This window comes from Lampetra planeri, chromosome 37 (genome assembly GCF_965212315.1).
Source record: "Lampetra planeri chromosome 37, kcLamPlan1.2.h2, whole genome shotgun sequence".
NCBI classification, from domain to species: domain Eukaryota; kingdom Metazoa; phylum Chordata; class Hyperoartia; order Petromyzontiformes; family Petromyzontidae; genus Lampetra; species Lampetra planeri.
The window spans coordinates 9,932,234-10,003,202 of NC_136143.1; the positions used below are offsets into that span (position 1 = coordinate 9,932,234).

General features: G+C 53.8%; 5 protein-coding genes across 7 annotated transcripts in view; 2 read left to right on the forward strand and 3 right to left on the reverse strand.

The window, feature by feature from the left end:
• Nucleotides 1-296: 296 nt before the first annotated feature.
• On the forward strand, nt 297-15,051 carry LOC144731075 (dual specificity tyrosine-phosphorylation-regulated kinase 4-like). Of its 3 annotated transcripts, none has more exons than XM_078612077.1 (14): nt 297-511; nt 1,069-1,276; nt 1,940-1,989; nt 2,816-2,876; nt 3,249-3,397; nt 4,848-4,984; nt 5,787-5,921; nt 6,894-7,029; nt 8,067-8,148; nt 9,563-9,732; nt 10,698-10,758; nt 11,894-12,011; nt 13,008-13,424; nt 14,105-15,051. In XM_078612077.1, the coding sequence occupies exons 3-14, from the start codon at nt 1,954-1,956 to the stop codon at nt 14,289-14,291; spliced, it is 1,689 nt and encodes a 562-aa protein (XP_078468203.1). In that variant the 5' UTR covers nt 297-511; nt 1,069-1,276; nt 1,940-1,953; the 3' UTR covers nt 14,292-15,051. The 3 variants fall into 3 exon arrangements, with proteins under 3 accessions (XP_078468203.1, XP_078468205.1, XP_078468206.1); XM_078612079.1 differs by having other exon boundaries at nt 1,154-1,276; XM_078612080.1 differs by lacking the exon at nt 1,069-1,276.
• Nucleotides 15,052-15,646: 595 nt separating this feature from the next.
• Nucleotides 15,647-42,684, reverse strand: LOC144731076 (large neutral amino acids transporter small subunit 4-like). The gene is made up of 14 exons (XM_078612081.1): nt 42,183-42,684; nt 35,794-35,974; nt 34,704-34,920; nt 32,103-32,158; nt 31,391-31,467; nt 30,636-30,728; nt 29,788-29,921; nt 29,181-29,332; nt 28,494-28,625; nt 27,358-27,484; nt 22,136-22,262; nt 21,814-21,887; nt 19,211-19,337; nt 15,647-18,768 (listed from the first exon to the last, which is right to left on the reverse strand). Exons 2-14 carry the CDS (start codon nt 35,957-35,959, stop codon nt 18,616-18,618), a joined length of 1,635 nt encoding a protein of 544 aa, XP_078468207.1. The 5' UTR covers nt 35,960-35,974; nt 42,183-42,684; the 3' UTR covers nt 15,647-18,615.
• A 3,289-nt stretch (nt 42,685-45,973) lies between these two features.
• LOC144731078 (methyltransferase-like protein 27) lies at nt 45,974-56,926 on the reverse strand. The gene is made up of 6 exons (XM_078612083.1): nt 56,875-56,926; nt 54,450-54,597; nt 51,153-51,284; nt 49,998-50,133; nt 49,086-49,178; nt 45,974-46,206 (listed from the first exon to the last, which is right to left on the reverse strand). Exons 2-6 carry the CDS (start codon nt 54,591-54,593, stop codon nt 45,995-45,997), a joined length of 717 nt encoding a protein of 238 aa, XP_078468209.1. The 5' UTR covers nt 54,594-54,597; nt 56,875-56,926; the 3' UTR covers nt 45,974-45,994.
• A 364-nt stretch (nt 56,927-57,290) lies between these two features.
• On the forward strand, nt 57,291-68,334 carry RNFT1 (ring finger protein, transmembrane 1). The gene is made up of 9 exons (XM_078612082.1): nt 57,291-57,602; nt 59,980-60,344; nt 60,623-60,699; nt 61,486-61,586; nt 62,527-62,680; nt 63,456-63,608; nt 65,185-65,250; nt 65,913-66,014; nt 66,888-68,334. The coding sequence occupies exons 1-9, from the start codon at nt 57,547-57,549 to the stop codon at nt 67,020-67,022; spliced, it is 1,209 nt and encodes a 402-aa protein (XP_078468208.1). The 5' UTR covers nt 57,291-57,546; the 3' UTR covers nt 67,023-68,334.
• Nucleotides 68,335-68,808: 474 nt separating this feature from the next.
• The window catches only part of TUBD1 (tubulin delta 1), a 9,641-nt gene continuing 7,480 nt past the window's right edge, over nt 68,809-70,969 (reverse strand). The window contains 2 exon segments of the mRNA XM_078612084.1: nt 68,809-70,081; nt 70,626-70,809. Coding sequence (XP_078468210.1) covers nt 69,979-70,081; nt 70,626-70,809 — 287 coding nt within the window. The 3' untranslated portion in view covers nt 68,809-69,978.

A 70,969-nucleotide genomic window follows, 5' to 3' on the forward strand; every position in this document is an offset into this window, starting at 1 on the left:
TTCGGCCACAACGCAAGCAGCCGTCCTCAGGTGAAGAACAGCGTCCGAATGTCTTTCCGAAAGCCCTGTTCTTCACCTGAGGACGGCTGCTTGCGTTGTGGCCGAAACGTCGTGAGAATTGTATTTTATTATATTTTATTATTTTATGATTTCCCTTCTACGTGACTTTACCGAAAGAACCAAGAAGATGAATCCCTGCAGTCACGAAAGCTTTAAATCGCAGTGTCCATTGTCTGTTACGTCACAATGTTAACCGGGCTTATAGCACGTGGTCACTTTCTCGCTGTGCGTCACCATGACGTCACACGGCGTAATCACTCCGGGCCCCACCTAGTGGCGAGCAGGCGCGCGCTCCGAAGCTCGTCACACATTTACTTTTTATTTAACATTTTCACGTAATATTTGACGAATTTTTTTTTATTTTCGTATTCTCGTCAAGCAAGTGTGGGTTTTACTCACAATTTCGGAAGGAAAGCAGGACGATTTTGTGAAAAGTATCCGAGTTTCTGAGGTGAGTGATAATTTGCGTTCTGAGGCAGGCAGAAGGATATTAAATATAACTACAAAATAATGTATATTTGATTTAAAACGTATTTTAAAACAAAGTACACATTTTCATGGTCTCTATAGGAGCCTTGGGGTACAATGCTCACTTACAAACCCGACGACCCGAGTTCGATTTCCTTTGGGGTCGTCCATAAATGACGTCACGCGATTTTGGACGATTTTTGACCCCCCCCCCTCGTCACACGGCGTCACAAAAAGTCAGCCCCCCCCCCCTCAAATATGACGTCACAAAACTGTCCCCCCTCAAATATGACGTCACAAAGCTCTGCCCCCCCCCTCCCCAAAAAAATGCTTCAAATCGCTTTAAACTATTGTCATTGTAGTGCGTATTTAATGTGGCGCTGCACTCTGATGTTGTAGGAGAACACATTTATGAATTTAATTAAGTAGAACGTGTTGTCTATATTTATTTAAAGTTGCGCATTTTGATGTGACGTCACATTTCTCAAACCCCCCCCCTCGTCACACATCGTCACAAATGTCTGACCCCCTCCCCCATAGGTGCGTGACGTCATTTATGGACGGCCCCTTTGACGGCCACCAACAGCAGTGACGATTTTCTGAACCTGTCCCGGGCCTCCCCTAGGTCGACTCAGCCTCAATTGAGTACCTGGTGCAGTGTGTAGTAAACATCGCCACTGGGGAGACAAAGGCGGCCGGGCGTGGTGCTGGCCACCCACCCCCTCGGGTGCCGTGCCAGCCTTCAAAGGTGCGACTCGCTAACAGCACTTGCCCCAACAGTCTGTTAAGGCTACACGGGGGATCTTTGTCTTTTGGTATAATTGGTCGGGGTAGTGTTGGTGGTAAAGGAGATGATGAGGGTGATTACAATCATGGGGGCGCTAGTAATAGGTAGCCTATAATGATGGTCATGCTAATAGGTCACTGGTGCTATACTGCACTGATGCTCTTATTGTTGTACTGTGTTGACACAATTAGTACACTTTTTGTTGCCTGTGAAGTTAATAGTGGTCACCCTATTACATTCTGAACCCGCCAAAGGAGTGTGGAATTTATATTCAAAGGACATCCACTCCTAAGCTTTTCTATGACGTGGTTTTTTATCAGCCCTGAAAGATAATGGGCTTAGATGACTGTCAATTGAGATTTGATCAAACTAAATGTTAATTGTGACTTAAACTTCATGCGATAGCAAAACCTGTCCGAGATCTCTCCTTTGCTGACGAGTCTCAGTCGGCTCTCAGCTGGGTAAATAGTGGATATTGCACCTCCGATTATCACGGTTGGCGACTTGCGGTGCGAAAGAAGTTCAACATACATACAGGACATATTGAAATGGGTTGGGATTTAGGATACTGTGCTTATTTGGATGAGGGAACGCTCTGACATAATGTGTGTGCTGTTTTGACAGACCAATCCGTGGTTATGTCTGAAAACAAAGATACGAGTGTGCCTGTGCAGGTAAGTGTTCATACCTGACACCTGCTCAGCTGATAGTGCAATGCTACAAACTCACATCTCAATACAATGACACAAACCCAATTGATAGCATGGACACCAATATATCACATCACAGTATACACACACAGATACCCGGTCACTTCAAAGTAATGTACAATGACACAAGCTCTCTGCACAGTACAGACACGATTACAATCTCCACAATAGAAACATTTGTTCCAAGGCCAATGGATGGCCACATAAAACACCTTAAGTGATCACCTGCCCTCTTAGCTCATACCAATTTAGATTACGAACGAAGGGAAATGCAACCTAAGTGTTTAAGCTGTCCACTTATAAAAAGTTAAATCTTGATTTGATAAAAAGTTATTTCTTACGTTTGTTTGCCCAGGTAAGGATCACCTTAGTCTCACGACTCTTCGACAAGAGAGCCTTGTCATCATTTTCCCAGGAGGATGGTGGGGGGAAGATTGCTTCCTATATTGCAGTTGTGTAATTTCATCGATTTGGATCACAACGCCAGCGTCCAGTGGCCTACTCCTGCGAATGGCAGCGCGGGATCTAGACGTCCACTCTGAAGCAGACGCATATTTGTCCCATAAATTATATCAGGGCGGCCGCTGGAATTGAATCGTCAACCTCTTCTGCAACAAGCGACGAACGCACGGCCACTAGGCTACGTTGCCGCGCCGGAGGTTGATCCTCCAGGCTTGATGGCCCACAGGCCACAACGCACGCTCGTGTGCGTCGCGTTGTGCGTGACGAAGGTGTTATTCATATATCTGTGCGTTTGTGTTTCCACGTGTAATTCGTGTGCGACGAACAGGCGTCGCCAATGGATGAAACTATCGTCTTCGCAGAGGCAGGGATATGCTGCACGCCTGCCGGTACTACTACACTCACTACAGTATAATCTTAGCGCCCGATTCACTGCTAAATATGTGCATTTAACACACCTTCCAAAACCATCACCATGACCTCACGAACCTGTGATGTGACAAACCGAGTATCTGCACACGGGCTGATTTCATTGCTCCATTTTACATGAGGAATACTGTACGTTCCCAGATGTGTTGCTTCCACTCCATCGATATTCTCAACCGTCCGGCATAAGACTTAATCACCTCAATGATTCTATACCTTTATAAAGAACACAGTATAAGAGGTTAGGCTGAGCTCTTGTAGGTGATGCTTCCGTCCTTGATGCGTGCTCCCCTTTACAAGTGTGCACGTGTGCCTGTACGTGCGTGCGCGCGCAGATGTCCTCGTGAAATTCCAAGAGAAGATGACGGAATTTGAGTGTGACGAGATCCTTACATACAAATGGATATATTATTTCAAGATGCGTAGTGCGACAGAAGGTGCCTCCAATATCGGCTACGATGATGAAAATAACCACTACATACCGGTACTGCCCTTCAACATGCCCCACGTGCTTTCTAACCAGTTCTCATCTCAATGCAAATGCGACAACCCGTACACACAACGCGCTTAATGCCGTTGCTAATGCTTGTCAGAGTGTTGAATCCTGGAACGGTATAATGCCAATTGAGTCATTTGTGGGTATTTTTGTAAATTTGGCAACTTTGGACCCTGACACCTTCCCTATGCGAATGACATCGTTCACTGTGAACCTGACAGCACGTGTAAAAAAAATGGTTACTGTACCAGCAGTAACAATCGCGACAACCTCAGTAATATTCAGGAAAACAGATGATGAAGGTGACGTCAATCGTGATCCTCTGTGACATGTGGCAAATGCGCTTCCACCAGGCCATGCCACCACCCTGAATGTGTCCATTGAGGTGCGAGGTGGCTTTGATAAATCATGTCTGTCAATGCACTTAGCCAGAATCTGTAAGGTCTTCGGTTTCAAACCAGGGAAGTCGTCTGTGATAAAACTACATTCTTGTATATAGCAGGCTTGATGGGCTCAGCTGGTCAGCAATGAATGCTGAATATGTGCTGTTTTTTTCACTTTAGCCTTGCTCAGCTTGCAGGGCAAACAATGATAATCATACGATTCATAATTGATTGATTTGGGTGTATAAATGTGTGTCGTAAACCCTCCAGCCCACACAACGAATTCATAAAAATGTCACGTGATTAAACTGCGCCAAATACAGTTTCGTGATTAAATATTTTTATTACGTTTCGTGATTTTAAACTATCATTTGTATTATAACATTTTAATTATTTATATTTGCACGATATTCTCTCTGTTATCCCCTTTACACTTTCGCATTAATATAATGGATGGCTGCTGCAATTCTACAGACCAATTGTGTTTTTTTAACCTCAACCTTAAATCACAATGCGTATTTTGGGGGGTTCAAAATAAAAACAAACTAAAATCGTAGTTTTTGGATTGTTATCATTATACGGAATTACTGGGGGCTTTATGCCAAGGTCATTCACATTTCCCCCATTTCAGGTGGCCCTAATGGCCGCAGTTTCTTTCAAGGTGACAAATCTTTCTGCGCAACACTCGGGATCTTTTATGTAGCCTGAAAAATGTTTATATATATGTCCCATCAAGTTTGGTTAAGGATTAAAGCTGCTACAGTGCTGATAGACAGATGGGCAAACAGAAATAGTGGTTCCAAAACCATTAATGGATTTAATTGGCAATATAAACGTGAGCAGTGATTGAGCTCTGGTTAAATGAGTGCTAATTTTGATTTGAAGCTTTCGTGACTGCAGGAATCCATACTCTGGTTCTTTCGGAAAGAAAAGTCACGTAGGTCACATAGGGGACTTTACCGAAAGAACCAAAGAGTATGAGTGCTAATTTGTTATTAAACTGACCGAACGATTGAACCGTGTGTCAACCAAACTCTTCTGTAATCTTGTTACAGGTCATGGATGAGCATCTGGCATATAGGTACCAAGTACTGAAGGTACTTGGAATGGGAGGTTATGGCCAGGTGCTCCAGTGCCTGGATCATAAAACGAAACAGCAAGTGGCTCTGAAAATGTTCAAGCATGAATCAAGGTGAGTTTGGACAACAGCTACACCTATATCTGGATTTGTGAAAAGAAAAGTAACTTCTGAGAATACTAACTTGCGTTGTGTAGACTGTATGTAGCATAGGCAATGCTGTATCATATCAATCGGTGGTTCTTAACCTTTACTGCCGCCTTGCACTCATTTGAGTCTCAATCGTGAAAAAATATATAATGCTAATAGATACATAGGCTTGATGAAACAAAGTAGTTGTACTTACATGCCTGTGCTTAATTTGTGTATCGACGATTTACCTTCTAAAAACATCTGGCATGTCCTGCACCCCCAGAAAGGGCATCTCGCAACCCTAGAGGGTGCGTTTACCCCCAGCTTAAGAGCCACTGATCTAAATAGTGATCAGAAGCTGATGTTCCCTCTCCGAATAGAATTATAGCCCAAACATCATTAGAAACTGTTTGTATTATGCGACCACCTTTTATATCTGTGGTACCTGTAATTTTTTGGGAATTTCGATCTGAGGGCCCCCCCCCGATGGGTATGAGTGCTGCCCAATTGGTAGTTTGAGCGGATACAGCGTTTTGACTTGGACTCGCTGATCCGATAGCGTAACTGCCACCTTGCCGTGATGATGGGGCACTCGGTCACTCTCTCGTGTAACAACAAACTGACAACGTCTCTGCCAAACGACGTTAACCGGGATTGAGCGCTCACAGCCTTGACCGATGCTCGATTGACTGAGCCATATCGGGCCTTCACGTGTCACTCTGCCTTTTTTTAATGTGCGAGCGCTAAGAATGTGGTGAGACTCATTCGTGCTTTCTCTCCACAGCATCGTGCATAATACGTACAACTCGGAAAGGGAAATCCTAAATGTCTTGAAGTCGGTGGACGGCAATAACATCATCAGACTCCTTCAAACCTTCAGATTCAGGGGCCACTATAATATGGTTCTTGAACTTGTCTTGTGAGTAGAATTGCATCCGTTTAGGCAGTTGCATTCGTGTGATTGTGTGCACTGGTCGCTTCATCTCAATGCTTTATTGTTACTTTTGGTATCTCATGTAATATAAAACAATACACATGCAGCTCCTTCTTTGCACGTAACTATTTTTGGCACTTTTTTGCTTGACTAGATGCCTTTGAGCTGCGTGGGCTTTTTAAAATATAGCAAAATAAAAAAAAAACCTCTAAAGTTTCCCCCGCCCCATACTTCCCCACACCAGTGAGCGTGGTTTGAACGGATTGTTGTTGTGGTTGTTGTGTTTAGTTTGTTGTCCTTCCCCCGCACCTCTGATTAGCACGGTTGGCTACGTACGATGCGAGAGAAGTTCAACATACAATATTGAGTTGGTTACAGCACATTAATACAAGGAATCTGCCTTTATTATCATTTATACTTACGGTCAATGGTAGCGCTTGTTCGCTGTAAATGAAGTTGCTGCCCACCACTGGGCCATCTGTGTGTGGAATATTTGTTAAGAGCCTCATTTTAAGGGGCACCACGGTGGCGAGATGTTTACTACCTCGCGTGATATACACGAGCTCGTGGGTTCGATCCCGACCTTGACGCCTGCTGCTGTATATTTGGAGTTTGGATGTTGTACCCGCGGTCGTGTGAATTTTTCCCCAGGTCCTCCGGTTTTTCTCTCCACATTTAGAAACACGATGATAAGTCACTTGTTTGCACTATCGTTTGTGGCCAGGTCGCGTCTGAAAAAGAGCTATATAGCTCAGTGGGCCTTACCTGGTAAAATAAAAAATTAGTTTTTTTGGTTAGCCAAGATCATATTCCCCTGGGAGAGATTACAATTAGATTTGGTATCGGGAAAATCCCGAGCCGCAGTCAAACCGCGAGTCCTGTACATGGAGCCAACCCTACACAGTGGCCATGAAGAATAAGAAGGGATGTAACCGTTGATATTGTGCTGTCTTGCAGAGGAGGAAACCTGAAAGAGGAACTCTCAATCACCTGCAAGGTTGATTTACCCAAAATCAGGCTCTACATGAGGTCCATTCTGAGGGCCCTGGTGAAACTCAAGCGTGAGGCGATCATTCACGGAGATCTGAAGCCAGTAAGTAGAATATCAACATCCTCCTGCTTCGTTCATGCGTTCATTGATTTGTCTGTTTGTATTGCCTATGAAGCAGTTGATGCCAAATACGACTCCCTCGTGATTGAATGATAAAGTAACACATTCCTGCGGTGGGAGCTGGTAGGAACGTTGGGTTGCTCGGTCAATGGCCAGGGTCAACGGCGGCGTGGTGTATTCCGCAAATATGCCCGACTGTGAGGGCGGGCACAAGCCGGCATGAGTAGGTTAAACGTTGAGTTTTATAAGGGCACCACGGGGTGACCAGCCCCTCCCCACCCAGCCCCTCCCCTCTCCACCCTCCCCTCCCCACCCAGCCCCTCCCCACCCTCCCCTCCCCACCAAGCCCCTCCCTCCCCACCCAGCCCCTCCCTGCACGACGGACACAATACTCCCCTGTGGGCTGGTGTAACCAGGAGGTTCCTACCAGTATTAAAACGCTTTATCTATGAGCCATGTCATTAAGTCTTGAGGCAGCAACTGAAAGTGCCATTGCAGAATGCTAACACTTGTTTACAACAATCATGAACGTACACAAACATAAATATATATATATATATTTAAACATATGCTTTTGAAATCCAAGAGTTGCTTTAATCTAGGATTTTATGTACATCTACTTGCTATAAACATTGGGATTATTGGAAGTTGCATTACAATGACAATGCTCAAAGCAATAACTCATAAAGGTTTTTGGGTTATATCACATGAATATAAATGTCGTTAACCCACCTCCTCCAGACAGCCAATTAGTGATGTTTGTCACATGAACAAAACGTGCCAATTAGTTACTACTTCAGCACACCGGTGAATATTAGTTTGCGAAAGCCTACGTGTTAAATTGAAGCAAAACTGTGACTTGCAATGTTAAACAAAGTGTTGAATTGAGCAAAACAAATTCACGATAAAAAAAAGTAAAAGCTCGTTATTAAACGCATTACCGATTGGTGTGAGCACTGAAGTAGAGTGGCACACCCAGGACTGATTTTAAATGAGCACTCCTCCTTTGTCTTCTCCAGGAAAACATCCTCGTCAAAGACCATGACACCGGCGATGTCAGACTCGCCGATTTTGGCCTCAGCGTTCGAGAGCGTCCCCGTTGTAAGTGAGCTCGCCTGTGGGTGTGCACTTGTTTTACGTGTGTGTGTGTGGCACAGGTGGTGCATTGCCAGTCATCTCAGTCAGTCAACCCATGGCACCTGCAGGGTCTGTCCCGTGACCTGCTGCCAACGGGCGTTTGACACTTGACGTGGCCTTAAAGTGTACATAGCCTGGCACAAGCGCCGTGGTGATGTCACCGCCACTAAGTAGCTAATGGCGGTTGTTGTTGTGCTTATTTGAGTGTGGGGGGGGATAGTGGTGGAACAGTGATTTGAACTAGACCTAACTTCCAGTCGTCCAGGTCATTTCTTTGCTATGCACAACACTCGCAGTTGGTATTGAATAGGTCTGACCTAAGTAAACTTGGAACAGTAGCTGCTACAGTTCTGTGTGCTACACAATAGGTGCTCACATACAACATTTGTTCTAACAGTCAAAGTAAGTTTTAAATATATATTTTTCTATGTTCTGTTGTTTTGTTCGAGTTTATGTATTATTGTTTAATTTATCTACGCACATTTCTCTGCACGGAAAATTTCTGCCATTGCTGATCAGCTTTGGGCTGGACACGTGTGTTGAAGGGCTTCATCGCTCATCAGATTCCTTAGGCTTAAATCATTCGTCTATGTCTCAACATGAGGTGGCACTCAAGTTCAAGTTTCAAGTTTCAAGTTCATTTATTAGGTGTAGCCCTGTGAGCCATTCGGCTCTTGAATTGGGTGCAACCGCAACAAACAAAAAACAAAAACATGAACAAAAAACATCTTAAAGTGAATATGTGACTGAGTGCAAACAGAAAATCCAAGAAGAGACAGCAAAATATTGCAGAAAAAACACTGTACACCAACGCTGTGCAAAAATCCCAGTGGGATGCAAGTCAAACAACAACAACCACAAAACAACTTAGATTAAGGCCATCAGTCTAACTCTGTACTACAACAAAAACAAACAAGGCTAAACCAATACAATTTTCGAAATCACAATAAATGGCATAAACAACATGTACTATCAAAACCCTGCAGCCATAGCTGGCTGCATGAGTCACTCCACAACAGCAGGAGCATCATGCCCGTTGTTGGTTCTGAGTCAATGGTGGAAATTCTACGTGCACGTTGATGTGGGTGTCTATTGCAATTGTAGCGGCGCAATGTACGACTCCGAGGCAGGTTCCGTCAGGGGCTCACGCCAAGTTTATTGAGGGCTTACGCCGAACCAAACTCCCCTAGCCTATAACTCCCCAGGGGACTGTGATGCCTACACCCCGGCTAACTCGGCTCTCATCCCTGCCCCGGGCCTCTAAAACCCACCTCAGACGCCGTGCTGACCGTAATAGGTGCTCGCTAACAGCGGCTAACCCACCAGTCTGTTAAAGCTATCCGGAAGATGAACCTTTTTGTTTGTGTGTGGCGAGCAGTCTTTATGCACCGCGGCACCAAGGGTTACATGGCCCCGGAGATGTACCTCCATCTCCCGGTCACGTGCTCAGTGGACATGTGGTCTCTGGGTTGCATCGCAGCAGAGCTGGCCACGGGGAAACGACTATTCAGGAAAAAGCAAATATTTCACGTTGGGCGCATCATACAGGTACGTGAAGAACAGGATAACAAAAAACCTCAGCATGGACAAATAGATATCATTTAGAGATCTAACCAACCATAAACCCTGCAATCAACGAGAGCATTGTTTTAGTTGATGGTGGGCGATGGCACGTTTAACAGTAGGAATGGCAAACACATTTCTGCGCAATTAAGTGTACGGTTGTAATCTTGCAGAGTCCCAACGTCGTTCTGCGCGATGGTCCAAATTTTCCAAAGTTGAAAAATTACCCACAAATCACTACATTTTTTAAGTTGTACATAACAACCATCGTCTCCTGCCGAAAACTTGCAGGGACCTCCTGTGAACTAGTCAAGAGACTGAGGCTTTTTTGGGTAAACAAATGTCATATCATTAATTATAATATTCCTTTTAATTATAATAATTATTGTTCTCTGGGTTAGGGTTACCTTTGGGCTCGTGGGTTTTGTGAGTTGCAAAATCATGCATTTATGTAGTACGCATCTCATCCATCGGGTTTCATGATATATATTTTTATTATACGTCCCAATTTTTTGCACCTCCAGAGGTGACAACCTTACACCGGGCTAATTCCCCTGGTAAATACGTCCTGCTTCTGCTCGTACACAGGTGCAGAATTGACATCGTTATCGCGTGGCCAGATGTCAGTAGAATTGGGATTAGGGCTCATTATTTCCAGACTCACACACACACCCTGAGCAGTCATAGGGTTCAGGTTATATTGATGCACTACGCTGTAATATACACCACGTAGACCCGCAACCACCTGCAACAATCTTGTCTGTGTAGTGGTCACCCTATCCAAGCACTATCCAGGCTAAACCCGGCTGCATTTCTGAGATCTGATGATAGTGAACGTTTCAGGGGTGATTTGGTCGTAGGCAACCGGATGTATGTAATCACGTGTTTATTTACATCTGATCCCACCCACGTCAACTCATCGCCACTGTGGTGTGTGTGTGTATATACAGGTCCTGGGGCTTCCGCCAATGAACATCATAACAGCCTTGAAAGTCAAGATTATTCACATTGGTGAGTGGAGGTGTCAGTTTTGTTGCCAGATAAAAGGGTAAAAAAACAATTATCATATTTTGCTACTGGCAAATGAGGTTCCAATGGTGAGTGGAGGGGAGTTGCTACTTCTGCTGTCACTTTTCATCGAGCTATGGCCATGCAGCCAGCGATATTATGCTCTGTGTTAATCTGGGTTTTTTTTGGCCCATGAGTCTCCAAATGCAAGTGCATCTTGATTTTGAGATTTTAAAAAATTAGCACGTTTAGATAGCACAGTGTATGGGAAAAAGCCATAGTTAGGTGCCATCTAACAGCGCTAAATATGCGCATTACATCGATTTACAGACATTAGTCTTTCAAACATATAAACGTGGCCTCGTTGAATATTATTGCCAATAAAGTAAATGCCAAATGTGTGTCAGGTGTATGCTTATCAGCGGTTATCAGTAGAGCCGGCCATGCTATCTTACATGACAACTGTGTTATGGAAATACTCCTTGTCACACCTTTGATTAAGCGAGGTTATCTGCAAATATCAATGCAAAGCTTCGTGGTTTTTTCGGTAAAGTCACGTAGAAGAACAGGGCTGTCGGAAAGACAGCGTCCGAATGACGTCTTTCCGACAGCCCTGTTCTTCACCTGAGGACAGCTGCTTGCGTTGTGGCCGAAACGTCGTGAGAATTGTATTTTATTATGTTTTATTTTTATTATTTTATTATTTCCCTTCTACGTGACTTTACCGAAAGAACCAAGAAGATGAATCCCTGCAGTCACGAAAACTTTAAATCGAAATTCAATGCAAAGCGTCTGCTGCTGTTCGAATGAGGATCGGGGAGTGCTCCTCTTCGTTGGTAGTCCCCAAGCCAATCGTGGGACGTCCAACATGAAACTATCGCGGGCGCCAAGCTTTCCACAGGACAACCCACTGATGACCTGCCACGGTAGGATGCTCCTCTCTGTTCAGCCTCGAGGGATGTTGAGCTGAGTCAACTGGAGCCCGGGATTTGGATTTGCGCCATTCAGTTTGTGCGTGAAGTACGACTCTTTCGCACCGTACGTAGCTGACCGTGATAATCAGAGGTATTGTAGTCTGCTTCACCAGTACTAATTCCCCTGTTGCTTCTCTTTCTCTCTCTCTTCTCTCTGAAAACAGATGATGAAGGTGGCGTTTATTCCAACGGCAAGAAAACCACCCCTGGCAGTGACCCCCTCGACAAACTGCTTGGGATCGAAAATATTCATTTCCTCCACTTTGTCAAAAGATGCCTTGAGTAAGAGACAAATCACTGACTGCGCATCATCTCTTTTGGGTAGCCATCAAACGAAGATGGTCACCGCATCACTCTTACCTTCCGCTATTAGGAAGCCAATGGAGCCTTTGAATCTAGATTTAAAACGAATCTCCTCCGACTAGCACGGTTGGCTACGTACGGTGCGAAATAAATTCAACATACATATGTCCAGGGGCGGTTTCTTCATTAGGGCGATTGGGCGACGCACCACCAATGTCATTCAATCACAGAGTCACGCTAGCCGTCACTGTGCCTCTGGATATAGTCCAATCAGCGTCATGCTACGTTCTGTGGAGTACCGCCTCTTTTTGGGCGATTTCCCTCCAGCTGAGAATCGCCCCGTGTGGTCCCATAGACTTACATTCAAAGATGTTTTTTTTCGAACGGGGGCGCTGCAATGCATTCTCTATGGCTTCCGGGAGGGCTCGCCCTAACGTGTTTACGTCATCATACGTAAGCACGTTTCATCCAACAATATAATTTGTCGCCACCTAGTGGAATCTTTAATAAAAGAAACTTGAGTGGTTTGTTTTAATAGTGAGTATAGAAACAAACAAGATGTATTGTAAGAGTCACTTTATTTTTCATTAATATTAAAGAAGTGAAGTTGCCTTTACATGCTTAAGCTGTTAATTTATCCATTGCATGGGTGGACCTTATCCTTATCAATCATCCAGACATTTGCCCCCCCTGAGAGATTTTGCAGGAAGCCGCCACTGCATATATCTGAGTAAATCATTAAAATTCAGATTTCTTATTGACACTCGCTGGAAAAAAGTGCGCTCACCTGGTTGAGCTTGGCCAGCTTTATACCTTTTCAGGGAAAAATGTATCTTCCTTGCACCTCCTTAAATTGAATACAAGATTTGCTTTGGCAGAGGGTAAAGATAGCTCACACCCACTCCAGATTTGAAAAAGAATTTAGAAATGTTGCCGGCCTTATATTTTTTCCCTTGGTTTTTATTCGCTTGCCAGATGGGATCCTATTCGGCGGCTCACACCCCAACAGGCCCTGGATCATCAGTGGATACGTGACACCTCACCCGACCCGGCTGTGGAGCCTCAGTCGGTGTTGACGAGCCCATCCCTAGACCCAACAGCACCAGCGCCTTCTGACGCACACGAGACAACTTATCTCACTCCTGGCAATTGCGGAACGATTTCTGGACCATCCGATCCGGTACCCGTCCAGTCTTTACTGGCGTCCACCAACACATGGAAGTCGTACATGACTGCTCTAGAGTCAAACTGTGAGCAAACGAACGTGATCTCCTTATCACTACCAACATCAATCCACGCCCAGGGGCAACGTGACGAGAGGTCGAGCGGCACTCAGGAGGGCCTCCTTGAAAACGTCGGCGGTGAAGAAATTGAGTCGACCACGAGCCGACAGTGAGTCTCTGTGTGCAAGTGCACCTTTGGTGAAAGTGTTGGGCTGGCTGGGTTATTCAGTGAAAGTCTCCCTTCAACTGGCGTAGGGAAATTTACATCTCCAATGCGGGGACACTGAGAAATTATAGTTGATTGTAGACGGCGCCTGTCTGTACTACAACTGTTGTAGACTCCCACAGAGCGGTACTGATTTATGATCGATAGGAAATAAATGGAAACTGTTGAGCCATATTAAGATAACCTCAAAGAGATAATGGTTCTGTATTCGATGAGATTACTATTTTGTATTTGAAGAGATTAGGTTTCTGTTTTGAATGAGACATCTACGTTGACTTAAATTTAACTGTTCCATTGACATGACTTAAACACACATAAATGTCCCCAAGCCACTGATGGATATAATCCCTCATCTCCTAACATCCTCTGAGCCAACCTCCAGCCAATTGCAGTTATGCCCATGATAAATACAAACTTATTCAACTGTATCCCACTGAGAGCTTATGAGTTAAATAACCGTTCACGTGTCAACAGTCCCCATCATCCCTTTGGGGTATCGTAAAATGAACAAAGCTTGGCCCTGCCATAGCACTGTAGAATCTCCGCCGCTTTCCTCAGGTTGCCAATGGAGATGAGTACCGGACTCAAGAGCGTAACGATGGGACGCCTTGTTTCTGTGCCAGGTGGGAGCCCGTTCCTTGCCCCAGCGAGGATCATCGCGATGAGGGGAAGGAAGATGCCGTCACCTTCCCCAGGGCGACGCAAGCGAAGGGGTCCCGGCGGAGATTTCCACTTGTGAAGAAGGGCTTCCGGGCACTTCTTTGCTTCATCCGGACGTACTGCTGCTGCGGTGTGGGCCGAGGAGACTGAAGGCCCAGGCAGTGAAGTACAGGGTAGTGAGTGTGGGGGGCCGGGGTGGGGGGGGGGAATTAACCCCATGCCTTGCGAATTTGTTGTTCCCCTAGCAGCTGCTACGTGACATGGATCCCAGCGGCAGGAGAGGCGATGGCACGGCAGGAGAGGCGATGGCGGAGACGCTGAGGACTCGTCACGCACTCGGGGAATCGTCCGGTGCCGGCAGTGCGCGGAGAAGACCGTGCGAGCCAAGAGGAGTGGAAGATTGCTGCCCATCATCACACACCGCACACGCAGGGGACTAGCCCTGATCAATGGCCCCTCACAATCGGACCTCTCCCCTGAGGTTTTCTTCCCAGGCGGCCAAATGTGCGAACTCAGCCAAGGGTTTCCCAGAGGGGAGGAGATTTGGCCAAAGTCTGATGTGAGTTGGGAGCCCCGGCCCCTGTGACGAGAGTGAGTTTGCCACGAGACCACCTCCAGGAGAGTCCGGATGACAGCAAATGGACGCATGATAACCGTGTTGTATGCTAAGAAACACACAGCACCCAGTGTTTTTCGTGGTTAGTTGCCACCGGAGCCTTTAGTAGGTTAGCTAATATTGCATTCTCTCACCCGTCCGTGTCTATGTCGAGACCCGGTCGTGACTCGTGTGCATTTGAGATGCAATCTTAGTGGTATCCTGAAACAAGTTAGAGGCTCGTGTTGACCGTGCGTTCCATTGGCATATTGTGTAACCCGAAAGTTTCTGATTTAATACAAATCATGAACAGTGTATCCACGACCAGTGTCTTCTGAGCGGGTGTTGTAAGAAGAGTGTTGGGTAGGATGGCGTAGCGTGGCCAAGGCGCGACAGGCACAGGCGACAGCGCGCCAGTTTAATTCTCCCCAACAGCGAGTGGCGAGTGGCCTGTGCGGCGTCGGGGAACCTCTTGCCGACTTGCATTGTGGGTCGCACGGTGTTCAGCGAGCGGAGGAGGAGGTGGGAGTGAGTGTGTTTGCGAATTTGGGTGCCGCTGCGCCCGCCGTCTTTGGGACTCGCGGTCATGGGTGGAGCGTGAAGATTTCGAGCTGCGTGAGCGGGTCGAGCCGCATGGTAGAAGCAGTCGTGAAACACTGGGAGTAAAACGTGCCTACTGAGGATATGCGAGAGAGGGGGCAGAGACTTCCATTGTGCACCACCGTGATATGTGCACCACCGTGCGCCACCGCACACCAGCGTCAATGTGTACCACCGCCACCGTGTACCACCGCCACCGTGCACCACCGCCAATGTGCACCGTCACCACCGTGCGCCACCGCCACCGCGCACCACCATCAATGTGCACCACCACCAACGCAGCAGCATCACCAAAAAAATCAATTCCAAATCGGTTTTGACAATTTTACTACGATAAAATGATGGTTTAACACATCTTTACATAGCAATGAGCCATAGTTCAACACCTGACGACAAAACACAGACTGTACAGCAAAAGGATAATAACTTCTAAGACGACGCGCGCATAAGCGGCTACAACAATTGTGCATGCGGAATGAGGAGCGACAAGTTTAAATCACAGCGGCCCGGGTGGCGAGCTCACTCTCCCATCCTGCTTTAAACCCAGGGGCACAGAGTTCGGAACTGAGGTCCGCTGAGTTTATTGTACACCCACCCCCCCCCCACTCGCGTCGCAGTTTGTGCTCAGTACCGGGCTCCTGTTGAACTCTAATAAGAAACTAAAATATTAACAAAAACTAAACATATCACAGCAGCCCGTGTGAGAGTTCCATTGCTACAAAAGCAAGAGGCAGAATGGGTTTAACACGCAGGAGGATTTCGCTACCAATATTATCCATAAGAGGTTTTGGGTTAGATCGTGTGCTGCATTAGTAACAAATTGGCATGTTTTGTTTCCGTGACAAACCTCACTAATTGGCTGTTTCGGGTGGTGTTGGGTTTAACGACACATTTATATTTACGTGATCTAACCCAAAACCCTAGGTTATCGGCAGAATGGTGTTTGACAGATTTCAGATCTGCCTGTAAAACACACCGGATACAATAGAACTCGTCTTGCATGAAAACCCGAGTCCTATCATGGAAAAGAAGAAGAGTAATAATCTAAACTATTAAACTATGTTTTTTTTTTTACCAGGTAAGACCCCACTGAGTTATGTAGCTATTTTTCAGAAGCGACCTGGCAATCACAACTGACAGCTCAACGAAGTGGGTTTATCATCTACGTCACTGTCGCGTGGAAATTTATAGCAGCAGCCGAATACACTAAACGCGTGACGTTGATTATAAACGTCGAGGGAAAAACCGGAGGACCCGGAGAAAATTACACACGACCACGGGGAGAAAACGCAAACTCAAAATATACAGCAGCTGGTATCATGGTCGGAATCGAACCCACGACCTCCTGTATACCAGGCGAGGGAGATAACATCGCCTAGCCACCGTGGCGCCCCAAGAATATCTCACGAAACCAGACGAGGGGAGAACTGCCCATAAACGCATCATCTCCAGTGGTTTATTGTTACGCAACTGACACAAAACCCGGACATTTCAGGGGAAAAATAATATCTCTATAAATGCCCACGGAAGACTTACATATTTCCCAGGAACGCTACCCCAATAAGAGAGCATCCTGGAAAAAATACTAGGGCAGGTAGCGACGCTGGCGTACAGCCCTTGAGCTAATCCACTCAATGGATGAGGCCCCCGCCCCACCATTCGGTGTGGGCCATGACCAAACTTGAGAGGGGTTCCACAATCGTGGATTATAATCCACTCTCCAGGTCTCGCCAGGACGTGTAGGCCACCCCGATTGCGGAAACACTGCGCTGCTTGCTAAGGTGGGGGGCTGTGGGTTTTACTGGCGAGGCTGAGATATTACAGACCGGGACTCGATTCGCGTTCTCGCAGATTGTTTGGCAGGCAACAGCCGAGTTTGTCGTTTGTTTTCAGCCACGGTCGGCGGACTACCTTTTCACCACGAAATAAAATCGGCCTTAGATTTTGTCTCCATCGATGTTTGGACATTTCAAAGTGTCGGTGAGAGTGCAGAGAAAACATCGAGATGGAAAATCTCGTGGGAGCCACCCATCAATATACGCAGAGTTTAGAGCTCACCCTTCGATCAGTCCAGGGCTGAGCACTGAAAAATACTTGTCCATTCCTCCATCGCTGTTCGGGGAGGTGGGGGGTGGACGTGGATCTGGGGATTTGGGGGACCACGGAAAATATACCATGAGGAATCAAACCCTGATTCCTTGGAGGAATCAAACCCTGATTCCTTAGAAAACAGTTATTCGCCGTTCTTACCGCACTTCTTTTAAAACCAAAAGGTTCCAAAATAAATTTCAAAAAGCGGCAAATAATAAAAATGTGTTAGTTTGACCCACATTCCTGAGTGTTCAACACCTTGAGGAAGCCCTGCGTTTGTAGGTTTGAAAAAACCTTAAGAATTTTTTTTTCATTTCTGGGACAAATCCTATGCATGCAAGTTTGCTCCGTGTGAACCGCAGCATGTCCCCAACATACTGTGGGCAGATACTCCGCGTGAAGCATATAGGCAGGAAACAGCCAAGCCCAGCATGGCGCGGGTTCACGCGACACTCCGCTCATTTTCACAGCAGCAGCGGCGGCGGCTGTTGGCTCGGCCATCAAACAAAGACGGAGTTCACCGCATCGCGCCGCTTTCAGATGCGCTTCTGCGGCCGTCTGGAGCGCTCTTCCTTCCGATATTAGGAAGAAGCCACTAGAGCTATACAATTTTAAATATACATTGAAAACCCATTTCTTTAGAACCGCTTTTTGTGTTTTGTTGTATGTCCTTCCGCAGCACCTCCGATTAGCACGGTTGGCTACGTATGGTGCGAAAGAAGTTCAACACACGTGCATATAATGCCAATAGCATCACCGATCTCCGCCCATCATCTCCCATCCAGCGGCATATGTGGCGTGCAGAGTTTTAATTATTTAAACTTTTTTCCCCACGACTACCTTGATGTCAATCGATTCGTTTAAAAGTCGAACCGATAATCAGTGTAATAATACTCGGAAACGCAGCACTAATTTTAACCCGATCGCAATATCAAGGACTCAATATATTATGGGGATCACTCACCATCTGTTTGCCGGAGCCGCGCAGACCATTGCGTATCCCGGCGGACATTAACTTCAGAATTCAGGTTCATCATCACACGCAGCTCTCGCGGCTAAGAGAAATAAAAAATATTGCTCCAAAATTCGGGCCATGCCTCCCTCCCAATTCATTTCAGGACGTGTCAACCTGTCGCCTTGTCCATCCCTCACCGCCACCCCCTGGGGCTTTCTCTCCCCCCCAAACCTCTACTTGGTTGAATGGGCCTCTTCCGGCAAGGTCGGCTGACTGCAAACGGCCGAATTTTCTCCGAGCTCCTTCGCCAGCCGCCGTTGGTAAAAGAAGAGGTGGAAGGGCAGGCCGAGGCTCAGCACCGAGACCGCCAGCAGAAGGCCGTTCACCTGTTGCAAAGACAAAGATCCCCCCTGTAGCCTTGACCGACTGTTGGGGCAAGTGCCGTTAGCGAGCAGCACCTGCGAAGGCCGGCACTGCGCATGAGGGGGTGGGTGGCCAGCACCACGCCGGGCCGCCTTTGTCTCCCCAGTGGCGATGTTTACACACTGCACGAGGCACAAATTTTAGGTTGAGTCGACCCAGGGGAGGTCCATGACCGGTTCAGGTAATCGTCACTGGTGTTGGCCGTGAGCGCGTATTGAACTCGGACCGCTTGGTTCGTAGCGCAGCGCTCTAACCGCTACACTACCGCTCCGCATAGATACCACGCACACACAGATACACACACACAGATACACACACACACAGATACACACACGCACACATAGATACCACACACACACAGATACACACACACACAGATACACACACACAGACACGTGCACGTACCCAGAGGGCGCTGTCCTCCAGAGTGTTGTCCACCAGGACGAGGTGCAGTGGGTGTTGCAGCAGCGTCATCAGCGCACTGGTAAGGAACTGCACTCCGTTCAGGTACCCAAAGTGCGACTCGGGGAACCTGCACACAGAGAGAGAGAAGGCATGTACACACACACAGAAGGCATGTACACACACACAAGGCATGTACACACACACAGAGAAGGCATCTACCCGCACACAGAAGGCATGTACACACACAGAGAAGGCATGTACCCACACACACACACACAGAAGGCTTGTACCCACACACACACACACAGAAGGCATGTACCCACACACACACACACAGAAGGCATGTACCCACACACACACACAGAAGGCATGTACCCACACACACACACACAGAGAAGACATGTACCCACACACACACACAGAAGGCCTGTACCCACACACACACACACACAGAAGGCATGTACACACACACACACAGAAGGCATGTACCCACACACACACACAGAAGGCATGTACCCACACACACACACAGAAGGCATGTACCCACACACACACACACAGAAGGCATGTACCCACACACACACACACAGAAGGCATGTACACACACACACACAGAAGGCATGTACCCACACACACACACAGAAGGCATGTACCCACACACACACACAGAAGGCATGTACCCACACACACACACACAGAAGACATGTACCCACACACACACACAGAAGGCCTGTACCCACACACACACACAGAAGACATGTACCCACACACACACACAGAAGGCATGTACCCACACACACACACAGAAGGCCTGTACCCACACACACACACACAGAAGGCATGTACCCACACACACACACAGAAGACATGTACCCACACACACACGCACAGAAGACATGTACCCACACACACACACAGAAGGCATGTACCCACACACACACACAGAAGGCCTGTACCCACACACACACACACAGAAGACATGTACCCACACACACACAGAAGACATGTACCCACACACACGCACAGAAGACATGTACCCACACACACACACAGAAGGCATGTACCCACACACACACACAGAAGGCCTGTACCCACACACACACACAGAAGACATGTACCCACACACACACACAGAAGACATGTACCCACACACACGCACAGAAGACATGTACCCACACACACACACAGAAGGCATGTACCCACACACACACAGAAGGCATGTACCCACACACACACACACAGAAGACATGTACCCACACACACACACAGAAGGCATGTACCCACACACACACACACAGAAGACATGTACCCACACACACACACAGAAGGCCTGTACCCACACACACACACAGAAGGCATGTACCCACACACACACACACAGAAGGCATGTACCCACACACACACACAGAAGGCATGTACCCACACACACACACACAGAAGGCATGTACCCACACACACACACACAGAAGGCATGTACCCACACACACGCACAGAAGACATGTACCCACACACACACACACAGAAGACATGTACCCACACACACACACACAGAAGGCATGTACCCACACACACACACACAGAAGGCATGTACCCACACACACACACACAGAAGGCATGTACCCCCACACACACACGCACAGAAGACATGTATCCACACTTCCAGCCAACGCAAATCGTCTCCTGTTGAGTATAAATGCGTTCTGTCGTCACAAACGCCCCCCCCCACACCTCCGATGAGCACGGTTGGCTAACGTACGGTGCGAAAAAAGTTCGACATCCTGTACGTACAAACGTACAGACGTCCTTCCACCCCCCGCCCCCTGACGCACTTTCTCAAATGTTCCTGCACGGTATCCATGCCACAGCCTGTATCCTTCCCCCCACCCTCAAAGGCTTTCGCGCGACCTCCCGCCCCCCCCAGCGTGGGCTCGTTATTTACTTATCTATCTACAACATTCACATAAACACCTATAGAAAAGAAAATATATAAACATCTATATTTTTACAGCATTGGAACCTCATTTGCCAGTCGAAAAATATGATAATTGGTTTTTTACCCTTTTATCTGGCAACAAAACTGACACCTTTTTTTTACAAGGAGTCATGTTTGCATAGACCACAATACCTGCAGCCATAATGCAAACAAAAAACACAACTCTGATAATGTATGCACTGTCTTTGAAGTTGATTGGTCCACACCCGAGACAGCTTTCCTTAGAGCGCCTTTTGGCGTCATCTGGTCCAACACCATGTGAGACTAGGCTCTAAAGAAAGCTGTCTCGGGTGTGGACCGATCAACTTCAAGGACAGTGCATACATGATCAGAGTTGTGTTTTTTGTTTGCATTACGACTGCAGGTATTGTGGTCAATGCAAACATGACTCCTCGTAAAAAAAAGGTGTCAGTTTTGTTGCCAGATAAAAGGGTAAAAAAACAATTATCATCTATATTTTTACGCCCGTCACGTTCCATAACCGCGGGGTTCCCCTGAGCGGGCGAGCGGCGGTGGCGTCTTGGCGCCAAAGACTCCGGCGGCGAGAAGGGGGGGCCCCCCCGACCCCCCCCCCAAACACCCCCACCCCCCCATCCGGCGTGCGACTTACACCGCCGTGTAGAGCTCGTTGCACGCCATGGCCACGGCCGCGCGGTCCACGGTGTGCAGGATGAACGTGGCGATCTGAAACCCACGGGAGAGGACGCGGTCACGGTGGCGGGCGAGGCCTCGCGAATCCACGAGGACACTTGAGAACGACACAATCGTGATGCCAAGTCTCATCGAAAACCCGTCCGGATTCGTGTCGGAAAGATGCGTCGTAAATCGATCCACGGTGGCATTGTACGAACGTCGTGAATATCTTTGCTATCATTCGCGTTGTGCCCATGCTGCCGGGCAGGCGTTGCCGTGAGGCAAGGTGTGGGTGAGACCTGCAGGTGAAGGTTGGGCACCAGGCTCGTGATGCCGAACGCCAGCAGCAGCACGCTGGTCGTGAAGAAGACGCACATCGCTCTGCGCACCTTGGTGATCTTCCTCGACAGATCCCGCTCCTCCTCACTGCAACGACACCGTTACCGCCTCCGTTAGCGGTCTCTCCGCGTGGCCGGGGTGGTGGCACGGGGCAGTGACATGGGGCGGTGGCACTGGGGGGGTGACACTGGGGGGTGACACTGGGGGGTGACGCTGGGGGTGACACTGGGGGGGTGACACTGGGGGGTGACACTGGGGGGGTGACACTGGGGGGGGTGACACTGGGGCGGTGGCACTGGGGGTGACACTGGGGGGGTGGCACTGGGGGGTGACGCTGGGGGGTGACACTGGGGGGGTGACACTGGGGGGTGACACTGGGGGGGTGACACTGGGGGGTGACACTGGGGGTGACACTGGGGGGGTGGCACTGGGGGGTGACACTGGGGGGGTGACACTGGGGGTGACACTGGGGGGGTGACACTGGGGGGTGACACTGGGGGGGGTGACACTGGGGGGTGACACTGGGGGGTGACACTGGGGGGGGTGACACTGGGGCGGTGGCACTGGGGGGGTGACACTGGGGGGGTGACACTGGGGGGGTGACACTGGGGGGTGACACTGGGGGGGTGACACTGGGGGGTGACACTGGGGGGGTGACACTGGGGGGTGACACTGGGGGGGGTGACACTGGGGGGTGACACTGGGGGGGTGACACTGGGGGGTGACACTGGGGGGGGTGACACTGGGGGGTGACACTGGGGGGTGACACTGGGGGGGGTGACACTGGGGGGGTGACACTGGGGGGTGACACTGGGGGGGTGACACTGGGGGGTGACACTGGGGGGGTGACACTGGGGGGTGACACTGGGGGGGGTGACACTGGGGGGGTGACACTGGGGGGGTGACACTGGGGGGTGACACTGGGGGGGGTGACACTGGGGGGTGACACTGGGGGGTGACACTGGGGGTGTGACACTGGGGGGTGACACTGGGGGGGTGACACTGGGGGGTGACACTGGGGGGGGTGACACTGGGGGGGTGACACTGGGGGGGTGACACTGGGGGGTGACACTGGGGGGGGTGACACTGGGGGGTGACACTGGGGGGTGACACTGGGGGGGGTGACACTGGGGGGTGACACTGGGGGGGTGACGCTGGGGGGTGACACTGGGGGGGTGACACTGGGGGGTGACACTGGGGGGGTGACACTGGGGGGTGACACTGGGGGTGACACTGGGGGGGTGGCACTGGGGGGTGACACTGGGGGGGTGACACTGGGGGTGACACTGGGGGGGTGACACTGGGGGGTGACACTGGGGGGGGTGACACTGGGGGGTGACACTGGGGGGTGACACTGGGGGGGGTGACACTGGGGCGGTGGCACTGGGGGGGTGACACTGGGGGGGTGACACTGGGGGGGTGACACTGGGGGGTGACACTGGGGGGGTGACACTGGGGGGTGACACTGGGGGGGTGACACTGGGGGGTGACACTGGGGGGGGTGACACTGGGGGGTGACACTGGGGGGGTGACACTGGGGGGTGACACTGGGGGGGTGACACTGGGGGGTGACACTGGGGGGTGACACTGGGGGGGGGTGACACTGGGGGGGTGACACTGGGGGGGTGACACTGGGGGGGTGACACTGGGGGGTGACACTGGGGGGGTGACACTGGGGGGTGACACTGGGGGGGGTGACACTGGGGGGGTGACACTGGGGGGGTGACACTGGGGGGGTGACACTGGGGGGTGACACTGGGGGGTGACACTGGGGGGTGACACTGGGGGGGTGACACTGGGGGGTGACACTGGGGGGGTGACACTGGGGGGTGACACTGGGGGGGGTGACACTGGGGGGGTGACACTGGGGAGGTGACACTGGGGGGTGACACTGGGGGGGGTGACACTGGGGGGTGACACTGGGGGGTGACACTGGGGGGGGTGACACTGGGGGGTGACACTGGGGGGGTGACACTGGGGGGGTGACACTGGGAGGTGACACTGGGGGGGTGACACTGGGGGGTGACACTGGGGGGGTGACACTGGGGGGTGACACTGGGGGGGTGACACTGGGGGGGGTGACACTGGGGGGGTGACACTGGGGGAGTGACACTGGGGGGGTGACACTGGGGGGGTGACACTGGGGGGTGACACTGGGGGGGTGACACTGGGGGGTGACACTGGGGAGGGTGACACTGGGGGGGTGACACTGGGGGGTGACACTGGGGGGTGACACTGGGGGGTGACACTGGGGGGGTGACACTGGGGGGTGACACTGGGGGGGTGACACTGGGGGGTGACACTGGGGGGTGACACTGGGGGGGTGACACTGGGGGGGTGACACTGGGGGTTGACACTGGGGGGGTGACACTGGGGGGTGACACTGGGGGGGTGACACTGGGGGGTGACACTGGGGGGGGTGACACTGGGGGGTGACACTGGGGGGGTGACACTGGGGGGTGACACTGGGGGGGGTGACACTGGGGGGTGACACTGGGGGGTGACACTGGGGGGGGTGACACTGGGGGGGTGACACTGGGGGGTGACACTGGGGGGGTGACACTGGGGGGTGACACTGGGGGGGTGACACTGGGGGGTGACACTGGGGGGGGTGACACTGGGGGGGTGACACTGGGGGGGTGACACTGGGGGGTGACACTGGGGGGGGTGACACTGGGGGGTGACACTGGGGGGTGACACTGGGGGGGTGACACTGGGGGGTGACACTGGGGGGGTGACACTGGGGGGTGACACTGGGGGGGGTGACACTGGGGGGGTGACACTGGGGGGGTGACACTGGGGGGTGACACTGGGGGGGGTGACACTGGGGGGTGACACTGGGGGGTGACACTGGGGGGGGTGACACTGGGGGGTGACACTGGGGGGGTGACACTGGGGGGGTGACACTGGGGGGTGACACTGGGGGGGGTGACACTGGGGGGTGACACTGGGGGGGTGACACTGGGGGGGTGACACTGGGGGGGTGACACTGGGGGGGGTGACACTGGGGGGGGTGACACTGGGGGAGTGACACTGGGGGGTGACACTGGGGGGGTGACACTGGGGGGTGATACTGGGGGGGTGACACTGGGGGGTGACACTGGGGGGGGTGACACTGGGGGGGTGACACTGGGGGGTGACACTGGGGGGTGACACTGGGGGGGTGACACTGGGGGGTGACACTGGGGGGGTGACACTGGGGGGGTGACACTGGGGGGGTGACACTGGGGGGTGACACTGGGGGGTGACACTGGGGGGGTGACACTGGGGGGGTGACACTGGGGGTTGACACTGGGGGGGTGACACTGGGGGGTGACACTGGGGGGGGTGACACTGGGGGGTGACACTGGGGGGGGGTGACACTGGGGGGGGTGACACTGGGGGGGTGACACTGGAGGGTGACACTGGGGGGGTGACACTGGGGGGGTGACACTGGGGGGGGGTGACACTGGAGGGGGGGGTGACACTGGGGGGGTGACACTGGGGGGTGACACTGGGGGGGTGACACTGGGGGGTGACACTGGGGGGGTGACACTGGGGGGGGGTGACACTGGGGGGGGGATGACACTGGGGGGTGACACTGGGGGGGTGACACTGGGGGGTGGCACTGGGGGGTGACACTGGGGGGTGACACTGGGGGGGTGACACTGGGGGGTGGCACTGGGGGGGTGACACTGGGGGTGACACTGGTGGGTGACACTGGGGGGTGACACTGGGGCGGTGGCACTGGGGGGGGGGTGACACTGGGGGGGTGACACTGGGGGGTGACACTGGGGGGGGGTGACACTGGGGGGTGACACTGGGGGGGTGACACTGGAGGGGGGTGACACTGGGGGGGTGACACTGGGGGGTGACACTGGGGGGGTGACACTGGGGGGGGGTGACACTGGGGGGGTGACACTGGGGGGTGACACTGGGGGGGTGACACTGGGGGGTGGCACTGGGGGGTGACACTGGGGGGTGACACTGGGGGGTGACACTGGGGGGTGGCACTGGGGGGGTGACACTGGGGGGTGACACTGGTGGGTGACACTGGGGGGTGACACTGGGGCGGTGGCACTGGGGGGGTGACACTGGGGGGGTGACACTGGGGGGTGACACTGGGGGATGACACTGGGGGGGGGAGGTGACACTGGGGGGGGTGACACTAGGGGGTGACACTGGGGGGTGACACTGGGGGGGGGTGACACTGGGGGGTGACACTCGGGGGGTTGACACTGGGGGGTGACACTGGGGCGGTGGCATGGGGCGGTGACACTGGGGGGTGACACTGGGGGGGGGGGGTGACACTGGGGCGGTGGCACTGGGGGGTGATACTGGGGGGTGACACTGGGGGGGTGACACTGGGGGGTGACACTGGGGGGGTGACACTGGGGGGTGACACTGGGGGGGGGAGGTGACACTGGGGGGGGTGACACTAGGGGGTGACACTGGGGGGTGACACTGGGGGGGGGGGTGACACTGGGGGGTGACACTCCGGGGGTTGACACTGGGGGGTGACACTGGGGCGGTGGCACGGGGCGGTGACACTGGGGGGTGACACTGGGGCGGTGGCACTGGGGGGGTGACACTGGGGGGGGGGGGGGGTGACACTGGGGGGGGGAGGTGACACTGGGGGGGGTGACACTAGGGGGTGACACTGGGGGGTGACACTGGGGGGGGGGGTGACACTGGGGGGTGACACTCCGGGGGTTGACACTGGGGGGTGACACTGGGGCGGTGGCACGGGGCGGTGACACTGGGGGGTGACACTGGGGCGGTGGCACGGGGCGGTGACACTGGGGGGTGACACTGGGGCGGTGGCACTGGGGGGGTGACACTGGGGGGGGGGGGGGGTGACACTGGGGGGGGAGGTGACACTGGGGGGGGTGACACTAGGGGGTGACACTGGGGGGTGACACTGGGGGGGGGGGTGACACTGGGGGGTGACACTCCGGGGGTTGACACTGGGGGGTGACACTGGGGGGGGGGGGGGTGACACTGGGGGGGGGAGGTGACACTGGGGGGGGTGACACTGGGGGGTGACACTGGGGGGGGGGTGACACTGGGGGGTGACACTCCGGGGGTTGACACTGGGGGGTGACACTGGGGCGGTGGCACGGGGCGGTGACACTGGGGGGTGACACTGGGGGGGGGGGGGGGTGACACTGGGGGGGGTGGCACTGGGGCGAACCGACCCTACCTTTGAGCGACGGCCGGGTCGGCCCTGGCGGCGGCCGTCTCCCGCATGAGCATGTGGCCCAGCAGGGGGCACACGAGCAGGCACAGCGGCTGCAGCAGCCCAAACACCGTCACGTACAACTCCGTGTCTGCGCGCGGCCACGACGCACCACAAAGACAAAATCCCACCGCCACCAGGATAGCCTTCAACGGACTGCCAGGGCAAGTGCCGTTAGCGAGCACCGATTACCTTACTACTACTATTTTTATTTTACCAAGTAAGGCCCACTGATTTATGTAGCTCTCTTTCAGAAGCGACCTGGCCATCACTAATGACAGCTCAACGAAGTGGGCTTATCATCATCATCGTCACGTGCACATTTATAGCAGCTAAATGCTCCAAATGGGTGACGTTGATTCTAAATGTGGAGGGGAAAACCCAGAAGACCATCACGGGGGGAGAGACACGCAAACTCCAAATATACAGCAGTAGGCATTGTTAGGTTTGGGCTCGAACCCACGACCTCCTGCACACCAGGCGAGGTGGTAAACATCTCCTATCCACCGTGATGACGATGAGAGAGAGACACACAAACTCCAAATATACATCAGCAGGCGTCAGGGTAGAACCCACGACCTCCTGCACACCAGGCGAGGTAGTCAACATCTCCTAGCCACCTCGGCTCGAAATTCTCAGACTTCGCTACCTCAAGAAAACACTCCTGCTGGTTTTGTTTTTGTATTGCTTCTTGTAACTTGCTGACCCGCCCCTACAGGACATCTGTGAAAAAGAGCTTCATAGCTCATCGGATTTCTCCTGCGATCTAGATAAAGATTCTGCTTCTGGGAGGGGGAGGGGGGGGGGGGAGTTAAAATTCCTAATATATAAAAAGTGTATTGGGTCCCACGAATACATTGCTTGTGGATTTTCCCCGAAATGCAACGTTCCAGCAACGTATTGTCATTTTTATTTCAGTAAAAATGAGTTTATTCGGAAGTAATAAACTCATTCATCTCAACCGCGGTTGAGACATATTTGTCACCGATGTTGGCCGTGAGCGCTAATCGAACTCGGAGGGCCGCCGACTTTGTAGGGCGGCAGCGCTAACCGCTGCGCCACCGCTCCCCGGCACGCTCGGCGTCACGCGGCTCTCTCACCCGCGGGTCCCCCGGGCAGGAGGCTGCCCAGCGAGCCCAGGTAGAAGGTCAGGTGGAGCTGGGTCACGGCCATCGTGACCATGCTCCACAGCATCACGGGGGTGAAGATGCTCCTCATGAACGCCAGGCTGCCTGCGGACGCACGACAAAGACAAAGATCCCCCGTGGAGCCTTACAACAGACTGTTGGGGCAAGTGCTGTTAGCGAGTAGCAGTGCCCATGAAGGCCGCCACGGCACACGAGGGGGTGGGTGGCCAGCACCACGCCCGGCCGCCTTTGTCTCTCCAGTGGTGATGTTTACCACACACCGCACCGGGTACTCATTTGAGGCTGAGTCGACGTAGGGGAGGCCCAGGAGCGGTTTAGACAATCGTCACCGGTGTTGGGGGCCGTGAGCGGGAATCAAACTCGGGTGGCCGGGTTCGTAGCTACATGTACACAACGCCTGGGCACGTGAACATGTAGCTTCTGAAAGAGAGCCACGTAGCCCAGTGGAAGTTGGTAAAAGAAAAAGAAAATACTTTAGAGAGAATCACCCCTGCCAGAGGAATGAGGAATTTCCACCAGCGGCTCCGGGGGGGGGGGGGGGGTGTTGGCTGTTAAACCGGAGATCACTTTGACTGAATAAAAAAAAAAGGTTTTGATATCTTCGTGAACGCGACAATCATTCGCGAGCGAGCAACGTACGCTCGGTGGAGGCGCGGTCAGCGGGCTGCAGCAGGGAGTGCTGCTCGCGCAGGTCGGGCCGCAGGCGGTAGCCCATGGCGGCCATCTGAGCGTAGAACTCCTTGCCCTGCGTGCCGCGCTGCGAGCCGCGGAAACTCAGCTTCAGCCGGATGCTGCACGCGGGGGCAGCACGCGCACACACGGGTACAAAACAAAGACAAAGATCCCCCGTGTAACCTGTAACAGACTGTAGGGGCAAGTGCTGTTGGCGAGTAGCACCTATGAAGGCCGGCACGGCACACGAGGGGGTGGGTGGCCAGCACCACGCCTTTGTCAGCAGCGTCCTGCTACATTTAAAACTCACACGAGCGAGGGGGAAACACTCTATCCCCGTACCAATGGAAACAGGTGGCAATTAGTCCGCTCGCTGGACGGGGAAGCCAGGGGTTCGGCTCCACCTCGATGAACCACGGGGACATTCACGCGGTGATCCACCAACCCTCGCTGCCTCCGCAGCGCTGGATTACAGGCCATTTGCGTGGCGTAGCGCAACCGCCGGCCACTGGCTGGCCGCCGTTTGTTATTGTTGTTGTTGTTTGTTGTTGACGATGGACGCGGGTCTACTCACGAGTGGTTCATGTGCGCGGGGCCCGTCATGGCTTCCTCGGGCCAGCCGAACATGGCGTTGAGGAAGATGACCACGGCCAGCAAGGCCCAGCCCAGGCAGATGTAGATGAAGGGGACTCCGGCCTCGTACATCACCTGCGGCGGGAGCAACGCGGCCGACTCTCGTCACCCTCTCTGCCTCTCCTCTCCCCGGACGTGCCGAGAGGCTCAACGGAACTGGCCCAACGTTCCGGAGCGCGACCCTCCTGGAATGAATGCGTCTTCGGCCGGGCCATCGGACAAAGACGGCGGTCGCCGCATCGCGCGGCGCTTTCCGATGCGCTTTTGTGGCCGTCTGGAACGAGCTCTTCCTTCCGATATTAGGAAGGCACCTGAGCTATGCACTTTTAAATCATCATCGTCCAGATTGACAAAGTCATTTCTTTGCAACTGCTTTTTGTGTGTTAGTTTGTTGTCCTTCCCCCACACGTCCGATTATCACGGTTGGCTAGGTAGGGTGCGAAAGAAGTTCAACATACAGTAGATGCTTCCATGCGCAGTGACCGGGACATCCGTGGGATCGGAACCGCGAACCTCTGCGACAAGCGCGCGGACGTGCCGCCGACATGGCCGGCGTGCCACCCACCACGTGACGAGATCTCACGATGTGCCACCCACCACGTGACGAGATCTCAGGGCGTGCCACCCACCACGTGACGAGATCTCACGATGTGCCACCCACCACGTGACGAGATCTCAGGGCGTGCCACCGACCACGTGACGAGATCTCAGGGCGTGCCACCCACCACGTGACGAGATCTCAGGGCGTGCCACCGACCACGTGACGAGATCTCAGGGCGTGCCACCCACCTTGAGGATGGTCATGGTGAAGGCTGCCGAGCAGAAGGAACCCAGCAGCAGGGCGGAGAACACGTTGGATATCGTCTGGAACATTTCAGCAAGCTGGGGAGGGGGCACACAGTCACACACACACGGTCACACACACACAGTCACACACACACACAATCACACGAACACACACACACGGTTACACACACACACGGTCACACACACACACAGTCACACACACAGTCACACACACACACGGTTACGCACACACACGGTCACACAAACACACACGGTTATACAAAAATACAAATATCCCCCGTATAGCCTTAACAGACTGTTGGGGCAAGCAGGGAATCGACCTCGGGTCGCCGGGTTCGTAGCGCAGCACGCTACCCGCTACACTCCCGTACACACACGGGTACACGCACACACATATGGATACACACACACAGGTACACACGCTATCATTTGTGATAGCCAGGTCGCTTCTGTAAAAAGAACTCGATAGCTACTCGGTAAAATACCAAATAGCGTGTTGAGTTTTTAGTTTTATAGTTTAGAGGCGGCGGATACGAGAAAGGACGGAGGACTCCGTCGGGGACGTGAGAGCGGCTCGAGGCGACGGTAATCGCGTCGCGGAGTTCACAAAGCGACGGCGCGCCGTGACCCCCAGGTCAGCCGATTCTCGCGTTCCCAAATCCCCCCCCGCCCCATCGACGTGACGGGTTGCGGACGCGCGCGACGCAGCGACGCAGCGACAACGATCGCCCGCTCACCATCTGGCCCGAGACGTTGATGCACATCCCTCCGAATCCGTTGAGCGACACGGCGACGAACACGAGCGTGGAGAGACCTGCACGCACGCAAGCACGCACACACGCACACACGCACGCACGCACGCACACACGCACACACGCACGCACGTGACCGCGCGCCCCGCTGGTCCTTGCCCGTCGCGCGCCGCGTGCAGTCAACGCCGTCGCGTGACATCGTCGTCCGTCGTGAGTTGGCCGAATCGCCTCTGGAAGCGAGCCGCGTGGCTCAGAGCGCGTAGGCTCGGCGGGGCGGCGAGCCCGCTCTCCGCCCCGCTTCCAAGCCGGATCTCCGGGACTGAGGTCCCGCGGATGTTCTGTTTGTTGTTGTTGTTGTTTGTTGTGCTTGAGCACCACTGCCAACGCAGAAGCGGCAGCAGCGGCGGCGGCGGCGACGCCACCAAGGAATTTGTTCGTGAAAAAATAATCGAGCGGGGACTTGGCCGACTGGAGAAGAATTATCGATCAGACGGTTTCCCAAATCCGGGCCCCCCCAGCATGAAAAGCGATTATTTTGAACAACACAGCAACGCATATAGGCAGCTTCAGCTAATTCAATACCTCTGGACAAAAACAAATTTGAATTTAAAACGGGATATTTTTTTAATCCCAAACTTGTTGCGTTTCGGGAGGTATGGAGGAGTTTGCGTGAATCGGGGCGGTGAGCGTCACTCACTGCCCGGGTTGGCCGCCGTGTAGGAGAAGAAGATGCAGGAGAGGCAGAACGCAGCGCTGAGGAGAAACAGACAAACAAACTACTTGTTATTTGTCCAGGCAAGGCCCACTTACATGCATGTTGAACTTCTTTCGTGGGAACGACAACAGACTAAACACAGAAAGCAGTTCTAAAGAAATTAGTTTATCAATCTAGATTAGATTTTTTAAAAGTGCATCGCTGCAGTGGCTTCCTAATATCTGGAGGAAGAACGTTCCAGACGGACGCAGAAGCAAGCGATGCGGTGACCACCGCCTTCATCCAATGGCGAGCAAAAAGCCGCTGCGAGGATGACGGGAGTCTGCGTGATGGTTTATGCTGTGCAGCTCTTTTTCAGAAGCGACCTGGCCACAAGGAAGTGGCTTGTCACGTGGGAATGTGTAGTAGCAGCCAAATACTCTAAACGCGTGGTGACGTTGATTCTAAATGTGGGCGGGAAAAACCGGGAGGGCTCTGAGAAAAATCCACGCGACCACGGGGAGAGAGAGAAAGAGAGATGCAAACTCCACATATACAGCAGGCGTCAGTGTCGGGTTTGAACCCACGACCTCCTGCACACCAGGCGAGGTAGTCAACATCTTCTAGCCACCGTGATGATGATGAGAGAGAGAGAGACGCAAACTCAAAATATACAGCAGCAGGCGTCAGGGTCGGGTTTCAACCCACGACCTCCTGCACACCAGGCGAGGTAGTCAACATCTCCTAGCCACCCCTCCGTGAGCCTACACAACTCTCGGCACAGTCGCTAGCAGAACGAACCGAACGATACCCAATCGCGGCTGTTATCGCCACCACCTACTCCCCTGACCTCTCTGCGTGCCACCGCTACGCACCGGGCTGAACACCACCACCGCCAATCCACTGGAAATCAGATTCCCAATTAAATTTCTGCTCTACACCCTCCCTGCCTTCTCCCTACCCAACCCTCCCCCTCCGCTCTACCGACAACCAATATCTTGAAAACCAATATCTTGACAACGGAATGTTTCGTCAACAGAGCATGCCTCCTATTTTTTGTTTTTGCAGCAACATGCACATACGTGCGCACACAAACACAGCTGCACAGTCCACGGGAGGAGAGCCTTTCGTGATTCACAACCCGACTCAGAAGCACTCGAGGTGTCCCCAAAGTTAGCGCCTTTCCATCATATATCGACGTACGCGTGTGTACGTCGATCTTCTGTAGCGCTGCACGTAGCTAGCCAACGGGAAATATTTAGGCGTTAGCAATTTGCACGGGCTATGTTACGCGACGACTAAGTACTGGGACCGCCTGCTTTGTTAATCCACTGCCGCTGTCGTGGGCACCGCAGAGACGGTGGCGAGGAGATGTTGACTACCTCGCCTGGTGTGCAGGAGGTCGTGAGTTCAAACCCGACCCTGACGCCTGCTGCTGTATATTTTGAGTTTGCGTCTCTCTCTCTCATCATCATCACGGTGGCTAGGATATGTTAGCTACCTCGCCTGGTGTACAGGAGGTTGTGGGTTCGATCCCGATCCTGACGTCTGCTGCTGTATATTGGGAGTTTGCGTGTCTCTCTCTCATCATCATCACGGTGGCTAGGAGATGTTGACTACCTCGCCTGGTGTGCAGGAGGTCGTGGGTTCGAACGTGACCCTGACGCCTGCTGCTGTATATTTGGAGTCTGCGTGCCTCTCTCTCCCTGTCGTCGCGTGGATTTTTATCCGGGTCCTCTATTTTCTCCCTCCCTACGTGTAAAAACAACGCGTTTCGAGTATTTGGCCAATAAAACAATGTCCACGTGACAAGCCACTTCGTCGAGCTATCATTTGTGGCCAGGTCGCTTCTGAAAAAGAAGCTCATAGCTCAGTGGGCTTCAGCTGGTAAAATAAAAATAGAAACTCATATTTGTTGTGCTACGTTTACCAACCCTACACTCTACACTCCGATCGTGTGTTTTGCACTGTTAGTTGTTGTCACCCCGTGCCCCTACTGGACATCTGCGGAAAAAAGAGCTTTTACAGCTCATCGGATTTCTCCTGCGGTCTAAATACATATTCTGATTCAGTCACTGCCCTTTTCTTGTTGTTGTGTTAGTTTGTTGTCCTTCCCCCGCACCTCCCGTTATCGCGCTTGGCTACGTACGGTGCGAAAGAAGTTCAACGTACAGCACACACACGCCCCGACCTCGCTTCTATAACTCCCACGGGGTGTCCGACGTTTCGCCCCACGCGCCCGAGAGTTCCTACACGGTGGGCAGCCGGGGGAGGGGAAGTGGTTTTGTTGAACTTGCTCGCTCCGACGGCTGCACTGCACGCGGAAACCAAACTTGGACGGTGACGGCAGGAAACGAGTGGCCTCGACTCTGTTTCAAATATCGCCACGGTGACGCCAACAACCGCCGTGATCCGGTGGAGGCCTTCCCTGGCTACCTACCTACCTGGCTACCCAGCGGGTGCCGTACCTGGCCATCTGGCTACCTGGTTGAGGCCTTACCTGCCTACCTGGCTGCCAAGTGGATGCGCTACCTGGCTATCCAGCGAAGGCCGTACCTCACTACCCACTGGATGCCGAGCTTGGCTACCCGGCGGAGGCTGTACCTGCCGATCTGGCGGAGGCGGCGAGCTCCGTAGCGGTCCATGAGCACCCCCAGGGGCAGCACGGTGGCTGCCTGCACGAAGGCGCCCACGGTGAAGGCGACGTGCAGCCGCGTCTCCTGCCTGGGGCACGACGCGTAGCCGCCGGCCTCCCGCAACGCCACCACGCCGGAGACGTTGTCCGGCAGATCGGAGGGTGCGGCGGTGGTGTTCAGCCCCTCTGCGTGCAGAGAGGGCAAGGGAGGGGGGGGGGGGTGTGAGGGCAAACGCGATATCAATTGTCAAGACACCGGGTGCCGTGTGATTTGTTTTTTTATGGTGCGACGGTTTATTGCGATTTTTTTTTTTACGTTTCACTAGGACATAAACCATTCCCAATTGAAACGAGCGACGCTAATCACGCATGCGACGGTAGCTTTAAAACAACGGACGGGGGCTATGTATTATTGTTAGTTAGTATCGTGAACCTCTTCCACAAGTAGATGAACTCGACTCCTCTTGCATACCAACGCGGGGTGGTCATTCACATCTCGCCACCTCGGCGCCCACCTCGATGTTGTCCAGATTCCAATGCCCAATACACATTCGCACCTCCGATGAGCACGCTTGGCTACGTACGGTGCGAAAGAAGTCCATGCATTCAACGCACATACCACTAGGGCCATGTCACCCATCCCGTGGAAGTTGACACCAAAAGTAAGGTTCAGGCTCAGGATGAGGTGACATATGTATCACCGTGTGAGCTTCCACCGATTAAAAACGAATTTCTGTAGATCTGCTTCTTGTTGCTGTGCTGAGCTCGTTGCGCTAAGCCACGATCAGCGCGGTTGGCTTACGCACGGCCTCGAAAGAAGAAGTTGAATGTGCGTACAGATGTGCACTGCTCTCGCTCTCTCTCTCTTTTTTACGATCAGTGGAAACAAGAAGATGCTCGGTGTATTCGGCACTTTGCTTCGTTCATCATTTCGTAATTTTTTTTTAAAATTACATTAACATTTTTAAACTCTGCTTTATGTAAAGCCCCACCTCTCGCTCACTCTCTCGCTCTCTCTCTCGCTCGCTCTCTCTCGCTCTCTCTCTCTCGCTCTCTCACCGTCCGGCTGGGCGCAGAGTCCCGAGAAGACGCCCTCGGCCATGAGGACGGGCAGCAGGGAGCTCCATCCCAGCAGCGCCCCCGAGGTGACGAGGCTCTCCAGCAGCGCCGTGCTGGCCAGCCACCAGCGACGCGCCAGCGACCAGCCCTTGCCAGCGCCGCGCATGTCTGCAAAACTCGCCTGCCACAGCCGCAGGCAAGCCACCACCATCGGGTTCCAGTTCAAACCGAACTACTAAAAACACGTTTTTGTTTTCTTGGTTCTTTCGGTAAAGTCACGTAGAATGGAAATAATAAAATAATAAAAATAAAACATAATGAAATAATTCTCACGACGTTTCGGCTACAACGCAAGCAGCCGTCCTCGGGTGGAGAGCAGGTCTGTCGAGTAGACCGAGTGGAGAGCAGGTCTGTCTACTCGACAGACCTGCCCTCCAGCTGAGGACGGCTGCTTGCGTTGTGGCCGAAACGTCGTGAGAATTATTTTATTATGTTTTATGTTTATCATTTTATTATTTTATTATTTCCATGCAGTCACGAAAGCTTTAAATCGAAATGTTTTTATTTTTTACCAGGTTAGGTCCCACCGAGCTATGTAGCTTATTTTGTTTTTGCAGAAGTGATCTGGCTATCACAATAATAGCTCAACGGGAGTGGCTTCTCATCATCATCATCACGTGGACAGTGGTAGCAGCAGCCAAAACATGTTCCTTCGGAGTGGGCAGGTAGGAACTTGGTTGGACAGCGAATTCGTGCACGACAGACAAATAATCCCCGGTGGGCAGTGTGGAACCTGTTATTCCTACCTGTATAATTCTAAACGCGTGATGTTGATTCTAAAATGTGGAGGGAGAAAAAAAAACAGAAGGTCGTGGGTTCGAAACCGACCCTGACGCCTGCTGCTGTGTATTTTGAGTCTGCGTCTTTCTATCTCTCATCATCATCACGGTGGCTAGGAGATGTTAACTACCTCGCCTGGTATGTAGGAGGCCGTGGGTTCAAACCCGACCATGACGCCTGCTGCTGTATATTTTGAGTTTGCGTCTCTCTCTCGCCGTGGTCGCGTGGATTTTTCTCAGAGCCCTCCCGGTTTTCCCCCTCCACGTTTAGAAACCGGCACCACGCGTTTCGGCTATGTGGCTCAAATATGCAATCGAAACATCGTGAGAATTTAATTGTTTTATTTTTATTATTTTATTATTTCCCTTCTACGTGACTTTACCGAAAGAACCAAGAAGATGAATCCCTGCAGTCACGAAAGCTTTAAATCGAAATTTAACGTCTGCGTTGTCTTTGAAACTGATTGGCTTACACCAGCAATAACAACAACAACAACCATCGCCAGCAACAACAACCAACAACCAAAACGACAACCAACAGAATATTTTGATTTGAAGCTTTGTTCTTTCGGAGTGGCGGCCAAAGAATGTCACGCGTCGTCCGTGGGCCTCCGTCCCCCGGGAGAGACGGAGCGAAGTTCTAAGGCGGATCAGAACGTCGCAGGAACGTTTGAGGAGGTCGCGACGGGTTCCAATGGACGGCGGGGTAGGAGAGGAACTTCGCGATGACGACCTGAAGGATCTCCTCGTTTTAATCGATTGCTGCGAAGGGATAATCGATGATGACACGTGGATGTCCGCTGATGTTGTTGTCCATCATTCGCTTCTGTCACGTTGTCGTCTCAAAGCCCTTTGATCGCACCGGGGGGGGTGATTATTATTGGTTAACGCGGCAGGATTAGGCTCCTTCAATACGCGTGATCACTGTCTGTCGATATAAATAGACCGCGCGTGTAATTGTGCTATTGTTCTTGGCTAACACAGAGGCCTCGGCTCCGTTAGGATGCATTGCGTCTGTGGCTATAAATAGACCGCGCGTGTAATTGTGCTATTGTTCTTGGCTAACACAGAGGCCTCGGCTCCGTTAGGATGCATTGCGTCTGTGGCTATAAATAGACCGCGCGTGTAATTGTGCTATTGTTCTTGGCTAACACAGATGTCGAGGCTCCGTTAGGATGCATTGCGTCTGTGGCTATAAATAGACCGCGCGTGTAATTGTCCCATTGATCTTGGCTAACACAGAGGCCTCCAATCCGTTAAGATGCATTGCGTCTGTGGCTATAAATAGACCGCGTGTGTAGTCGTGGTAGCGATAGGGAAATGCATTTTGGAAGTCATTAAGGGCGAAATCCGCTCTCCCCCCCCCCTGCAAGCGAAACGCCGTTGCGTTGCGGTCAATCTACAATGGGTCGTAGGAGCGGTGGTGCAGTGGTTGGGGCACTACGAACCGCAACTCGCCCGATTCGACGTCCAGGCCACGGCTAACATCAGTAGCGAGAGATACCAGAGCCGCTCCCTGCCGAGCCAACCGCGCTTATCGGAGGTGCCGGGGGGGGGGGGGAGAACAACAAACTAAACACACGAGAAGCACTTCTACACAAATGAGTTTGTCCATCCAGACGATCATTTAGAAGCCAGTCGCTCCAGTTGGCTTTCTGATGTCGGAAGGAAGAGCGTTCCAGACGGCCGCAGAAACTCATCATCGACGACGACGACGACGATGATGAGGATGACGACGATGATGATGACGACGATGATGATGACGACGATGATGATGACGACGATGATGATGACGATGACGACGACGATGATGATGACGATGATGACGACGACGACGACGACGATGATGATGATGACGATGATGATGACGACGATGATGACGCTGATGATGACGATGATGATGACGACGATGATGACGACGATAATGATGACGATGCGGTGACCGCCACCGTCTTTGTTCGACGGCTTAGCAGCCAGAAGCCCCCGTCGCTGCTGCCGCTGCTGCTGCTACGAGGGTGACGTGCGGAGCGTCGCGTGACGCTGCCGGTTCACGACGCTCCTGGACGAGATTGGCAGCGCTGTGTCCAGTGCCGGACTAAGCTAGTGCGAGGCCTGTAGCATATGTTATAAAGGGGCCCTAATTATTTTTAACACAAATATTAAAACACAATTTTTTACTTGCATAGTAATTTTATTTTTCATTTGCTATACGGCCAGATAATATGACAAATCGCTAACCTTAAACACCCAGTCGTTCATAAAAGTCGAAGGCGGTATAGTACTATAGTAATAGAGCAAGTGCGGAATCACTGAACCGGAATTGATAGCTTGAAAGCGTTTAGCGCGGGGCCCTTGAAAGTGCGGGGCCCGGGGCATTTGTAGCTACTGCTGCTACTGTGATCATCCGGCACTGGTGGTGTTGTGGTTCATTCTGTGGCGAGCACTTTGCGTGTGCCGAGTGCTACCTTGACGCTTGCCGGCTTGCTGGCTTGCTGGCTGGCGGGCGGCCGTGTTAATATTGCAAGTTCATGCTGACGCGTCGCGATTTTATCGCTGTGCTTCGACTGCCATGGTCAGCCCTTCCCTGAACTTTGATGAGCACGGACAGGCGACGTACGGGGCGGAAGAAGTTCAACACACGCACGAACTTCACCCCATCTGCCGCCCGTGTTGAGTACTCGGGTCCACACCGGACGCTGTTTCATCTCATCCACGCCGTGCTCAACAAAGACAAAGATCCCCCGTGTAGCCTTTAGCAGACTATAGGGGCAAGTGCTGCTAGCGAGCACATATGAAGGCCGGAACGGTACACGAGGGGGATGGGTGGGCAACACCATGCCCGACCGCCTTTGTCTCCCCAGTAGCGATGATTACCGCAACCAGGTACTCATTTAAGGCTGAGTCGACCCAAGGTAGGCCCAATACCGGTTCAGATCATTTTCACTGGTGTTGGCCGTGAGCGCGAATCGAACTAAGGTCGCCAGGTCTGAGTTGTTGTGTTCAACAACCACCACCACCACACTCACAACAACAACAACAACCAATTCACCGACTGATTTACTCACTCACCCACTAATTCACCCACTCACCCATTCACTCACCCACTCACTTTTACCCAATCATTCACTCGCCCACTCATTCACCCACTCACCCATTCACTCACCCACTCACTTACCCAATCATTCACTCGCCCACTCATTCACCCACTCACCCATTCACTCACCCACTCACTTTTACCCAATCATTCACTCACCCATTTACTCACCCACTCACTTTTACCCAATCATTAACTCACCCACTCATTCACTTACCCACTCACCTACTCACACACCACATCACCCACTCACCCACTCATTCACTCACTCACTCACTCACCCACTCTGCATGTGCCACTTCTATCACTCAAATCAGTTCTGTAACTGTCGAGAAACCCCATCATGGTGACAAGGTCACATTGCCCCATCAATACACTCATCACATTACCCCATGTTTAACATGCATGTTAGTTTATGTTTTATACAATGTATGATTTATGCATAATATATAATTATAATCGTTACCGTATGCTTAATATGCATGCTGCCAACAGTTACATATCCCGCAGCAGCGCAGTAAACCCCATAGCAGCGTCAAGGCGATGCCGGCGAGGATGTTAATAATTAGTTTAGAACGTGACACAATTTAAAACATCGGGGCTACGGTCAAACAATGTGCGCGACCGACGTTTTTGTGTGCGCCCATAGAGTACGAGAGCACAGACCAATCCACTTAGAGAAGACCCCCTCCGATGGAGAACGCACCAACTTCTCAACAGCCCAGCGAACACTGTGATAGCGAGTGCGGGGCCTGTAGCGTGTGATGTTATAAGCGGGGCCCTAAATAAAAAAAACACAAATATTAAAACACTAATTTTTAACCTTCTTGGTTCTTTCGGTAAAGTCGCGTATAATGGCAATAATAAAATAATAAAAATAAAACATAATAAAATAATTCTCACGATGTTTCGGCCACAACGCAAGCAGCTGTCCTCAGGTGAGAACAGGTCTGTCGATAAGACAGAGTCGTGAGAATTATTTTATTATGTTTTATTTTTATTATTTTATTGTTTCCCTTCTACGTGACTTTACCGAAAGACCCAAGAAGATGAATCCCTGCTGCAGTCACGGAAGCAGCTTTAACTCGAGATGATCATTGTTGGAGTATTGCGTACGGGATGCGCTACGTCGATTTGAGATGTTTTTTTTCTCTTTCTGGGAGACTTGCGGAGCCTTTGGAAGGCGACGTCAATGTCGGCAAGGAGGTTAAGGCGCAGCCCTGAAACGACTTGCTCACTCCACTGCTGGTGGCGGAAAGCACTCCACCAACGGGTTCCTCTCGGGAGTGCTTGGCCTACTCTTCCCTAAACGCTGCTGTGCCCGCGTGGAGTATGGATAATCCGCGTAAGGCACTACAACTAAGAGTATGGCTATCCGTAACGATCCTATATTATTGTAACCAAATACTATGAACAGGTATTGGAAGAGGTGGGGGTTACTGTACCCCCCCAAGTTTTAATGCGGATATCTATAAAGTAACTATTTTTATTTTATTTTACCAGGTAAGGCCCACTGAGCTATGTAGCTTTTTTAAATAAGCGATCTTGGCTTATCATCATGTGGACATTTATCGCAGCAGCACAAATGCCCTAAACGCGTGGTGATTCTAAATATGGAGGGAAAACTCGGTGGACCCGGAGAAAAATCCACGCGACCACAGGGAGACGGAAAGAGAGACACGCAAACTCCAAATATACAGCAGCAGGCGTTGTCAGGGTCAGGATCGAACCCACGACCTCCTTTATACCAGGCGAAGTAGTTAACATCTCCGAGCCAATGTGATGATGATGATGAGAGAGACGCAGACTCCACATACACAACAGCAGCAGGCATCGTCAGGGTTCGGGATCGAACCCACGACGTCTTGCACATCAGGCAAGGTAGTTAACATCTCATAGCCACCGTGATGATGATGAAAGAGACGCAGACTCCACATACACAACAGCAGCAGGCATCGTCAGGGGTCGGGATCGAACCCACGATCATCTTGCACACCAGGCGAGGTAGTTAACGTCTCATAGCCACCGTGATGATGATGAAAGAGACGCAGACTCCACATACACAACAGCAGCAGGCATCGTCAGGGGTCGGGATCGAACCCACGATCCTCTTGCACACCAGGCGAGGTAGTTAACGTCTCATAGCCACCGTGATGATGATGAAAGAGACGCAGACTCCACATACACAACAGCAGCAGGCATCGTCAGGGGTCGGGATCGAACCCACGATCATCTTGCACACCAGGCGAGGTAGTTAACGTCTCATAGCCACCGTGATGATGATGAAAGAGACGCAGACTCCACATACACAACAGCAGCAGGCATCGTCAGGGGTCGGGATCGAACCCACGATCCTCTTGCACACCAGGCGAGGTAGTTAACGTCTCATAGCCACCGCGGTGGCCCAAGCGCATCGCCCCGTGTTCGAAGAGGCATCAGGTGCGATGACTTCTTACCTTTTTGCGTGACGCAGGGAGCAGGTTAAATGACACCGCGATTTTAGATTCTCTCTCGAGGGTCCTCTTGCAATGTTCTTCAAGGCGTCTTGCACGCAATCACAGGAGGCGGGGTCTAGGTGGGTATGTAAGTGTGTAAGTGCGTTCTCTTGCGTGAGTAGGTGTGTTCTTCACGAAACAGCTTCTGGCTTAAAGTGGCGTGCTTGTGGCTTAAAGTGGTTGAAAGTGGTCGGCAGCGGCAGTGAGCAGGAGATGTCTCCCGTGTCAGCAATGGTGTTAATTTCTGTTTACGCAGAAACACCCACAGACCTCGGCCGTCTCCGGCAGAGACTGACTGCGCCTTACGTAGCTGCCCCTTATCAGCTCGGCCGTGAGCGCGTGCGTGCGCCGCGCGTGCGCTCCCCGTGTGTGTGGGTGGGTGTGTGGCCTCAAGGTGCACATAGCCTGGCACAAGGGTCGTGGTGACGTCACCGCCACTTAGTGACGAATGTCGGTTGTTGTTGTTATTGTGGATGTGTGTGGGTGTGTGTGTGTGGGTGTGTGGGTGAGTGTGTGGGTGTGTGTGAGTGTGAGTGTGTGCGTGTGGGTGTGTAGGTGTGTGCGTGGGTGGGTGTGTGAGTGTGTGTGTAGAGATGGAGTGATGTGGTACAGGAGGACGTGGAGCTGAGTGGACTTGCCGATGACTGGTACCAGCGGTGTCAAGATCGGCCTCAGTGGAGGAGGCTCGTGAAGGACGCTACTGGGCAGTTGGAGGCAGTCGCCCTCCAACAACAACGGAGGGCGGAGGAGCGACGCTCACAACAACGAGCGGAGCGCCGGGTGGCTAAAGCACAGCAAGTTGGCACAGTAGGGGGCACAGGTGGTGCATCAGCCAGTCATCTCGGTCATCTCGGTCAGTCGACCCGTGGCACCTGCTGGGTCTGCCCCGTGACCTCCTGCCAGCGGGCGTTCGACACTCCACGTGGCCTCAAGGTGCACATGGCCTGGCACAAGCGTCGTGGTGACGTCACCGCCACTTAGTGGCGAATGGCGGTTGTTGTTGTTGTGTGTGTGTGTAGGTGTGTGTGTGTGTGGGTGAGTGTGTGTGAGTGTGTGTATGTGTGGGTGTGTGTGAGTGTTTGTGGGTGAGTGTGTGAGTGTGTGTGTGTAGGTGTGTGAGTGTAGGTGTGTGTGAGTGTGTAGGTGTGTGTGTAGGTGTGTGTGTAGGTGTGTGAGTGTAGGTGTGTGTGAGTGTGCGTGAGTGTGTAGGTGTGTGTGTGAGTGTGCGTGAGTGTGTAGGTGTGTGAGTGTAGGTGTGTGTGAGTGTGTAGGTGTGTGAGTGTAGGTGTGTGTGAGTGTGTGTGAGTGTGTAGGTGTGTGAGTGTAGGTGTGTGTGTGAGTGTGTGTGGGTGTGTAGGTGTGTGTGGGTGCGTCGGAGTTGTGTGGGCGACACGTTCACGCCGCGTGGACCCTACAGGTGGATGAGCCGCGCTCCCCTCCGATGTGGATCTTCCCCCGAGGCGGCTCCGCGCGGCGTGGCCTCGTCTCGGAGGGGATTGAACCGCGCGGGTCTCCAATCTACCGTCCCCGTAGACACAACAGCTCGGCCCGAGCCATTCGTACTTTGATACTCGCATTGTCGTGCTCTGGTCTGGCACTGGCGGTGAGACGAGGCCACAAAGACAATCCGTGCATGATCATCGCCCTCCTGCACACCAGGCGAGGTAGTCAACATCTCCTAGCCACCGTGATGATGAGAGAGAGAGAGACACACAAACTCCAAATGTACAGCAGCAGCAGGCGTCAGGGTCGGGATCGAACCCACGACCTCCTGCACACCAGGCGAGGTAGTCAACATCTCCGAGCCGCCCCAAAAAACTGCCTCAATAGGAAAAACTAAAAATCACCGCCGGCGACGTTTCGGTGCAAGGGCCCTCGCTATCTGTGCACCGCCGCCGCAGCACCGGCAAGGCGACGGGGCGACTTTGCCCGCGGCGAGGTGCGAGCCCTGGGCTGGTCCCAAGGGCAACGAGGCAGACGGAGGTCGCTGGTCGACCCCGCGGCAGTCGGCGCCGGTGGCGGCAGAGGGGGTCGGGGCGGGCGCGGTGCGGAGCCCTCGAGCCCCGGGCGGGTTTGGTGCGGCAGAGAGCGGGGAGGTCGCGGTTGGAGGCAGAGGGAGGTGTGTGTGTCGTGTGTGTGTGTCGTGTGTGTGTGTGTGTGTCTGTGTGTTGTGTGTCGTGTGTGTCTGTGTGTCGTGTGTGTGTGTCTGTGTGTGTGTCATGTGTGTGTTGTGTGTGTTGTGTGTGTCTGTGTGTTGTGTGTCGTGTGTGTGTCTGTGTGTGTGTGTCGTGTGTGTTGTGTGTGTTGTGTGTCTGTGTGTGTTGTGTGTGTGTCGTGTATGTGTCGTGTGTGTTGTGTGTCTGTGTGTGTTGTGTGTCTGTGTGTGTCGTGTATGTGTCGTGTGTGTGTCGTGTGTGTTGTGTGTGTGTTGTGTGTCTGTGTGTGTATATATGTTGTGGGGAGCGGTGGTGTAGCGGTTAGCGCTACGCTGCGCTGACGAACCCGGCGACCCGAGTTCGGTTCCCGCTCACGGCCAACGCCGGTGACGATTATCTGAACCGGTACTGGGCCTCCCCTAGTTCGACTCGGCCTTAAATGAGTACCTGGTGCGGTGTGTAGTAAACATCGCCACTGGGGAGACAAAGGCGACCGGGCGTGGTGTTGGCCACCCACTCCCTCGTTTGCCGTGCCGGCCTTCATAGGTGCTGCTCGCTAACGACACGTGCCCCTACAGTCTGTTGAAGGCCATATTGGGGGGGGGGGGGGGGGGGTGAGACCCTTGGCTTGTACCTATGGGCACTTGCACACGAATCGATGTGCGTGCTGTCGTATCGATGATGCGCTCGCTACCCCGTGTCCGCCGTGCCCTCCTCTCGGTGCAGGATGAGTTCAGTCCGGCTTGCACCACCTGCGCTTGAGGTGGGTCCCCCGCCCCTCCACCGCCTTACCTGGATGGGCCACCCTAGCCCCCACCGGGACAACACGCTCAGCACACCTGTGTTTGCCGAGCACCCCGACTAACAAACGCCGAGCGCTCAGTGTCCTACTGGAGCCGGAACAGTCCGGAAGACCCTCTTCCAGTGATTACTTTTGGGCACCCTGGCACATTCATTTCGTCCCATTCATTGATTTAGTTTAGTCCCAGTGGTTTTGTTTACCACGTTCATGTGGTTATATTACGTAGTGTGAGGTTGTCACGGTGGCTAGGAGATGTTAACTACTTCGCCTGGTGTACAGGAGGTCGTGAGTTCGATCCCGACCCCGACGCCTGCTGCTGTATATTTGGAATTTGTGTGTGTCTCTCTCTCTCATCATCATCACGGTGGCTAGGAGATGTCAACTACCTCTCCTAGTGTGCAGGAGGTCGTGGCTTCGATTCCAACACTGACGCCTGCTGCTGCTGCTGTATATTTGGAGTCTGCGTCTCTCTCTGTCATCATCATCACGGTGGCTAGGAGATGTTGATTACCTCGCCTGGTACACAGGAGGTCGTGGCTTCGATCTCGACCCTGACGCCTGCTGCTGCTGCTGCTGTACATTTGGAGTCTGCGTCTCTCTCTCTCCCCGTGTTGGCGTCGATTTTTTTTCTCCTGCTCCTCCGCTTTTCCCCTCCCACATTTAGAATCGACGCCGTGCGTTTCGGAGTATTTGCCCGCGATACATTTTCTCCGCGTGACAAAGCCGCTCCGTTGGGCTACCCACGTGTCAGCCGGGGTCGCTTCTAAAAAAAAAAAAGAACCCCCCACACAACAAAAGCAAAATATTGATGTTTATTAGTCGAGCTTGCGGTAGAGGTACACGACTCCCGGGACGTACGACGGCGTGGCCGTGCCCGCGACGACGTCTCGCTCCCAGCGCGCCTCCTCCTGCCGCGCCTCGAGCCGCCAGGCGCCCGCGGAGCTCAGCTCCCACATGCGGCCCTCCAGCTGGAGCAGGAAGTCCGCGTTCTGCGCGCTCGAGCGCGTCGTCAGGCACAGCGGCGCCCCTGTGACGACACAGCGGCACCCGTGACGACACAGCGGCGCCCCTGTGACGACACAGCGGCGCCCCTGTGACGACACAGCGGCGCCCCTGTGACGACACAGCGGCACCCCTGTGACGACACAGCGGCGCCCCTGTGACGACACAGCGGCGGTAGCGGAGTCGGTGACAAGAGGGGTGGAGGCGCTACGTGTGGTTAGGAGATGTTGACTACCTCGTCTGGTGTGCAGGAGGTCGTGGGTTCGATTCCGACCCTGACGCCTGCTGCTGTATATTTGGAGTCTGCGCGTCTCTCTCTCTCATCATCATCACGGTGGCTAGGAGATGTTGACTACCTCACTTGGTGTACAGGAGGTCGTGGGTTCGATGGTGGGATGGTCATGTGGGATGATCAGGGCGCTGGGCTCCTAACGCGGGACGTTGCCAGTTCGCCAATTGAGGACCGTTTCTCAAAACCCACCGCACCTGCCCACCCAGCCGTGCGCCGCAGTTAGTCGCGTGTGGTCGGGTGACAATGTGGGTGACAATGTGGGTGACAATGTGGGTGACAATGTGGTGACAATGTGGGTGACAATGTGGGTAACAATGTTGGACATCTGTGAAAAAAGAGCTCGATCGCTCATCGGATTCCTCCAGCGTAAACAAACATTTTGATTCTGATTGTGGCTTACGCCCACCTCTTCCAGACACGTCTGGTCACACGTGGAAGAGTAGGCCAATTACTGCCCTCCCCCTCCCGGCCGGACGGAGTTTGCTCGAGCCAGCAGTGGCGTGAGCAACAACTTCGCGCTCTCCGCTTGCCCCCTGGACGTTAAAGATACCCGTGGCGTCGTTCGCAAGACGAGGCCACCGCGTGCCTGCGTCGTGGTACACATTGCTCAACATTTGATAAAGTCACGTAGAAGGGAAATAATACAATAAATTAAACATAATAAAATAATATAAAAAAATAAAACATAATAAAATAATATTATAAAATATTTTATTATGTTTATTTTTATTATTTTATTATTTCCCTTCTACGTGACTTTACCGAAAGAACCAAGAAGATGCATCCCTGCAGTCACGAAAGCTTTAAATCGAAATTTAACATTTGATAAATCACCTTCGTGTTCAATTCCCAGGAGAGGTTTTTGTTGGGTGAGATCTCAACGTGTCGTTAACCCCGCCAACCAAACGACACTGCCAATTAGGAAGCTTTGTCGCGTAAGCAAAATCGTGCCACTTCGTCGTTGTGTCAGCAGCACACCGGCGGTGTTGCAGAGCAAACCCCACAGCGTCGAACAATTAGAGTACCACGCGACGTTTTCGCCCGGTGACTACAAGCAGCCCCATCATCGTGCGATGTTGCCGGAATTTGGTGCACACTCAGTGGTAACAGCGGTCACCCAAAATGTCAGCGTGGTTGTTTGTGTAAGGACGGGCTGCTGCAGCCACAGCAGCCGCAGCAGCAGCAGCACAAGAAAGAAAAAAACACATTCTGGTCGGTGCCGGAAAGTCCTGGGTTTTAACGAGCAAAGTCAGTGGAGCGGAGAGCCACACTCTGCAGCAGCCGGCTCGGGGGGGAGGTGGGGGTCCCGCGCATTTGCGCACGTGAATGATTAATTATAGTCGAGCGTTCACGTGGGGGGTGGGGGGAGGATGGTGCAGTGACATGTGGAACGCTCTTCATTCCGATATCAGGAAGCCACTGCGGATGTGCACTTTTTCATCTTGGCTGGGAACTCATTCATTGTAGAACTGCTTTTTGTGTTCAGTTTCCATTGTTTTGGGTTAGATTGCGTAAATATAAATGCGTCGTTAAACCCGGCACCACACGACACAGCCAATTAGTGAGGTTTAGTGTCACGTCAACAGAACGTGGCCAATTCGTTACTGATGATGCCGCTTGTAATTACTGGCGAAACGTCGAACTCGGATTGTAAATGTTGTGGCTTGGCTCTCCAACACACCGGCGTGCTGTACTAGTGACGAATTGGCCACGTTCTGTTTACATGGCAAACCTGACTCGTTGGCTGTGTCGGGCGGTGGCGGGTTTAACGACACATTTATATATTTACGCGATCTAACACCAAAAAAAACCCTCTGTTTTGGATGACATTCTGTCGCCAAAGTTTACGTGTTCAACTGTTTAGTTTGTTGTCCTCCGCCCGCCCCTCCGGTTCGCACGGTCGTCTACGTGCCGTGCACCATCTCCAGCGGAATCCAGGACCTCGTTTAGATGATGCAACCTCGGCGCGAGTGCGTGGGGTGGGGGCAGTGCGATGAGGAAGGGAAGGGTGGGGAGGGGGATACATGGGTGGCTAAGCTGCAAACTAAAATATTGTTTTTATTTCACCAGGTAAGGCCCACTGAGCTGTACAGCTCTTTGTCAGAAGTGACCTGGCCACGAATGATACCTAAACGAAGTGGCTTACTGTGTGGACATTTATAGCAGCCAAATACTCGCAACGCATGTTTTGAAATGTGGAGGGAATAGCTGGAGGACGTGGAGAAAAAAAGAATCCACGTGGCCATGCGGAGAACACGCAAACTCCAAATATATAACAGGCGTCAGGGTCGGGATGGAACCCACGACCTCCTGCACACCAGGCGAGGTAGTTCACATCTCCTAGCCAACGTGATGATGATGAGAGAGAGACACGCAAACTCCAAATATACAGCAGCAGCAGGCGTCAGGGTCGGGATTGAACCCACGACCTCCTGCACACCAGGCGAGGTAGTTAACATCTCCTAGCCACCACGGCGCCCTGAGCGTGTGCTGTGCCAGCTTCATAGGCGCTCGTCCGTCGTGACATTCCATCCGTGGTTGTAAGAAAGAGGAACCTTCGTGTGCACTGCGAGTTTGACGGACAACGAGTGAAGGGTGCAACGTTACCCCACCTGGTTTGGCGACTCGGACCAACTCGGGAAGGATGGCATGGGGGACCTGCCCGTCGCTGAGCGCTCCGACAATTATCACCGCGTCAAACGCATCTGGGGAGAGAGAGGGCAGCTGTCGGGCTCTGCAATGTGTAACGACGCTTACCTTCACCATTAGAACCTCTTTTGTCAGTAGCAAAATATGATAATTGTTTTTTTACCCTTTTATTTGGAAACAAAACTGACACCTTTTTTTACGAGGAGTCATGTTTGCATTGACCACAATACCTGCGGTCGGAATGCAAACAAAAAACACAACTCTGATAATGTATGCACTGTCCTTGAAATTGATTGGTCCACACAAGAGACAGCTTTTCTTAGAGCCTAGTCTCACATGGTGTTGGACCAGATGACGCCAAAAGGCGCACAACTCAAAGACAATGCACCATCAGAGTATGAGAGCTCGGGGTAAGCATTTACACCATTGGAACCTCCTTTGCCAGTAGCAAAATATGATCATTAGTGTTTTACCCTTTTATCTGGCAATAAAACCAACACCATGTGAGACTAGGCTCTAAGAAAAGCTGTCTCGGGTGTGGACCAATCAATTTCAAGGACAGTGCATACATGATCAGAGTTGTGTCTTTTGTTTGCATTCCGACCACAAGTATTGTGGTCAATGCAAACATGACTCCTTGGAAAAAAAGGTGTCAGTTTTGTTGCCAGATAAAAGGGTAAAAAACCGACGCTTACCTATTTGTTATTATTATTATTTTCTTTTTAAATTGAAATGACAGCGGAGTGGGCCGTTCCCTTCTCTCGGCCGCCACGAGCCAACGACCCCGCCGTTGAAATCGTTCGAGGCACCCAAGACCTCGCATTGACAGCGGTAAACATCATCCGTCTTTCATCACGAAATAAAAAAAAACTCACCGGACTCGAGAGGTAAGGGATCGTCCCCCAAGACGCAGCGCCGCGTGCTCTCGTAAACGCCTTTCGTCGCGGCCACGTCCAACATCTCCGCGCTTCCGTCAATTCCGCGGATCCGTCGAAAGCCCAGCCGCTGCAGCTGACGGGAGCGAAGGGCCGGCAAATGAGAACAGCGCGTCGCGCCGGTGGGGTTTGTTGAAATCGTCGAGTTTGAAGTCCGGCCGGCCGAAAGGATTTGTTATTTATTTTTGCAGCGCTGTTTTTGAAATTTGCATTTGCCATGACGACGCCGGTGAGGCATCCATGCCGTGCATTTGAACTCTTCTTCACCTTAATCTCACTCACTATACGTCAAGCTGGGTGTCGGGCGGCCGCAGGACAATACGCTGCCTTCAGACACATCCAGAATATCAGCGGTCCCCAACCCCCGGGACGCGGACCGCTACCGGTCCGTGGCCTGTTAGGAACCGGGCCGCACAGCAGCAGCAGCAGCAGGAGGTGAGAGCGGTGAGTCCGTGCGTGGGCCGCCCCCATTATTTAATTATTTACCACTTCCATCCGTGCCTCTTTCCCGCACTTGTCACGGTGTTGGCGAGCCCACAAGCTCTAACCCCTAGTAGCCAAAATGAGTAAAAAACTAACGTGGCTGGAGAGCTTCTTTGAAAAGGGGGAAAGACCCAATGATGACCCCCCCCCTCCACCCCGGTCCGTGAAAAAAATTGTCTTCCACGAACCCGTCCCTGGTGCCAAAACAAGGTTGGGGAGCGCTGCAGAATATGAACAGCTGCAGCCAACTCGTAAGCAACTGCTGCTGCTGCTGCTGGTGGTGGTGGTGATGGTGGTGGTGATGGTGATAGTGATGGTGGTGGTGATGGTGGTGGTGGTGATGGTGGTGGTGGTGATGGTGGTGGTGGTGGAGTACTTGGGGAACTCTTGATTGTTGTTTTCACGGTGCACGGTGCAAGGGCGGAGGGGAGTGCTTCTTTGCGCGTCGCTGTGTGCTAGTTTGAAGCTTGGGGAGGGGGGGGGGGTCACGTCAGCTCCTCGCTCAACGCGGGGGCGGTGGGGTAGGGGAAGACGTGGGAGTGGGATTTGGGTGGGTAGAGTTGTAACTGTATGTGTTGAACTTCTTTCGCACCGTACGTAGTCAACCCTGACCTGCTGAGCCACGAGTCCGGTCCCGCACGCCACGTCCAGCACGGAGGCGCTCGCCCGCTCGCCCGCCGGCACGCGGGACGCCAGCATCTCGGCCGCGAGGAACGGCGCACGGTACTCTAGCACGTGCACGTCCTGCGGGGACGCACGCACCAACACGCACCAACACACACCAACACGCACAAACACGCACCAACACGCGCCAACACACACCAACACGCACAAACACACACCAACATGCACCAACACACACCAACACGCGCCAACACGCACCAACACGCACCAACACGCACCAACACGCACCAACACGCACCAACACGCACCAACACGCACCAACACGCGCCAACACGCACCAACACGCACAAACACGCACCAACACGCGCCAACACGCGCCAACACGCGCCAACACGCACCAACACGCACCAACACGCACCAACACGCACCAACACGCACCAACATGCACCAACACGCACCAACACGCACCAACACGCACCAACACGCGCCAACACGCGCCAACACGCACCAACACGCACCAACACGCACCAACACGCACCAACACGCACCAACATGCACCAACACACACCAACACGCACCAACACGCACCAACATGCACCAACACGCACCAACACGCACCAACACACACCAACACGCACCAACACGCACCAACACGCACCAACACACACCAACACGCACCAACACACACCATCACACACCAACACGCACCAACACACACCATCACACACCAACACGCACCAACACGCACCAATATGCACCAACACACACCAACACACACCAACACGCACCAACACACACCATCACACACCAACACGCACCAACACACACCAACACGCACCAACATGCACCAACACACACCAACACGCACCAACACGCACCAACACACACCAACACACACCAACACGCACCAACACACACCATCACACACCAACACGCACCAACACGCACCAACACACACCAACACGCACCAACACGCACCAACACACACCAACATGCACCAACACGCACCAACACGCACCAACACGCACCAACACGCACCAACATGCACCAACACTCACCAACACACACCAACACGCACCAACACACACCATCACACACCAACACGCACCAACACGCACAAACACGCACCAACACGCACCAACACGCACCAACACGCACCAACACGCACCAACACGCACCAACATGCACCAACACGCACCAACACGCACCAACACGCACCAACATGCACCAACACACACCAACACGCACCAACACACACCATCACACACCAACACGCACCAACACACACCAACACGCACCAACACGCACCAACACACACCAACACGCACCAACACACACCAACACGCACCAACACGCACCAACATGCACCAACACGCACCAACACGCACCAACACGCACCAACATGCACCAACACACACCAACACGCACCAACACACACCATCACACACCAACACGCACCAACACACACCAACACGCACCAACATGCACCAACACGCACCAACACGCACCAACACACACCATCACACACCAACACGCACCAACACACACCAACACGCACCATCACACACCAACACGCACCATCACACACCAACACGCACCAACACGCACCAACACACACCAACACGCACCAACACACACCAACACGCACCAACACACACCAACACGCACCAACATGCACCAACACGCACCAACACGCACCAACACACACCAACACACACCAACACACACCAACACGTGCCATCACGCAGTTGTTTTAGACTAATTTCAGGGTGCTGATTCCAAATATGATCTCAGATTTGCTCTATCACATCTCATTTAGGATAGTGTGTCTATAATATAATTTTATGTAGATATCCACATTTATTTAATATTTTTCTTCCGCAGTTTTTATTTAAAATGCAATATTTGATATCTCAAAAACCTGATGTGATAGACAAAAACTGAGGCCAGATTTGGAATCAGCACCCCAAAATTACCTTAAAGCCGTTGGAATACCTTATGCCAGAAAGAGTGTGTTGACCAGTGTAATGTAATCACAGTAAACCGAGTCGCGGCGGTTATTTGACCGCGTATTGGCAGCGCCGGGCAGTGCTGCTTGGCAAGGTGGAGACAGCGAGACAGCGTTGGAGGCGTGGAATCGGAGTCAAGTACTCAGACAGGAGACGCTCTTTGAAACGGACAATGGGATGAGAATGCAATTTCGCAGGTCGTAGATGGGAATGAATGAATGAAATCTCACAGAAGACAAGAGAATGAATGCCAGATCAGATCACAGAGATGAATTGTTGAAATACAGAATCAGAAAGTGTATTTATATTGGAGGAATTCGATGAGCTATAAAGCGTGGGGTAAGAATGTTACTACAACAGACTGTACAATAACACGGTAGGGAGAGCAAAGTACAAGAAAGATAAAAAAAAAATCACCCAAATACAAACAAATAAAACGAAACCATCCCCATCCTTCCAGGCTAAGCCCACTGAGGTATCAACTTATTTTTCAGGAGCGACCTGGCCACCACAAACGATAGCTCAACAAAGTGGCCCAGCATTTGGAAATTTAGAGCAGGAAAATAATCTAAACAATCTCAATGCATGTTTCTAAATGTGGAGGGAAAAACAGGAGGATCCGGACCAAACAATCCACGCAACCACGGGGAGAGAGAGAGACACGCAAACTCCAAATATACAGCAGGCATCGGGGCCAAGATCGAACCCACGACTTCCTGTATACCAGGCGAGGTCGTTAACATCTAGCCACCGTGATGATGAGAGAAAGAGACACGCAAACCCCAAATATACAACAGGCATCGGGGCCGAGATCGAACCCACGACCTCCTGCGTACCAGGCGAGGTAGTCAACATCTCCTAGCCACCGTGATGATGATGAGAGAGAGAGACATGCAAACCCCAAATATACAACAGGCGTCAGGGTCGGGATCGAACCCACGACCTCCTGCGTACCAGGCGAGGTAGTCAACATCTCCTAGCCACCGTGATGATGATGAGAGAGAGAGACATGCAAACCCCAAATATACAACAGGCGTCAGGGTCGGGATCGAACCCACGACCTCCTGCGTACCAGGCGAGGTAGTCAACATCTCCTAGCCACCGTGATGATGATGAGAGAGAGAGACATGCAAACCCCAAATATACAACAGGCGTCAGGGTCGGGATCGAACCCACGACCTCCTGCGTACCAGGCGAGGTAGTTAACTACATCACACCGCAGACAAGAGAGGTGAGGGCAATCTCACAGGGAACGACTGACTGAATGAAACCTCACCGCATCGTAATCCTTTGCCCACTGCTCGTAAAAGCGAAGCTTCTCCGTGGCCGAGGAGGCTCTGTGTGCAGCCGCAACCATCTCCTTGACTTGCGGAAAGGTTCGAGGGGGCCCCTCCGCCATGGTCTGCGGACCTTGACTCATCAATCTGCGTAGACATTCACCAAACGACAGTCGCCACCATCATCAGCATCATCATCAGCAGCAGCAGCAGCAGCCAGGGTCAATCCACCGCTGGATGAAAAGCGTCCCGCAAGCTGCCGAGGGTTGTGCGATTCGCAGATGTCGCCTGCGCTGATTGCATCGCTCCATCTCCCCGTTTTTTTTTATTCCATAATCGAAACCATCTCTCTCCCTGTTTCATTCACCAACCCGCACTGACCGGCGTGGTGAAGTATGGAAGAACCCCCCCTCCCCCCCCCCCAACTAGCATCAGACATACGAAGAAGACAACTTTAGTGGGTATATTGTACTACAGCAGCATATCCATCAATAAACACCACTTTAAAAACACGCAAATCCTGTAATTCCCACGACACAATATATTTCGTTCAGCCACAGCGAATTTTTTTTTCACGAACTTGCACCGCAAATCTGCGAACAAATACAAACATATACATTTTATACTTTAAATATGTATTTTAAACGTTACTTTACACGTTACTTTACAGGACCGGGGTCACGATGATGGGCTCGTTCGCCTGGCGGGGTTACAGTGTCCGTGCTCTCTATGACATCATTGCTCGGTGTTTAGTTAAAAGCTGAAAGGCCAAAGAGTAGAGTGCTGTCCAGTCGTCACTTTCACGTCACGCCCCTTGGGGGGGGGGGGGGTCAGACATTTGTGACGATGTGTGACGAGGGGGGTGGGGTTTGAGAAATGTGACGTCACGTCAAAATGCGCAACTTTCAATAAATATAGACGACACGTTCTACTTAGTTAAATAGACTTTTTAATAAATGTTTTCTCCTACAACATCAGAGTGCAGCGCCACATTAAATACGCACTACAATGACAATAGTTTAAAGCGATTTGAAGCATGTTTTATTTTCAAAATGGAAATATGGTTTTGGGGGGTGGGGGCAGAGCTTTGTGACGTCATATTTGTGGGGGGGGGGGGTCTGACTTTTTGTGACGCCGTGCGACGAGGGGGGAGGCGGTCAAAAATCGTCCAAAATCACGTGACGTCATTTATGGGCGGCCCCTTTGGCCCCTTGCATGCAGAGTGTTGGGGGGGGCGTTATTGGTCGCGTTCCAGTACACCCTGCCAAGATATATTATTAGTACACTGCGCGTGTGAGTCTGTGGCGGAGGAGGCTCGTGAAGGACGCTGCTACTGGGCAGTTGGAGGCAGTCGCCCTCCAGCAACAACAACGGAGGGCAGAGGAGCGACGCTCACAACAACGAGCGGAGCGCCGGGCGGATAAAATACAGCAAGTTGGTACAGCTGAGGGGTAGAGCTGGTGGTGCATCTGCCGGTCATCTCAGTCAGCCAATCCATGGCACCTGCAGGGTCTGTCCCGAGACCTCCTGCACCTAGCCTGGCACAGTAGGGGGGTACAGCTGGTGGTGCATCTGCCAGTCATCTCGGTCAGTCAACCCATGGCACCTGCTGGTTCTGTCCCGAGACCTCCTGCACCTAGCCTGGCACAGTAGGGGGTACAGCTGGTGGTGCATCTGCCGGTCATCTCAGTCAGTCAACCCATGGCACCTGCAGGGTCTGTCCCGAGACCTCCTGCACCTAGCCTGGCACAGTAGGGGGTACAGCTGGTGGTGCATCTGCCAGTCATCTCGGTCAGCCAACCCATGGCACCTGCAGGGTCTGTCCCGACACCTCCTGTCTGCAGCGAGCCTTCGACACTCCACGTGGCCTCGAAGTGGACCTAGCCTGGCACAGGAGCCGTGGTGACGTCACCGTCACTTAGTAGCCAATGGCCGAGTGTCGGTATTGGGTGTGTGTGTGTCCTGTGGGTGTTGGTAGGAGGAGCGGTGGCGCAGTGGTTAGCGCGCTACACTACGAGCCCCGCGACCCGAGTGACGGTCCTGGGCCTCCCTGAGATCGATTGAGCAGTAAACGAGTACCTGGTGCGGGGTGTAGTCAACGTCACTAGGGGAGACAAAGGCGGCCGGGCGTGGTGCCGGCCACTAATCTCCTAGCCACCGTGGCGCCCCATGGAAGGCCGGCCCTGCACGGCACAACACGCGTACACACACCAACACACCCACACCAACACACACCCACACCAACACACACACACACACCAACACACACACCAACACACACACACCCACACACACACACCCACACCAACACACACACGCGCACACACACGCGCACACACACGCACACACGCGTTGTTCAATCGCTGCGCATGAAACAGAACCGACGTCTGCGCTTTCACACCCCAAGATGTTTAAAGACGTCACCTGCTGCTCTTCTTCAACGAGTAGCGCACTGACGTGGGTGGATGGGTGGGTGGGTGTGTCCTGGGTGGGTGGGTGTGTTCCTAGTGGGTGTGTCCTGTGTGAGTGGGTGTGTCCTGTATGAGTGGGTGTGTCCTGGGTGCGTGGGTGTGTTCCTAGTGGGCGTGTCCTGGGTGGGTGTGTCCTGGGTGGGTGGGTGTGTCCTGGGTGGGTGGGTGTGTCCTGTGTGAGTGGGCGTGTCCTTAGTGGGTGTGTAGGTGTGTCCTTAGTGGGTGTGTGGGCGTGTCCTTAGTGGGTGTGTCCTGTGTGAGTGGGCGTGTCCTTAGTGGGTGTGTCCTGTGTGAGTGGGCGTGTCCTGTGTGAGTGGGCGTGCCCGTAGTGGGTGTGTCCTGTGTGAGTGGGCGTGTCCTGTGTGAGTGGGCGTGTCCGTAGTGGGTGTGTGGGTGTGTCCTGGCTGTTTGCCTGTCACGTCTCGACCTGCGATTCGCTCGTGGAGCCTGGGAGTGAGGAAGTGATGACGGTGGTGGTGGTGCGGTGTGACAGTTAGTGGTTGTTGTTGGTGATGCTGTGTGATTAGTTGTTGTTGTTGGTGGTGGTGATGCTGTGTGACTGTTAGTTGTTGTTGGGCGGGGGGGGGGTGACAAAGAGGGCGCCATGCGGACGCGGTGAGCCGCGATGCAGAGGCGGCGTGGCTCCGAGAGCCTCCAGCAGGACGGTGACCTCGACTCGAGGTGAGCCACCGCCACCACCAACATCACTAACACCACCACCATCACCACCACCACCTCCACCACCACCACCACCTTCACCACCACCACCTCCACCACCACCTTCACCACCTCCACCATCACCACCATCACCACCACCGCCACCATCACCATCATCGCCACCACCACCAACACCGTCACCACCATCACCACCACCACCGCCACCACCATCGCCACCACCACTAACACCGCCACCACCATCGCCACCACCACTAACACCGCCACCACCATCGCCACCACCACCATCACCACCATCGCCACCACCACCAACACCGCCACCACCATCGCCACCACCACCAACACCGCCACCACCACCAACACCGCCACCACCATCGCCACCACCACTAACACCGCCACCACCACCAACACCGCCACCACCAACACCGCCACCACCATCGCCACCACCACCATCGCCACCATCACCACCATCACCACCAACACCGCCACCACCATCGCCACCACCACCATCACCACCATCGCCACCACCATCACCACCACCACCGCCACCACCATCGCCACCACCATCACCACCACCACCACCATCGCCACCACCGCCATCACCACCATCGCCACCACCACCATCACCACCACCACCAACACCGCCACCACCATCGCCACCACCACCATCACCACCATCGCCACCACCATCACCACCGCCACCACCATCGCCACCGCCACCACCACCACCATCGCCACCGCCACCGCCACCACCACCATCACCACCACCATCGCCACCACCACCACCACCAACACCGCCACCACCACCATCGCCACCACCACCATCACCACCATCGCCACCACCATCACCATCGCCACCACCATCACCACCACCGCCACCACCATCGCCACCGCCACCACCATCGCCACCACCACCATCACCACCATCGCCACCACCATCACCACCACCACCAACACCGCCACCACCACCACCATCGCCACCACCACCATCACCACCACCATCACCACCACCACCACCAACACCGCCACCACCATCGCCACCACCACCATCACCACCATCGCCACCGCCATCACCACCGCCACCACCATCGCCACCACCATCGCCACCACCATCACCACCGCCACCACCATCGCCACCGCCACCACCATCGCCATCACCACCATCACCACCACCATCGCCACCACCACCACCACCAACACCGCCACCGCCACCATCGCCACCATCACCACCATCGCCACCACCATCACCACCACCGCCACCACCATCGCCACCGCCATCACCACCGCCACCACCATCGCCACCACCACCATCACCACCATCGCCACCACCACCATCACCGCCACCACCAACACTGCCACCACCATCACCACCATCGCCACCACCATCACCACCGCCACCACCATCGCCACCACCACCACCACCATCGCCACCACCACCACCACCATCACCACCAACACCGCCGCCACCATCGCCACCACCGCCATCACCACCATCACCACCGCCACCACCATCGCCACCACCATCGCCACCACCATCACCACCACCACCACCGCTTCACCGCGGCCTCCAGCGAGGGCCCTGGGAGGGGGGGGGGGGGGCAGGAGGGGGGGGGGCAGGTGGAGGGGGGGCAGGAAAAAATAAAAAAATCAGTTTGGAACTGCTTTTTAAATACTTGTGATATTGCTTAATAATACTGTGTCATTTTAAAGTAAACAAATTAGTTTTGAAGATAAATTTCACGGGTCACGGGGCCTCAACGCCTGCATGAAGCTCAACCTCACCACGTATGAACCAGACTACAAGGCCATCAGCAAAACCATGCAGCGCCAGAAGTCGCATTAAAAGTAAGACATTTAATTTATTATACGTTACAAATACTATATGGCTCTCAATGAAATATATTTAGAAATATTTGGCTTTTATGGCTCTCCCAGTCAAAAAGGTTCCCGACCCCTGATTTAGAATCAACATCACGCGTTTATAGGCATGTGGCTGTCATAGATAATTCCAGACGGTGATGACAAGCCACTCCATTGAGCGATCATTTGCGATAGGCCAGGTCGCTTCTGAAAAAAAATGTTTCTATTTTGTTGCTCATTGGGGCCTTACCTGGAAAAGCAAACAAAAATCCACGCATTCCTCCTCCTGCTGCCTCGCAGCGTGACCCCAGAGCGTGCATCTCTCCAATGCTTTCTCTTGCACACTTTTTAACTTTATACTTACGCGATCTAACCCAACAACCTTGGTGGAGCCTCACCCGGCAAACTCAAACCTCAGTTTTAGTTTCAATTCCTGAACTCGCTTCCCTCCTCCAAAAGGCCCCGACCTCAAACTCCGTTGCCTTCCCACCCCCTTCTCCCCCTCCGCCGTGCCCCCCGGCAGCATGGCGGGCCTCGCGGTGGGCACGGCCGGCTTCTCCACGTCCTCCGCGGGCGACGTGGTGCTGCAGATGGTGGCACGCCACGACGGAGCCGGCGGCGGCTCCTCGGGGGTCCCGCCGGGCGACGCGTCCGGGCCCGCCCACCGGCACCTGCTGTCGGCCTACGCGCCCGCGCAGCCGTCGGCGCCAGCCAGGGGTGACGGCGGAGGTGGAGGTGTAGGAGGTGGAGACGCTGGGGACCCCGGCGGCGAGGCCGGGAATCCCACGGCGGCGTTCGCGGAGATGAGGCCGCTGCTCGGCTGGCTGCAGCGGGGGCTGCCCTTCCTGCTGCTGCTGCTCACTCGGCTCGGCTACCAGCACCGGCTCGGTGAGCGGTGAGGCCAGCGGCCGTGCGGCAACGTGGCCGCACACTCACGCGGCCACACACTTACGCGGCCACACACTCGCACGGCCACAAACTCACACGGCCACACACTCACACACTCACACGGCCACACACTCACACACTCACGCGGCCACACACTCACATGGCCACACGGCTGCACTGACAACGACCTGAGCTCACGTGCACACTACACGAGCAACTCACCTCCGGGGATCGCTGATTGACGGGCGCCCGTCCGTGTGTCCCGATGGTTTCGTCAGGGCTGGCCGTGCTGGCCGGACTGTTCCTCACCTTCTTTTACGCCAACCGCACTCTCAAGACGCAGGTGACGCTCCGGGTGAGTTTGTTCGTCCGGACCGCCGGACCGCCAGACGGGCGGCCAGCTCGGGTTTCGAGGTTCATAATTCACGCGCGACATTTTTTACGTGAATAAAAATGCCATACTTGATGATAAAGCCCCTTCCGTTGAGCTACCATTTGTGATAGCCAGGTCGCTGCTGAAAGAAAGTTACTTAGCTCAGTGGCGCCTTATCTATAGTTTAGCTTACTTCCACCAGGGCCCATGCCAGCCACGCTATGCCACTGCTTGACGACGGCCTTCCCCCCTGCACACCTGCTCTCCACCCGCTGCAACGTCTTCCCGATTGTCAGCGATGACTTCTCGCCGCCGTCTTCTTCCGAGTCTCCCAGCTCCTCGCCCCGTTCTGCTGTGAAGTCACGTGCGCCTTCCGCACGCACAGACTCACTCGGAAAATCCTTTTCTGTCGATTCGGAAACGGCGCGGTTAACTTGTGAAGGCTGCAAATTCCAAATATACAGCAGCAGGCGTGAAAGTCGGAGTCGAGCCCACGACCGCCTGTATGCCGCCGTTATCCTTGACCCAGCGGCCGTCACCGCTTGGGGCGAGGCGCCCTGCAACCAAGGACCGCCCTTGCCGTCGTCCGGCACGGTCGGACCGGCGTCCCTAGAACTGCGCTTCGGTCTCGCTCGTGTGCCTTCCGTTGGCCGCGTGGTCCGTGTGTGTGCGTGCGTTGCGTGCGTGCGCGCGTTGCGTGCGCGCGTTGCGTGCGCGCGTTGCGTGTGCGTGCGTTGAACACCTTTGCCCGTGCACGTGCGGCTGCAGGAGCGGAGGTCGTGCGTGAAGACGCTGTGGCTCGTCGCGTTCCTGGCGGGGAACGTCGCCTTCCTCTACTACACCTTCCGCACGCAGAGGCTGCATTACAGGTAGCAAACTAAATTTGTAATACATTTTAAAATTTATATTGTTAACTTTTTACCAGGTAAGGCTCACTGAGCAATGTAGCAAATGCGTAGTGGCAGCCTAATACTCGAAGCCGTGTGGCGTTGATTCGAAATGTGGAGGGGAAAAAAGCGGAGGACCAGGAGAAAAATCCACGCGACCACGGAGAGAGAGAGAGCAAGAGACACGCAAACTGCAAACCTACAGCAGGCGTCAGGGTTGGGATCGAATCCACGACCTCCTGTACACCAGGCGAGGTAGTCAACATCTCCTAGCCACCGTGGTGCCCCATTGGGGCAGGGCAGCTTTGCTGCCCCTTCACTGTTCCATTGCTACCTCATGCTGCCATTTACCCTCCCGCTCTGCCCTTCCACTGACCGTGGGCACTGAGCTCTGCTGGTACGCGGTGATTGGAGTTGCCACCTTTGTATGTGTGTATGATGTATGATGCATGTATGTTGTATGTTGAACTTCTTTCGCAACCGTACGTAGCCAATCGTGCTAATCGGAGGTGCAGGGGAAGGACAACAAACTACCGCACCAAAAGCAGCTCTCAATGTAGATTTAAAAGTGGCGTAGCTCCAGTGGCTTCTTATTATCGGAAAGAAGAGCGTTCCAGACGGCCGCAGAAGCGCATCTGAAAGCGGGGCGCGATCCGGCCACCGTCTTTGTTCGATGGCTTAGCCAAAAGACGCTGCTGCTGCTGCGAGGATGACCGGAGTTCACACGATGATGATTTACGCTCCTTGACGAGATCAGGGAGAGCGTTGCGGTTCATTTGTGGCGAGGCGCGCAATGCCGCAGGGCGGTCGTTCGTCCCCCGTCGTCGCCGTTGAGCTCACGAGAGGGGAGAGAATGACGAATCCCGACCCCTGACTGGGTTCGCTCGCTCACCTCGCTCTGCACTTTTCACGACCTGCGCAGCTTAATGCTGGCGTCTCCCTCGCTGCTGCCCGTGGAGCTGTGGGATCTGCTGTGGATCGTCGGCATCGGAGACTTTGTGGGGAAGTTCATCTCCATCGGCCTCAAGTGCCTCCTGGTGGCTCTGCCTTCCGCGGTGCTGCCGTTCGGTTCACGGGTAGGTCGCGCAACATCACGCAACGTCACGCAACGTCACGCGCGCTGCAGCCACTTTTTTTTTTTTACACACCAGGTTAAGTCCCCAATGATCTATGTAGTTTTTCAGAAGCGACCCGGCTGTCAAGGACGGTAGCTCAACAAAGTGGCTCATCACCATCGTCGTCGTCACGTGGAAATTTATAGCGGCAGCCAAATGCTCTCGAAGCGTGACGTTCATTTTTAAACGTGGAGGGAAACACCGGAGGGCCCGGAGAAAAGTCCACGTGACTACGGGGAGAGAGAGAGACGCAGACTCCAAATACACAGCAGCAGGCGTCAGAGTCTGGATGGAGCCCACGACTTCCTGCATACCAGGCGAGAGAGTTAATATCTCGCCACTGCAGCGCCCCTTGCGACCGATGAGAGGACCTACGCAGGTTACAGACTGTTCCTGGACGTAAGTGGGCTTGGGTGGCATGCGTTACTTGAAGAGATGATGGCCGTTGCGGATGAGAGTTATCGCCGGGTGGCAGTCACGTCCTCCACGGAGATGGAGCGGCGAGATCGGCTCGCGTGCAGGTGCTGGGTGGATCGTTGCATTGCGGAGCCGTGAGAGGTGGCGGCGACGGCTTTGTGGGGGGGGGGGGTGGGGGTGGGGGTGGGGTGAGGCCCTTCAGCCCTTCAGCCCTTCAGCCCTTCAGCCATCAGCGGATTGATCACGGCTACCGGTGACGATGCCTCGAAACTTTCCTACTTAGATTCTGTGTGCGGGGTGGGGGGGATTTCTCCTGCAGGGGCGATGGTACGTGTTGGTGGAGGAGGGCAGTCAGCTGTACCGCTACTTGCTCCCCGCGCTGCCGTGGTTCCACTTCCTCATGGGCACCAGGAGGCTCGGCGAGGCGAGGCTCTTCCACATGCTGCTTGCCCTCCTGTACTTCTGCGCGAAGGTGAGCGGGCCGGCGGTGAGCGCATGACCTCACGGCAGGTCCTCAAGGCCAGTGAAGCAGAGGTCGCAACCGGGTACCCGATACCCGTACCCTACCCGATACCCGGCTACCCGTACCCGGCCGGGTACAGGTACGGGTACCCGTTTGCGACCCTGGTGCGGCCGGGTACAGGTACGGGTAGGCCGTGAGTCATTGGTGAGTAACTGTTTGTCACTCATTTCCCAACGTCTTGTCTCTTCTCACAATTCAAGTTCCTAGAATCAACCCACCCATGCCTGCAACATGGCTTCATCCCAGAGGTCGCAATCAGGTACCCGATGCCCGATACCCTACCCGTACCCGGCCGGGTACGGGTAGGGTACGGGTACAGCCGGGTACGGGTACGGGTACCCGTTTGCGACCCTGGTGCGGCCGGGTACGGGTACGGGGGGTAAGGAATCAAAACCCGTTTGCGACCTCTGCAGTGAAGCACTCTGTCCAGACCTCCGTTTGACCAGCCTGGGTGGGAGCTAGGCATGTGACCAGCGCTGGAGGGGGGCGGGGGGTTGGTGGTTCGCCCCGTGAATGTCGTGGGCGTCGAGGATGTGCCGTGCCGTGGCTCGCCCGGAGGTGTTACAGCGAGCGGACTAATCGCCATCTGTTTCCTGTCTGTACTAACTAGAATTAACTCACTGTTTTTTTTTTATCAGTTAAGGCCCACTGGGCTTTGTAGCTGACCTGGACACAAATGATAGGTCAACGAAGTGGCTTATCGCGTGGAAATTTATTGCAGCCAAATAACCCTAAACGTGTGTTTTTGATTCTAAATATGGAGGAAAAAACCGGAGGACCCGGAAAACAATCGTCACGACCACGGAGAGAGAGAGACGCAAACTCCAAATATACAACAGGCGTCAGGGTCGGGATCGATCCCTCGACCGTCAGTATAGCAAGCGAGGTAGTTAACATCTCGCCACCGTGTATGGGGATCGAGTGTGGCCCCCTTGCACTCGTGGCTTTCTCCAGGTGCTCAGCCTTAAGTGTCCTTGGTTTCAGGGTGGCTTTCCTGGATAAATAGGTCACCATTATTTTTTACCTCTTACAGTATTAAATGAGTCGGCATTTTTTATTTGAGTCGTAGCCTCGGCAAGTCGACGACAACCTGTGGAATTTCATCGAAACACCACGCCCGGCCGCCTTTGTCTCCCCAGTGGTGATGTTTCCACATCACACCAGGTACCCATTTGAGGCCGAGTCGACCCAGGGAAGGCCCAGGAACGGTTAAAATACGCGCCACTGTTATTGGCGCATATAACTGGGGTCATCGGTGTCGTGGCACAGTCGCTCACCGCGACCCCACCGCTTCCAATACCAGCCATCCGTCGCGCACGCACGCACACTCGCACACTCGCGTACACACACGCACACCTATCAATACCACGCACCCAGCGCTCCAGATGAGCTCCAGCAACCCGCACGCTGCCCGGCGTGGCGAAGCGTAGTCCAAGTAAGGAGAGCGAGAGAGCGAGAGAGAGAGAGGCCTCCGCAGGCTGCCCGCTGCTGCGACCGTCAAGAGCTGTCGCCCTTTCTCCCGCAGTGCCTGGGCCTGTACAGCAACGTCACCGCGCTGAGGAAGTCGTGCGCCATGGCGTGCGCCCAGCAGGTGCGTCGGAAGCGTCGCACGCTTACACGAAACCCCGGCGACCCGAGTTCGATTCCCGCTCACCGCCGCCAACGCCTGCGGCGATTATCTGAACCAGTCCTGAGCCATTCCCTAGGTCGATTCGGCTTCAAATGAGTACCCGGTGCGGTGTGTAAACATCGCCACTGGGGAGACAAAGGCGGACGGGCGTGGTGCTGGCCGCCCACCCCGTCGTGTGCTGTTCCGGCCTTCAAAGGTACTCGCTTAACAGCACTTGCCCCAACAGTCTCTTAGGGCTACACGGGAGGTCTTTGTCTTTGTTCCCAAGTGGGGAGCGGCGGCGCATTGGTTAGCGCCGCCGCACTACGACCCCAGCGACCCACCTGAGTTTGATTCCCGCTCACGACCACAAGACTGCGGTGAATGTTTGAACCGGGCCTGGGCCTCGCCTAGACCGACCCGTCCTTGTACGAGTTCCTGGTGCGGCGGCGTGCAAGCATCAGCACTGGGGAGACAAAGGCGGACGGGCGTGGTTGGCTTGGCCACCCCACCCCCCTCCTGTGCCACGGTGCCGGCCTTCATAGGCGCTGCTGCCGCTCGCTAAGAGCACTTGCCTCCAACGGTCTGTGAAGGCTATGCGTGGTGGTGGCGTGGTGTGGTGGGATCTCTGTGTTTGTTCCCAGGTGTACGGCGTGCCGGCCAGCAAGCAGCAGTGCGTGGAGGCCGGCGACATCTGCCCCATCTGCCAGGCCGCCTTCGCCCAGCCGCTGATGCTCGTGTGCAGAGTAAGCGTCCCCCCCGCCCCGATGGTTCCATACAGACCCCTGGCTCCATCCGCGAGCCGCAGTCTCCATGTGTTTATTTATGCAGTAGAACCCCTTCCTCTGAACGACGGTGATTGGTTCCACGAGTGATTTTGGTGGTTAGTGTGCTGCTGCTACCAACCTGGCGACCCGAGTTCGATTCCCGCTCACTGCCAACGACGATTATCTAAACCAGTTCTGGGCCTCCCCTAGGTCGACTCAGCCTCAAATGAGTAGCTGTTGCAGTGTCTAAACATCGCCACTAGGGAGACAAAGGCGACCGGGCGTGGTGTTGGCCACCCACCCCCTCGTGTGCCGTTCCGGCCTTCATAGGTGCTCCTCGCTAACAGCACTTGCACCAACAGTCTGGCAAGGCTATACGGGGGATCTTTGTCTTTGTGTGATTGTGTGTATGCGTGTTGCATGCTGTGTGTTTGTTGACCGCGTGTGTGTTAAAAAAGGGGAGCAAAATCTTCTAGGGGAGTGTCATTGTATCAATATGCGTGGAATGCCAGGCTGCCGCCGTGCGTGCTATGCCAGGCTGCGTGCCGTGTCTGTGCCGTCCTCGCGTCCCGTGCTAACTCCGCGTGTGGCGTGCTGCGTGTGTTGTGCTGCGTGTGGCGTGCTGCGTGTGTTGTGCTGCGTGTGTTGTGCTGCGTGTGGCGTGCTGCGTGTGGCGTGCTGCGTGTGTTGTGCTGCGTGTGGCGTGCTGCGTGTGGCGTGCTGCGTGTGGCGTGCTGCGTGTGGCGTGCTGCGTGTGGCGTGCTGCGTGTGGCGTGCTGCGTGTGGCGTGCTGCGTGTGGCGTGCTGCGTGTGGCGTGCTGCGTGTGGCGTGCTGCGTGTGGCGTGCTGCAGCACGTGCTGTGCGCGGAGTGCATGGCGCTGTGGTGCGACCGCGAGCGCGCCTGCCCCCTGTGCCGCGTCCTCATCAGCCCCTGCGCCCCTCGCTGGCGCGACGGGTCCACGTCCGCCCACCTGCAGCTCTACTAGGCGCCCGCCGGCTGCAGCTCCACCGCGGCCCGTGCCACCACCGGATTGGAGCCACGGTGGCCGACGTGCGGTGCGAAAGTAGTCCCGGCACGCACACGGACGAGGCGGCCGCCGGCGACGCTGCCGCAGCGACGGCTCCTCCGTTTACCGGACGTCTCCGATCGCAGTTTTTAGCCTGGGTGGGGATCCCACCCAGGACCCCACCCGGGGGGGGGACCCACCCCGGGTGATGCTCCTGGAGCCACCGGTATATATAAAAAAAAAACACACAAAGGCGGCAATCAGCCGCCGGCCGTGCAGGTTAAAGGCGCAGCCCTGCAACCGCCTGTTCAGGCAACTGCCGGCGGAATAAATGGCTTCCGCTCGAGGAAGCTCGAGAGAGCGCCCTTCCGCGCGGTATTTGGCCTACTCTTCCATGCTGGCCCAGACGTCTTGTAAGAGGCGGTTTTCAGATGTTTCTGCTGCTAGGCGGACGGAGGTGTGGGGGGATTGAACCGGAGATGTCCGGATTCTCTGCTGTTCATTGGATGTTTAAAACCCGGTCACATTCTTCACATGGTGGTGTCAGTCCAAACCCTACTTTGAAAAATATAACAAGATGACCGCACGTTGTTAGGAAGCATACAATAGCCATCTCCGTATAGCTCGAGGTTTTGAATGTCGCGTCCCATGTGAGAGAGGTCGTGAGTTTCCAGTTGTGCCGTCACGTGGACAAATCTAAGTGAGCGCGTTTCTGTTTTGTAAAGTTTCGATTCAGTCCCCTCCGACTGCGACTCCTCATCGTAACTGCCGTTCGAGTGATAAAAGAAATACACTTTTAAGAAGAGTCATTGGTGCTCCGATGCACTTGCCATTCACATGAGGTGGATTCTTCAATAGGGGGGGAGGTCGGATATTGAACTTCTTTCGCACCGTACGTAGCCGACCGTGGCTCAACGGAGGTGCGGGGGAAGGACAAACTAAACAACAAAGCAGTTCTAATTAGTTTTCAATCTACATTTAAAAGTGAATAGTTCCAGTGGCTTCCTCACATTGGGAAGGAAAAACGTTGCAGGCGGCCGCAGAAGCGCATCTCTGTTCGACGGCCACCGTCCGCTGCTGCGACGGTGCTTCACGCTCCTCGACGAATTCAGCGAGGTTATTGTGGGCTCGTTTGTGGCCAGCACTTTGTGTGTGTGTGTCTAATGAGTGTGATCTTGTAACGGGGGGCTGTGCCAGGCGGTCGGCCCCCACCGATGCCCACTTGGATGACGTCTTCATTCGCCACGCGTAACAGCATTCGCTAAATAAAGTTTTACGAAGTGACGGTCAATGCCAAGAGTGTCGGTCTCTTTATACGCCCGTTGCCAGAAGCCGCACCCTTTTCGGGCACGAAGAAAACGTGCCGCTAAAAATCGGGCAGTCCGCGAGCATTGGTTCAAGGAAGCTCGACTGCCGATGAGACGCTGCACGTCGAAACCCGTCCACGGTTTGCATCGAAGCAACGCTGCTGACAAAATGCACTCCCAGAAGGCCTTGCAGCCAAGGCCTTCTGAGATAAGGAGGCGTACGGTGTGAAGGATTATTTTGCACATTACTACGTACTCCGATACAACAAAGCCGCAATGTGTGTTGCCTTTGACGCAGACTGCGGGGAGACGTCCCGAAACACGAATTGGCATCAATATCTGCCGCTCTGCTCCCCGCCACGCGCTTTATCACAGCCTCCGCTCAACCTTTGCTCGGTGGAAGGTCCGCTCATCATCAACGGAGAGTGTTTTTTCTAATTAATGTATACACTTGCACAGGCATTTAACACAATTTATTTTATTGTGATGTCACCGATTACGTCTCTAGCGGTTCATAATTCGTTGCTTTTGGGTTAGATCGTGGAGGTCTGATGTCAATTTTGTAGCTATAACCTTTCACTACCCGACAGCCAATCAAATGAGGTTGTCATGTGGGGAAATGTGCCACTCGACTTGGCTTTGCAGCCAACTGGACTGTTGACAACCAAGCAAAACGATGACAATTTTGTTACTTGAATTTGAGAGATCACTGAATACCCACACGGTGCAACCCAAAAGAAACAGATGTAATCACATCGGTCGCATAAGCTTTAAGTGTTCAATAAATAATTACATCTCTTCAAATATGTAAAAAACATTTTTACAAATTCACTTCACAGGATTCTATTAACTTTTTATGTTTATCAGGTAAGGCCCCACTGAGCTATGGAGCTCTTTTTCAGAAATGATAGCTCAACGAAGTGGCTTATCATCGTGTGGAAATGCATAGCGGATAATTACTCTCTAAACGCGTGGTGATGTTGATTCTAAATGTGGTGGGAAAAAGCGGAGGACCTGGAGAAAAATCCACGTGACCACGGGGAGAGAGAATTCAAACTCCAAATATACAGGTGTCAGGGTCATGATCGAACCAACGAACTCCTATAAAGCGGGCGAGGTAGTTAACATCTCGCCAACGTGGCCAGGTTCGGCAAATGTGTTCAATGGAATGCTCGAGTTTCAGAGCTACACAAACGAATGCATGGTGTTTGGATGTATGTTCAACTTCTTTCGCACCTTACGTAGCCAACTGTGCTAATCGGAGGTGTGGGGGAAGGGCAACATTAAACTCCAAACAGAGTTCAACGGAAATTCCGACGACTGCCGCATTTGCACGGCCCAGTGGGAGTCGAACCGCCCTTGGTTCATGAATTGAGCAACGAGGTTCGGTTCGAAGAGCATCGCGCCGAGCCGGTACAACACCGGGAGGGAGCCAGGGTGGGCAGGCGACAGCGCTCTGGCGGATTTCCCCGCTTGCGTGCGACGCCTGTGGCCGGAACACGTGGATCGCAGATCCGAAGCGCCGTCGACGAGATCCGCCGTGTCGACGGCTCAGCCCCTCTGCTCCCCCCCCCCTCCATAACGGCCACGTCTCAGCTGCAGCTGCCGGTAACTCAGCCGCGTCCCAGCTACAGCTGCCGGTAGCTGGCTATGACCTGCTCCAGCAGGGTGAAGCTGTCGAGGAAGTCCTCCTCCGACACGCCGTGGTGCGTGTACTGGTGGACGTACGCCCTGCAAAGATGGTTCACATTGTTAAACGCACTTCACGACAATTACCACACAAACACGGGTATTTATGTTTGTTTGTTTGTACGTATGTTGAACGGTGCTGATCAGGGGTGCGGGGGAAGGACAACAAACTAAACAAAAAGGTGTTCTAAAGAAATTAGTTCTCAAGGGAGTATGGGACGCCTCGTCAAGACGCGTGCGGGTGACGCGTGCGGGTGACGCGTGCGGTTGACGCGTGCGGGTGACGCGTGCGGGTGACGCGTGCGGGTGACGCGTGCGGGTGACGCGTGCGGGTGACGCGTGCGGGTGACGCGTGCGGGTGACGCGTGTGGGTGACGCGTGTGGGAGACGCGCGCCGCCGTGCCTTACACGCGTACGGCACGCGTGTCCCCGAGAGCCAGACACAGATGCCGTCTTGTGAGGCCAGGGCAGACCGGCCTCGATTCTGGCTCCGCAAAACGGCAACAGAAAACGCCGCTAGGATGTGCGAGCGGAAATTCGGTACGGTTGCTTTTGCCGTTGCGGCCAGGAAGCCGATGCGGTTTACCTGGACACGAACATGCGCCAGGCCTTGGAGACGGCGTGCTCGACGGGGGAGATCACGGCCGTGTCGTTGGCGAGCAGCGTGGCCGACTTGCCGTAGCCGGTGGGCGCGCGCCGCTCGCTCCACACCGTCAACGCCGCCTCAGGTGGCACCCAGCGGCACAGCGAGCCGCCTGCCGCCAGCTCGCCTAGCGCCACGCAGCGCCGGCAGAATCGCAAATGTGTGTTTGTACTGCAGGAGGAATCCGATGAGCTGTAAAGCTCTTTTTCACAGGTGTCCAGTAGGCGCAGGTCAGAACGTTACAACAACAATCAGTACAGAACACGATAGGGGTGCGAAGTATAAGA

Bases quoted from the DNA above. Each gene is read 5' to 3' on its own strand.
- LOC144731075 (XM_078612077.1), top strand. From the start codon at position 1,954: ATGTCTGAAAACAAAGATACGAGTGTGCCTGTGCAG. The intron at 1,990-2,815 runs GTAAGTGTTCAT...TGCGACGAACAG, and splicing joins ATACGAGTGTGCCTGTGCAG to GCGTCGCCAATGGATGAAAC. The intron at 2,877-3,248 runs GTACTACTACAC...GTGCGCGCGCAG, and splicing joins GATATGCTGCACGCCTGCCG to ATGTCCTCGTGAAATTCCAA.
- LOC144731076 (XM_078612081.1), bottom strand. From the start codon at position 35,959: ATGCGCGGCGCTGGCAAGGGCTGGTCGCTGGCGCGTCGCTGGTGGCTG. The intron at 29,922-30,635 runs GTGGGTGGCACG...CTCCCGCCGCAG, and splicing joins TCACCATGACCATCCTCAAG to GTGATGTACGAGGCCGGAGT. The intron at 18,769-19,210 runs GTACGTGCACGT...TCTTTGCAACAG, and splicing joins TGGAGGACAGCGCCCTCTGG to GTGAACGGCCTTCTGCTGGC.
- LOC144731078 (XM_078612083.1), bottom strand. From the start codon at position 54,593: ATGAGTCAAGGTCCGCAGACCATGGCGGAGGGGCCCCCTCGAACCTTT. The intron at 51,285-54,449 runs GTGAGGTTTCAT...GCGTCCCCGCAG, and splicing joins GGGCAAAGGATTACGATGCG to GACGTGCACGTGCTAGAGTA. The intron at 50,134-51,152 runs GTCAGGGTTGAC...CGCTCCCGTCAG, and splicing joins CCGGACTCGTGGCTCAGCAG to CTGCAGCGGCTGGGCTTTCG.
- RNFT1 (XM_078612082.1), top strand. From the start codon at position 57,547: ATGCAGAGGCGGCGTGGCTCCGAGAGCCTCCAGCAGGACGGTGACCTC. The intron at 61,587-62,526 runs GTAGCAAACTAA...CGACCTGCGCAG, and splicing joins ACGCAGAGGCTGCATTACAG to CTTAATGCTGGCGTCTCCCT. The intron at 62,681-63,455 runs GTAGGTCGCGCA...TTTCTCCTGCAG, and splicing joins TGCTGCCGTTCGGTTCACGG to GGGCGATGGTACGTGTTGGT.